A 72,089-nucleotide genomic window follows, 5' to 3' on the forward strand; every position below is an offset into this window, starting at 1 on the left:
CAGTGCAATTTGCTCACCCTCAATGGTAGATGGGGAGACTGCACTTGGTTGGTCCTCCACAGTTATAGCCAGAGTTGCCTCATTGTCACTGTTGGATGGAACCAGTGCAGTTTGCTCACCCTCAATGGTAGATGGGGAGACTGCCCTTGGTTGGTCCTCCACAGTCATAGCCAGAGTTGCCTCGTTGTCATTGGTGGATAGAACCAGTGCAGTTTGCTCACCCTCGATGGTAGATGGGGAGACTGCACTTGGTTGGTCCTCCACAGTCATAGCCAGTGTTGCCTCATTGTCACTGGTGGATGGAACCAGTGCAGTTTGCTCACCCTCGATGGTAGATGGGGAGACTGCACTTGGTTGGTCCTCCACAGTCATAGCCAGAGTTGCCTCGTTGTCATTGGTGGATGAAACCAGTGCAGTTTGCTCACCCTCAATGGTAGATGGGGAGACTGCCCTTGGTTGGTCCTCCACAGTCATAGCCAGAGTTGCCTCGTTGTCATTGGTGGATAGAACCAGTGCAGTTTGCTCACCCTCGATGGTAGATGGGGAGACTGCACTTGGTTGGTCCTCCACAGTCATAGCCAGAGTTGCCTCGTTGTCATTGGTGGATGAAACCAGTGCATTTTGCTCACCATCAATGGAAGATGGGGAGACTGCCCTTGGTTGGTCCTCCACAGTCATAGCCAGAGTTGCCTCGTTGTCATTGGTGTATAGAACCAGTGCAGTTTGCTCACCCTCGATGGTAGATGGGGAGACGGCACTTGGTTGGTCCTCCACAGTCATAGCCAGAGTTGCCTCGTTGTCATTGGTGGATAGCACCAGTGCAGTTTGCTCACCCTCAATGGTAGATGGGGAGACTGCACTTGGTTGGTCTTCCACAGTCATAGCCGGTGTTGTTGGCTCTCTGTCACTGGTGGATGGAACCAGTGGGTTGTCCTCCCCCTCCAAGGTGGGGGTGGAGACACTGGGAGATGATGGATCATATTCTCCTGGAGAGAGAAAAAAATGTTTTAATTCTTTCTGTTTTATAAACATACAAATCTTTAGACATTAAAATATATTTTCTTATTGTGCATTTATAACTTCTATATATACATAGACACCCCTCCCCCCCGGGAGTTCATTCTCAGCTCCTGGCTTTTTGTGCCAGAACAAGTGTACCGTAAAGTGCTTTAAAAAGCCCACATAACTTCCCTAACAGCTATTCACCCCCCAAATGTCATGATTTCTACCAAGAGATACAAATCCTAATGTGATATCTCACTGGGCTGAGATCTCGGTGCCAAAGACCACTGATCTTCTATAGGGGGAGCCCATTGTGGTTTATTATGTATGCTGCCTGTTTAGTAGTCCTTGTTTTGTAATGATGCTTCCTCTCAATTCAATGTCGTCATTCTGCTAAATCCTAAATATATATATATGAGCGCGTCACTAGCTACGTTGACTGCCACCAGATGCCATCAGGTGTCCCAAGCGGAGTCTGTCCTTACATCAGGTGCCCCATCAGAGGTACCTTCCTCACATCTGTGTCCATCAGCGGAGCCAGTGGCGAACTAAGTGGGGGGCGGGGGCGGGCCGCCCCGGGTGCCACACATTGGGGGGGTGTCAGGCCGGCGTCCTCCCCCTCCGCAACTGAAGAGGAGACAGCGCCGTGGGTTCGCAGCCCACACAGAGAGAGCCCGAGGCACTGGCAGTGGGCGGCATTGCAGGGGGGAGGTGCGAGCAGCACCCGAGTGGAGTGACACCTGTCGGCTCAGTGATCTAGGACCCGGTGGCCGGCGCAACAATCCTCTTCTCTCTGTGGTCAAGTCGCGCCATTCTGATCAGTCTCGGCAGCGGCTGTCACTCACAGCCGAGCAGAGTGAAGCCGCCTCCGATTCCTGCATGCACAGCACTGTGTAGACGTAAAGGAGGAGGGGGAGGCAGCTTCACTCTGCTCGGCTGTGAGTGACAGCCTCTGCCGAGACTGATCAGAACGGTGCGACGCGAGTCACGCGACCACAGAGAGAAGGGGATTTTTTACGCCGGGTCCCGGATCACTGAGCCATCAGGTGTCACTCCACTTGGGTGCTGCTCGCACTTCCCCCCTGCAATGTCACTGACTTGGGCTCTTCATGTGTGTTCAGGTACATTATGGGTCTGTGGGGGGGCTGTATTGTTAGGGGGTTCTTTACTGTAGGGGGGTCTGAGCGCTGTAGGGGGGTCTGTGCACTGTAGGGGGGTCTGTGCACTGTAGGGGGGTCTGTGCACTGTGGGGGGGTCTGCACTGTAGGGGGGCTCTGCACTGTAGGGGGGGTCCTGCACAGTAGGAGGGGTCCTGCACAGTAGGGGGGTCTGCACTATAGGGGGAGGGGTCTGTACAGTAGGGGAAGATTTGGCACTGTAGGGGGGTTCTTTACTGTAGGGGGTATGCACTGTGGGGGGGTTCTGCACTGTAGGGGAGTCTTGCACTGTAGGGGGGTCTGCACTGTAGGGGGAGTCCTGCACTGTAGGGGGGAGTCCTGCACTGTAGGAGGGGTCCTGTACTGTAGGGGGGTCCTGCACTGTAGGGGGGTCTGTACTATAGGGGGTCTGCACTATAGGGGGAGAGGTCTGTACAGTAGGGGAAGATTTGGCACTGTAGGGGGGTATGCAGTGTAGGGGGGTATGCACTGTAGGGGGGAGGGGTCTGTACTGTAGGGGAGGATTCTGCACTGTAGGGGAGTCTGTACTGTAGTGGAGGGGCCTGCACTGTAAGGGGGTCTGTACTGTAGGGGAGTTCTTACTGTAGGGGGGAGAGGTCTGTACTGTAGGGGGGTCTGCGCTGTAGGGTGGAGGGGTCTGTACTGTAGGAGGGTCTGCACTGTAGGGGAGGATTCTGTACTGTAGGGGGGTCTGTACTGTAGGGGATTCTACACTGTAGATGGGGGGGCCTGTATGGTAGGGAGGGAGGTCTGCACTGTAGGGGGTCTGTGTAACATGCAGGGGGTCCAGAGCTGTGAGGGGCTGTGTAATGTAAAGGGGTGCAGAGGTGCAGGGTGCTGTGTAATGTAAAGTGGTCCAGGGGTGCAGGGAGCTGTGTATTGTAAAGGGGACCAGAGGTACAAGGGCTGTGTAATGTAAAGGGGTCAGGAGGTTCGGGGCACTGTGTTATGTAAAGGGGTCCAGAGGTACAAGGGGTGTGTAATGTAAAGGGGTCCAGAGGTGCAGGATGCTGTGTAATGTAAAGAGGTGCTTAGGTGCAAGGTCCTGTGTAATGTAAAGGGGTCCAGAGGTGCAGGGTGCTGTGTAATGTAAAGGGGTCCAGAGGTGCAGGGTGCTGTGTAATGTAAAGGGGTCCAGAAGTGCAGGGTGCTGTGTAATGTAAAGCGGTCCAGAGGTGCAGGGTGCTGCGTAATGTAAAGGGGTCCAGAGGTTCAGGGTGCTGCGTAATGTAAAGGGGTCCAGAGGTTCAGGGTGCTGTGTAATGTAAAGGGGTCCAGAGGTGCAGGGTGCTGTGTAATGTAAAGAGGTCCATAGGTGCAAGGTCCTGTGTAATGTAAAGGGGTCCAGAGGTGCAGGGTGATGTGTAATGTAAAGGGGTCCAGAGGTGCAGTTGTGGAGAGGGGGGGTACACAGTAGTGACAAAAAGATATTGAAGGATGCAGAGGTATGCAGGGGGCACAGTGGGGTATTTTTAAATTTTAAGGTGGGGGGTGCCAGATATAGGATCCGCCCCGGGTGCCAAATGCTCTAGGTACGCCTCTGAGCGGAGCCCCTCCTTACATCTGGTGCCCCTCTGACATCCAGACTGAGCGGCCCCCACATCCACAGACTGGCCCCGGCATCCACAGACTGGCCCCCACATACTCACTGCACGGACTTCCCCGACAGGACATTACATCTCCTGGCCTTCAAGCGGCAGCCGTCGTTGCCGCGCTGACTTTGAACTGTGGCGCCCACTGCTCTTCACACACACTGCAGCGGGGGTGGGCGGTGCCACAGGTTCTCTATTGAAGACCAGCTTCTGGTCTTCTTAAAAATGGCGGCCCGCGGAGACATTGTCTCCGCTGGATGCGGACCTCTAGCGGCCGGCGACAAAAAAACTGGAAATTCAATTTCCCAGCACAAACCGAATCCCCCATCCGGACTATCCCGCGTTGCCACCATTCATCAATTTTCTCTTCCGTCCATGCCCAGAGAGATTAGCTTGAGTGCCATGGGTTGCAAACTTCTTGATAATGTTGAGCACTCCTCGACTCGAGCTTCTCTCCTTTTTATCTGCTTTCAGGTGTTATTTTTTTATATTGCCCACACCTGTTACTTGCCCCAGGTGAGTTTTAGGCTGGGTTCACACTGCTGCGGTGCTGAGAATCGGATGTGATTCGCACCGCACTGCAGTGCAAATCACATCCGATCTCTGTGCGATGCGAGTTCAGCCATACAGATAGTATGGCTGAATTTGCATCGCACCCGGCCCAAACTCGCACAGGAACCTTTTTTTGGTCCGCAGCAGAATCGGATTGCATGGGTGTTCACACCATGCGATCCGATTCCTGTCCAAGTTTGCAGATCGTACTGCGATATGCGAACTGATCTGGGGGTGTCATTAACATTTCACTGACACTCCCAGCAGTTCGCATAGGGCAGTGTGAACTGCCGCCGGGAGGTATGCGATGCGGGAACCCGCCACGGATTAGCGGCGTTCCCGCATCGCTGCAATGTGAACCCAGCCTAAAGGAGCATCACATGCTTGAAACAATCTTATTTATCCACAATTTTGAAAGGGTGCCAAGAAATGTGACCAGCCCATTTTTGGAGTTTTGTGTGACATTATGTCCAATTTGCCTCTTTTCCTTTTTTTGTTTTGTTCCAATATACACAAAGGGAATAAACATGTGTATAGCAAAACATGTGTTACTGCAAAACTTTTCTGTGAGAAATACTTGATTTTCTGGAAACATTTCTGGGGTGCCAACAATTTCAGCCACAACTGTATATCCCATAGTTTGTAGACGCTATAACGTTTGGGTAAACCAATCAATGTACGCTTACTGGGATTTTTACCAAAAATATGTAGCAGAATATATATTGGCCTAAATTGATGAAGAAATTAGATGTTTTACATTTTTTTATTGGATGTTTTATAGCAGAAAGTAAAAATATTGTTGTTTTTTTTTTTTTTTTTAAATATTCAGTTTTTTTTGTTTATAACGCAAAAATGAAAAGCCGCAGAGGTAATCAAATACCACCAAAGGAAATATGTATTTGTGGAGGGAAATGACACATTTTATTTGGGTACAGCGTCGACTGCGCAATTGTATTAAAATAACGGTGTTGTAATGCAAAAAATGGCCTGGTCATGGAGGGGGTAAATCTTCTGAGGGGCAAGTGGTTGATGGCAGGGAGTTTCTCTGCGTGTCAGAAAAGTATACAGATAGGTGTGTGAGGAACTTAGCAATTTATCAACATGCTGCTTGTGGTAAACTTTAATTAAGCCACTCGCCATATAGAGAGTTATGTTCCAAGGACTGCTGAACTATCTAGGGCGGACCTATCACATCTCTGACTAACTTTCTACCGGTAAAGGCCGTTGTTGTGCCGAGAATGGCTTCCCCGCCGAGATCGGCTCCCCCTCTCATTTTTTTTTTTTTGCCCCTCCTATTATTTTATTTATTATTACACATTTTATCTAATTTATTATTACCCCCTTTTTTGGGGGGGGGACCCGCAAACAAAACTAAAACATTTTAAAAAATAGATCAATTCCAGCCTCACTGTGCCATCAATTGCCACCACTGTGCCATCAAACGAAGGCACAGTGCACATCTGTTTCTCTGACTGCTCTACTCTTTGTATAAAGCATCCTCACTCTTCTTTCTTACCCCAGGCCCTTTCTGTCCAGGGGAAGCGGAATTAGATGCAAATGTGCATATATATATACACACACACACACACACACACACACATTATTATCTCATGTGTGGATGAACTAATACATTATATCATGTGTGGATGGACTAATATACACACACACATATATATATATACATATACATATATATATATATATATATATATATATATTATATTATGTGTGTATGCGTGAGGACGAGCACGGGGTATTATGTGTGGATGGACTAATACACACACATATATAAAATATATATATATATGCATATATATATATATATATATATATTTATATTATATTATTACATTATATGTGTATGCGCGGGGACCTATATATATATATATATTTTATATATAGATATATACACATATATATACATATATATATATATATATATATACATAAATATATATATATATATATATATATATATATATATACACACACACATATATATATATATATATACACATATATATACACATATATATATATACATACATAAATATATGTGTATATATATATATATATATATATATATAGATATAAAATTACATTATGTGTGTATGCGCGGGGACGAGCACGGGGGCGGGGAAGGTAAAAGTGTAATTTGCATTCGGGATAGAGGAGGAGGAGCCGTAGTGCAGAGGGATGGATAGGCGGAGTTCCGATCTGCGCCGAGAGGCAGGGGGAGCTGATCTCGGCGGGGAAGCCATTCTCGGCACAACACCGTAAAGCCGTCCCCAATTTCCAACAATAACAAATCCGCTCCGCCACCATAGCAACCACCCTGACCCGCCCCGTGCTCCCCCAGCATGCCGCGCTCCGCCCCCCTTCCATCCTGTGATTGGCTGATCACACTAGTCACGCATCCGTCGGTGACGTTCCTCCCTCGTATCGGAGTTTTCCCGCCATCTGTGTGAGGCAGCCCGGACCTGAGGGGAGCCGTTGCCATGACCAAGCAGAGCACTCGGTTCAACTTCTTCGCCAAGTCCTCTACTCTGTCCAGGAGCCGGACCAAGAGCGACCCGTCCTCCTCACCCACCGAGGCCGACCTACCCTCCTTGGGGGGGAAGAAGAACAACTCCCCTCCGAAGGAGTCAGCGGGGCCCCGAAACATGGAGGGAAGACCCCCGGGCCAGCACCCCAGGTACCGAGCGGGGGGCGGGGGGTGTGTATGTATGTATGTAGCGGAAATATGAGAGGGACCTGTAGTACCATTCACCGCCAGGTGAGGGGGGTGTGGATCAGAAATGAGGGACCTGCACTGTAATACCATCGCATGGGAAAAAAAAAAATATATAATATGCACTTTGCTTTTACAATTCAAAATTGTGATGGGTCTGTTGTGTGTTCTCCATATTGGGCAGACAATGAGATGTGGGCATTCCTCCCACACCTAATCCATACTCCTGCTGGCCAACTGCCATCTGAAGGAGTGAGCTGAGATTATATTTGAATAATAAAAATATATCCAGTATAGAATTCCCTCCAGTTTCCTACATTATAATTGAATGAAATCCTACATACCTTCTCTGTGTCTCTGTCGGGGTTTTAGGTGAATACAGGGGCAGATGGTGTTAAGAACTGCCCTAAACCCCCGCCTGATACCCTTACGCACTCCTCTACGAGGGGCTTTGGGCTGTGCGGGGGGCTGGTTTTCTGCTGGTAAGTCTGCAACCATGTTTGATTGCATATTCGGGTCTCCTAAGTTGATAAACAAAAGATCCCCTGCCTTAATCGCACTTCTATCACTATGAAAACGCGCCAGTTATAAAATAATCAGCAACGTGTCTCAGAGCAACAAAGCTCACGTCCTTTCCCAAGAAGAGAAATTCTGCAAGTGAGCCCAGCTCCTGCCAGAGCTCCTTTTATATCGGGGGACTGGCCCGCTATGACATCATCAGGTGGGTTGACCAATGGGCATGTCGCAAGACCACTTTCTTTTTTTCTTCTAACTGACATTTTCTAACTGACAATCTAAAAATAGATATGGCCATGTCACATGACTTTTTTAACTGACAAAACTGTTAACCCTTCGCTGCAAGAGACAGTTTTGACATGTCTCGCACACTTGCTACAATAAACATGTTTTTTAGCTAGAAAAATTACTTATAATAGCCAAATATGATATATTTTCTGAAAGCATGAACCTCAGAGGTTGCCATATTTTACATCTGTATATATGGTTAATGGTGTTGCGCTCCACTAATAGTACAGATAAATAAAATAGATAAATATGGGAATATTGAGAACTTTTCTTCTTTTATATAGAAATAGACACTTTCACTATTACTCCGTTGCACCTTATTGGACATTGAACTATTCATTGTTTGGTTATTTTCAGATTTTTTACACTATGTGCACTATGGATTGAAAAAAATATATATATATATACCTTTTTTTTTTTTTTTTTTTTTTTTTTTTTTCAATCCATAGTGTATATAGTGTAAAAAAATCTGAAAATAACCAAACAATGAATAGTTCAATGTCCAATAAGGTGCAAGGAGTAATTAATAGTAAAAGTGTCTATTTCTCTATAAAAGAAGAAAAGTTCTCAATCCATATCACTACTATTCATTGTTTGGTTATTTTCAGATTTTTTTTTTTTTTACCACTATATTTTTGAGTTTTTACACTATATGCACTATGGATTGAATTATATTCTATATCACATTGTATATTGACAGTTATACCCATATTTATCTGTACTATTAGTGGAGCGCAACACCATTCACCATATATACAGTTTATCGATTTAGGGGAGGGTTTGAACCCCTGTCGGTGTTCAGCTGCAGCCAGGGGAGAAGAACTCCCCTCCGAAGGAGTCAGCGGGTGCCCCGAAACACGGAGGGAAGAAATATGAGGGACCTGTAGTACCATTCACCGCCAGGTGAGGGGGTGTGGAGCAGAAATGAGTGATTTGTACTGTAATACCATCTACTGCCAGGCGAGGGGTTGTGGAGCAACAATGAGAAAGGGAGGGGGACCTGTAATACTATTCATTGCCATGTGAGGGGGGTGTGGAGAAGAAATATTGGAGAGGATCTGTAGTATCATTCATTGCCACATGAGGGAGGTGTGGGGAAGGAGGGATCTGTAGTACCATCTACTGCCACGTGAGGGGGGTGTGAAGCAGAAATAAGGGAGAGGAAGGGATCTCCAGTACCGTTTACTGCCATGTGGGGGGGGGGGGGGGGGGGGGGGCTGTGGCACTGAAAGCGGTTGTATAATCCTTTTTACAACTTTTACCTACAGGAAAGCCTATAATAAGGCTTACCTGTAGGTAAAAATAAATCTCCTAAACAGAACAGGTTTAGGAGATATTCCCCTCACAATGCGCACGGGGGATTCTCGGCTGAAAGTCCGACAGACTATTCACCGACATGTGGGGGGGATGTGGAGCAACAATATGAGAAAGGGAGGTAGATCTGTAATACCTTCCACAGCCATGTGAGGGGGATGGAAAGCATGCATATGGGCAAAGGGGGATCTGTAGTACTATTTTACTGAATGAAATTGATTCATTCAGATTTGTTGTGATTGGCCTCTACCATGTGATCACTGACCAATCGCAGCTAACAGCACAGTTGTATACAATGGATGGCATGAAAGAAAGTCATCCATTGTTTACAATTGACGTGATCTGCTGTGATTGGTCACATCGATCACATGACACTGGCAGCGGGCCAGTGCACTGATCAGTTGACGGCTGTGTCCGCTGACAGATTACATGGATGCAATGCCCTGTGCAAAAGTTATAGCGTTTACAAAATAGGGGATAGTTTTATGGCATTTTTATCAAATCTTTTTAAATATATTTTTGGGGGATATTTATTATAGCAAAGTGTAAAATTTTTTAATTTTTTTTTCAAAATTGTCGCTCTTTTGTTTATAGCGCAAAAGATAAAAACCGCATGGATGATCAAATACCACCAAAAGAAAGCTATTTGTTGGGGGGGGGGGGGGGGGGAGACATCCATTTTTGTTTGGGAACCATGTCGCATGAGCGTGCAATTGTCCGTTAAAGTGACACAGTGCCGAATCTCAAAAAGTGCTCTGGTCTTTGGTCAGCAAAATGGTCCGGGGCTTAAGTGGTTAATGCAACTAGTTTAAAGTGGTTGTAAACCTCAGACATGAAATATGAACAAAACATATCCCTCTATAGTGTGTACTTGTCTCAGTTAAGAGCACTAAGTGTCACTTTTTTGTCTGCTGCTTCTTTTAGCATGAATCGCTTCTGACAAGATTTCCTGACACCAAGAGAAAAATGGTGATACAGGAGGGAGCTCCAGCTGACTGACAACCTCAGCTCTGTTGCTGTGTGAAGGGGGGGGGGGGTGTACCTTCCCTCCAATCAGCTTTCAGGAGCTCTCCTCACTGAGCTCTGCAGAATGTTACTTCAGCTCTGCCCCCACCCCCCCCCCCCCCCTTTTTTTTTTTTTTTTTTTAATATAGACAAGCTTAGTAAATTCAGGACTTTGCCTGAAGAGGATACCGCAGATACACAGGTACAACTTTTATATAGGAGATTTGTTTAAAGAGGAAGTAAACCCTTCCAAACAACTTGGACCTATAGGTAAGCCTAGATTAAGGCTTACCTGTAGGTCCAAGCAATATCTCCTAAACCTATATGGTTCAGGAGATATTTGCCCGAAAATGGGCACCGCTGTCTACGGCGCATGCGCCGTAGACAGCGGCGCGCAGGCGCACTAAATGCGGCAAATCCAAGAATGGATTTGCCTAATTTGTCGACTCCCGCGCGCATGCGCGGGAGTGACGTCATCGCGGCTTCGCGGTATGGCAGCGGCGGAGCTGAGAGACGCGACTCCCGTGCGCATGCGCGGGAGTGACGTCATCGCGGTTGCGCCGCTGTGATTCGTCGGAGCTGCGAGACGCCACAAGCAACATGGATGCGGCGGACTACAGGGGACAGCGGCGACTTCGCTGGCTCCTGTGTCAGGTAAGTGACACATAATGAGCTACTATGCGATGCATAGTAGTCCATTATGCTTTACCTTTGCAGGGAAAAAAAGAGGAAGTAAACCCATCAGGGTTTACTTCCTCTTTAATCTGTGTATCTTGCATAAGGATTGTCCCTTCACTGGGTATATGTAAGGGTTTACAACCACCTTAGTGATTAGCTAACTGTATTTAGCTTATGTTCTCTCTCTTCTATGCTTGGAGTTCTGCTCTAAAACGTTGGACACTTCCTGGGATATTATTAATATAAGAAATGTATTTTTCTGTCTGCAGTGTTTGCGATTTCTCACCTGGTGACCTTGTTTGGGCCAAGATGCCAGGTCACCCCTGGTGGCCGTCATTAGTTTACAACCACCCCAACGAAGACACACATTTCAGAGGAAAGGGCAAGTCTCTTCATGTTCACGTGCAGTTCTTTGATGACCCACCAACTAGAGGATGGATAGGCATAAAATATGTGAAGAATTATTCAGGTAAGTAAGCGCTTTAAATGTTGAAGTTTTATTTATAAACACTTTTTTTTATGTGTAAACCAGTTATGCTGGACTTGGTCAATGAGCAGATCAGAGGACAGTGGTGTGAGAAGAGCATGTTAATCCCTATCCAGCGTTTCAGTGTCACTTTGAAAAGTTCTGAGCGCCCAGGGGGTGGGGAGGATCCACAATCATATGACCAATGTGACTGGCTTGCATAGTGGTCACTTGATGGGGAGCTGGTCCTGCCAGCTACTGATTGTTGGGATCTAGATGTGTCATTGACAGGGTGGATAAAATATAGATTAAAGAACATTATGGCTATGAGGGTACCTCATCCAACTTTGCATAGAGGGCCAACATGATGGATTATTGCGGTACCAGAGAGGGATTTTATACACAAGTTAATAAAGAATACATTTATTGTAACAAAATTTACACATAGAAAACACACAATAAAAACATCCGACTCATTGTAAGGTTCAATACAATAGTTACTGAAAATATCAGAGATGGTCGACGAGTTTCACTTAACCGATTCTGAAGAAGTTATTAACCACTTAAGGACCAGGCCTCTTTTTCAGATTTGGCATTTACATGTTTAAAACTTTTTTTTTTGCTAGAAAATTACTTAGAGCCCCCAAACATAATATAAACACACACACACACACACACACACATAACGCCCTAGAGAATAAAATGGTGGTCGTTGCAACAGCTTTTTTTTTTACACCGTATTTTCTCAGCGGTCTTAAGAGCGTACTTTTTTGAGAAAAAATTCACCTTTTTGAATTAAAAAAGACACCAGTAAAATTAGCCCAAGTTTTTTTTTTTTTTTTTTTTTTTTTTTTTGAGAAAGATAATGTTAAGCCGAGTAAATTGATACCAGACATGTCATGCTTCAAAATTGCGCCGCTCATGGAATGGCGTCAAACTTTTACCCTCATAAATCTCCATAAGCGCTATTTAAAAAATTCTACAGGTTGCAGAATTATTGATCTCGCTCTACCGATCGGGGCAATACCTCATATGTGTGGTTTGACTGCCGTTTTCATATGCGTTCGCTTCTGTGTGCGAGCTCGTTGGGATGGGGGGGGGGGGGTTAAATTTATTTTATTTTTTTTTATTTATTTTACTTGATTTTATTTTTACACTTAAAAAAAAAAAAAAAAAAAAATACATGGATCACTTTTATTCCTATTACAAGGAATGTAAACATCCCTTGTAATAGAAAACATGACGGGTCCTCTTAAATATGAGATCTGGGGGTCAAAAAGTCCTCAGATCTCATATTCGGACTATACCTTTTTAAGAGGTGTGGGCGGAAGTGACGTTTTGACGTTGCTTCCGCCCTCCTATGGTATAGAGATGGGTGGGGGCCATCTTAGCCTCTCTCGTCTCTATACCCAGCAGAAGAAAGGACCCGACGGCTCCGGAGAAGGGGGGTGGCACCTTCCGATAACGGTGATCTTGCGGTGAACCCACCGCAGAGACCACCGTTATCGTACACAGGACCACCTCCTGTAAATAGGGTTATCTCGCTTGTGGCAGCAGTATCTGCTGTTACCGAGATATCCCTCTTCAAAAAAACGACGTGTATTTACATGAGGCGGTCCTTAAGTGGTTAAGTGAAACGTGTCAACCATCTGATATTTTTTGTAACTATTATAGATGTTTTTTTTTCGTGTTTTCTACGTGTAAATTTTTGTTAAAATGTATTCTTAACTTGTGTATAAAACCCCTCTCTGGTACCGCAACAATCCATGTTAGTTCTCTAGCTATGCATATATATATTATTATATATATATATCTCTCTATATTGATATATATAATAAAAATGGATGCTTTTGGAGTAAAAATCTAAAGAGTTTTCTATTTAGCATGAAATGGAGCTTAGTTCTGTAGCATGAGGCTGTATATTCAGCAAAATGTTACATTTTTGGTAAACTCATTCAATGAATCCTAACTGAGAGAACACGCACTGCATTGATGCATTCACACATTTCAAAGTAATCACGAGATGAAACAAAGTTGAGGAATATTCTTTTATCCCATTGTTTTGAAAATCTATGTACACGACAGACTGTGTGATTGTTTGAAGAGAAATGCATCTGTACTAGGCTGTAAGTGTGAGGCGGAAGGGCAAGCAGTAAAAATGAAGTTAAAGATTCTAACTACCTGCAAGAAGGAGTCCTTCAATTTTTAAAGGGCACCTGTCATTTCAGATCCATCATGGCAGCGCCTGTTAGCGGGCATCCAGTCAACTGCTGCTGCCACCTCCCTCGCCTTCAACCTAAGAGGGTTTTCACACTGCCGTGCTCATAGCATCGGCGGTAAAATGCCGCTATTTTTAGCTGCGTCTTACTGTCGGATTTGCAGCGCATTTCGGCTGCCCCCGCTAGCGGGCAAGAAAGGGTTAAACCCGCCCGCAATAGCGGGATTCTGCCAGCAGTAATACAGCTCTGCCCCATTGATTTCAATGGGGAGCAGTGGTGGAGGAGCGGTAAACGCACCGCTCCAAAGAAGCTGCTGGCAGGACTTTTCTGAACGTCCTGCCAGCGCACCGCTCCAGTGTGAAAGCCCTCGGGCTTTCACACTGGAGACAATGGTGCAGCAGTTTGAGGGCGGATTGCAGGCGCTATTTCTAACACTATAGAGCCTTCAAAACGCCCTCGGTGTGAAAGGGGTCTAATTGTAACAATGACAAGCCTCCATCCCTGATATGTATACAACAAAAGGAGGAAAGAAATGGGACTTTGTATGAGGCAATTCACTGAATGCATACCTTTATTCAATTCGTTTATAAAATTATTAAATCACATTTATAGAGGGTGTCAATCTGAAATACAGGACACAATATAATGTAATAGTTATACAGAGCAATATAAAACTTAATAAGCACTATAGTTAAAAAAGGACACTCATCCATTCATAAAAGTTCAATGAACATAATTGATTTTTCATTGTGAGCCAAAATTGTCTAAGCATCAGTTCGATGTAATTCGACGCAGGTTTCATGGCTCATGCAGTAAAATGGTCTGAAATTAAATCAGTGTAAGTATAGGATATCCCCTAGGATATAGGTGTGACTTAAGCCCCATACACACTATGGGTTTTTCTGCTGAGTTTTTCCTTCAGGTTTACCAAAACCATGTAGTGGAAGGGCCTACCTCATTCAATACAAATTGAAACTTCTAATGTTTGACCTCATATTATATGGTTTTGGTAAATCTGAAGGAAAAACTCAGCAGAAAAAACGATAGTGTGTATGGGGCTTAAGTCACACCTATATCCTAGGGATATGAGCCATGAAACATGCGTCGAATTACATCGAACTGATGCTTAGACAATTTTGGCTCACAATGAAAAATCAATTAAACTGATAGTGTGTATGGGGCTTTACAGTACGGCCAAATGGTGACGCCCACCCTTTAAATCCAAGGGAAGAAGAGGGACAAGGATGATCATCTCCCCCGGGCCTGAGGTGAGGAGTCCCATCCAGACCAGAGACAACAGCCAGGTGGTGACCATGTCACGTCCATGTGAATCTGGTGTATATTTAACAGTCCACACTGCTCTGCAAGGGAAGGAAAATGAAACCATGTGAAATGAATGTGTTGAAGTAATTCACCTGGTCTTCTCCTGGCTGTTGTCTGGTCTGAGGTGAGGTGGGACACCTCACCTCAGCCCCGGGGGGGAGATGATCATCCTTGTCCCTCTTCTTCCCCTGGATTTAAGGTTGGGCGTTACGCCGTCACCATTTGGCCGTACTGTAAGTTACACACCTTTTTTTTTATTTTGAGAGATTGTTCTCCGTTTTTAACCACTTGCTTACTGGGCACTTAAACCCCCCTCAGTCCCAGACCAATTTTCAGCTTTCAGCGCTGATGCACTTTGAATGACAATTGCGCGGTCATACAACACTGTACCCAAATGAAATTTTTATCATTTTTTTCCCACAAATAGAGCTTTCTTTTGGTGGTATTTAGTTACAGCTCGGAGTTTTATTTTTTGCTAAACAAACAAAAAAAGATGCAAAAAAAAAAAAATCATGTTTTAATAGTTTGTTATAAAATTTTGCAAATGGGTCATTTTTCTCCTTCATTGAAGTGCGCTGATTAGGCGGCACTGATGGGCTGCATTGGTGGGCACTGATGGGCTGCATTGGTGGGCACTGATGGGCTGCATTGGTGGGCACTGATGGGCACAGATAAGGCGGCACTAATAGGCACAGATAAGGCGGTTACCGATGGGCACTGATGGGTACCACTGATGGGCGGCACTGCTGGGCACTGATGGGCGGCACTGGGGTGCAGCACCTTTGAGGCAGATTGTGGGCACTGTGGGTGGCACTGTGGGCACTATGGGCACTGACGGGGGGAACTTACTTTCATTCAGGATGGCACTGCAGGGGGCAGGTGGGCACTGGCAGGGGGCAGGTGGTCGCTTGTATTGTAGGCCGTGATCGGGACTGATGTCCCGATCACGGCCGCCGGTGATCGGCTTTTTTTTTCTCCTCGCGCTGTCAGCGCGAGGAGGAATAATAGCCGATTACCGGCTCCGTTCTATCACATGATCAGCTGTCATTGGCTGACAGCTGATCACGTGATAAGGGGTCGGGATCGACCCCTTTCACGGATCGGTGATCAGGCGAGTCTCCTGGATTCGCCGATCACAGAGCGCGCCGCGCGCGCCCCTCAGGGGGCGCGCAGGCCACTCGTACACGGGACGACGTCAATAGACGTAGTCCCGGAAAAGTAGGTCCGCGCTAATGCCGTCATTTGGCAATAGCGCGGATTCCAAGTGGTTAAAGGATATTCTATACTTGTAGATATCGCTGATTTAATTTCAGAGCATTTTACTCCTGATGATTGGCATGAGCCATGAGTTGCATCGAACTGATGCTTAGACAATTTTGGCTCACCATGAAAAATAGATTATGTTCATTGAACTTTTATGAATGGATGAGTGTTCTCTCGTAACTATAATGCTTACGTCTTATCTTGCTCTGTATAACTATTACATATTTATGCAAATGTATTACATTATTTTGTGTCCTGTATTTCAGATTGACACCCTCTATAATATGATTTGTTAATAATTATTTTATAAATGAATCGAATAAGGTATGCATTCAGTGACTTGCCTCAAGTCCCATTTCTTTCCTCCCTTTTGTTGTATACAAAATATTGCGTTGGTTTTTTTTTTTTTTTTTTTTTATTTTTTTTTTGTGGGGAGAAAAAAGGACATCAATTTTTGTTTGGGTACAGCTTGTCACAACTGGGCGATTGTCACTTAAAGCAATGCAGTGCCGTATCTCAAATGGGCTGATCATTGAGTAGCCAAATCTTCCGTGGCCGAAGTGGTTAAATCGAGGAGATTTAAATCAAAGCCACCCTGGTCATTGACACATCACTCAGTGAGTGCGTTCTCAAAAACCTTGGCAGCCCAAAGGTGCATGTGTGGGAGTTGAAGCCCACCCTTTTGCCGTCGCACATTAGTTACGCTGGCAACAGGTTAGCTGCTTGCCGACCAGCTGCTGTCGTTCTACCGCGGCAGGTTGGCGCTGCTGCGTGAATCGCCGTAGCTGTATGTGCAATACCCCCCCCCCCCCCCCACCACCTCATGCCATTCAGGAGGTGACCTAAATCGATATCTTTGCACATAAACAGTTTACTTATTGCCAGATGACTGAGAGCAGACTGTAAAAACCACGCCAAGCCTTTCCAAAGTTAGTTTAGTTAAAATCTTTGTGTGTGTGTGTGTATATGTGGATCATTTTCTTTTTTTAAATGTCATATTTATTTGTACTTTTTAGGTTCCTCTGCTGCAGAAGCCCAAAAAGGGGCATGTTTTTCAGTACCAGGCCTGAAATAACTAAAGCAATGAAAATGGCAGATGATGCACTGAAAACCGAAAAGGACAAGAGGCTGGCACTGGCTGTTTGCACAGAACCTTCTGATACTGAGGAGGAAATGGAGGTAAAAAAAAAAAAAAAAAAACCTGACAAGACAACAATTATCAAGATGTGTATTTCCTCCCACCAACTGTTGCATAGATGTGTGCTGCTTTTTTATTCGGTTAAACACTACAAAATTTTGTTTGACAGAAGGGGTTTGTAGCTGCTGTTAGAGGAAGTAAACCCTGATGGGTTTACTTCCTCTTTCATTCCCTGTAAAGCATAATGGACTACTATGCATTGCATAGTAGCCCATTATGTATCACTTACCTGACACAGGAGCCAGCGAAGTCGCCGCTGTCACCTGTAGTCCGACGCATCCATCTTCTCGGTGGGGTCTCGCAGCTCCGTCACTGTCATTCGGCGGAGCCGCGATAACGTCACTCCCGCGCATGCGCAGGGAGCCGACATGCGCGGCAGGTCCATTATTGGAAATGCCACGCTCAGTGCGCCTGCGCGCCACTGTCTACGGCGCATGCGCCGTACACAGCGGTGCCTGTCTTCGGGCAAATATCTCCTAAACCGTATAGGTTTAGGAGATATTTCTTGGACCTACAGGTAAGCCTTAATCTAGGCTTACCTGTAGGTCAAAGTGGGTTGTAAGGGTTTACAACCACTTTAAATACAAATATGTATTATGAATGTAGCCAGCAGAAACCTATATTCAGATTATCGGCGTGCAGATATCCATGCTGATGTGAGATATGGGAAAAGTTCCACTTTAACCACTTCCAACCTAGTGTACATCATATGACATCCTGGATTTTGATGGGAGCCGCCAGATGGTCCATGGCAGTCTCTATGACCTTCGGAGGCCGGGCGCTATGTTATGACTTTACATTAGGCCCGGCATTTGTAAACCGCTGTATATTCAGCTGGAAAGGCTGAGATCATGGTGCGTGGGTTTTTTATTTATTTATTTATTTTTTCTTTTATTATTAATCTCAGGCTTGCAGACTCCACATCTCTCTGTAAAGAGGACCCGCCTTGCACTATTCCTATTGCAAGGGATGTTTACATTCCTTCTAATAGGAATAAAAGTTATTTATTTATTTTATTTTTTAAAGGGTGAGTGTGAACACCCATGCGATCCGATTCTGGTGCGGACCAAAAAAGGGGCCTGTGAAAGTTTGGTCTGAATGCAATGCAAATTCAGCCATACTATCTGAGAAACTGCACAAAAATTGAATTATTGTTATTGTTTATCTGCACTCATGAGGCTTTATTAGAACTTACAAATGTGTGCCTCTTCTGAGCACTGCCAACTCTCATGGTAACGCAGACCCTTTTGATTCATGGGCTAGTATGCACATTTTTAAAAAAATTTGTTTGTTTTGTTTCTGAAATCATTGCAACTTGCATAATTTTCTGTTTAAATGAAGTAGCAAATAAATCTTAGGTGCAAGTTGCACTGGTGTGAACTAGGGCTAAGGTTAACGTGGTTAAACATAATCCCTTCGCCACCCGTGGTATAGCCGAAAGAAGGATACAGCTGCAGGCTCACTTTGCTGGGAGGACGTCTATTGATGTCTTCCCATGACCTTGCAGCCTGCGTCCCTCCTGCGACATGCATAAGCAGGGATCTGTGATTGCTGTCCTTAGGACACAGATGATCGGAGTTGAGAGCCAATTGCAGCGTGCTCGTTACAATGTGACCAGCTGTGTCCCATAACAGCGTAAACAGGATTTGAAAGTTATCGGCAATCCTCTCCTTGCGCTAAGTGCATGAGGAGACCCGATAACCGGCAAATCCAAACAGGGAACATCTACACTAATAATCAGGTCGCCGATCTTCAGTGTCCCGAATTTATAAATTCGTAAATTTTGTGAAAATAAAAATGCCTTTTTTCTTTGTTTCTGTCATACATTTTTGCTAATTAGTAATTTTTTCTTCATAAATTTTGGCCAAAATTTATACTGCTACATATCTTTGGTAAAAATAACCCACATTAGTATATATTTGGTCTTTGTGAAATTTAGATTCTACAAATTATGGTGCCAATCACTGAAAATTGATCACTTCTGATCAGGCCTTCAGTACATCAGGTGTATCTCATTTCTTGAGACACTAACAAGTCAGGAAAGTACAAATACCCCCCCAAATGACCCCTTTTTAAAAATAGATTCTGCTACTCTTCCTGAGTACGGCGATACCACATGTGTGAGACTTTTACACAGCCTGGCCACATACAGAACACCAACATTGATGTAGTACCTTCAGACGTTCTACGAGGAAAAATGACGCATCTCATTTCACAGCCACCTATTACACTTTTGAAGGCCCTGGAGTACCAGGACAATGGAATTTCCCATAAAATGACCCCATTTTGGAAAGCAAACACCCCAACGTATAATCTGTGAGGCATAATGAGTCTTTTGAATGGCTAATTTTTTTCCAGAAGTTTTTGGAATATGTGGAAAAAAATTAAAACGCCTTTTTTTTTTTATTTATTTTTTTTATTTTTTTTTTACACAAAATTGTCAATTTATAAGATATTTCTAACACATAGCATGTATATAGCAAAAATTACACCCCAAAATACATTCTGCTACTCCTCCCGAGTATGGCGATACTGCATGTGTAGGACTTGCACAGCCTGGCCACATAGAGAGGCCGAACATTGAAGTAGTACGTTCAGGCGTTCTAGGAGCATAAATGACACATCTCATTTCATTCCTACCCATCACACTTTTGAAGGTCCTGGACCACAAGGACAGTAAAATTACCCACAAAATGACCCCATTTTGGAAAGTAATCACCCCAACGTATATTCTATGACACATGGGCTGCAAATAGGTACTTGGGTACTCTGATGGGCTGGAGATAGGTACTCTGATGGCCTGGTGACGGGTACTCTGGTGACGGGTACTCTGATGGCCTGGTGACAGATATGGGCCGGGGCAGGTGCTCGGGCACCCTGATGGGCCGGGGCAGGTGCTCGGGCACCCTGATGGGCCGGGGCAGGTGCTCGGGCACCCTGATGGGCCGGGGCAGGTGCTCGGGCACCCTGATGGGCCGGGGCAGGTGCTCGGGCACCCTGATGGGCCGGGGCAGGTGCTCGGGCACCCTGATGGGCCGGGGCAGGTGCTCTGATGGACTGTGATTGACAGGTACTATGAGGGGTGGTAACAGGTCCTCTTTATTGGGGGGGCGGGGGGGGGGGCAGGCAATCAGTGTGATTGGTGTACACTAGGCGGTAACGAGATGTTACCGCAATCTCCTCCTCACACACGATCGGTGTGTGAGGAGCAGAACAACCCGGTAACATCTCGTTACCACGGTTTGTTTACATTTTAGTGATAGGCTGTAAAAGGATCACGTGGGTAAACAGCCGGCCAATGGCTGTTTACCAGCGCCGGTGACGAGCAGTGTTCCCAGTGCACAGTCGGGGTGTGACCATCTGTGAGCAGCCGTGACTTCATCACGGCCGATCACGTGGTAAACAGCCATAACCAATGGCTGTTCACCCACTTCAGTGGCGAGCAGTATCTCCGTAACACGCCGCCACCGAAGAAACAGGGATGCGCGCGCACGATCGCGCGCATTCCCTGTTTAAACGGGAGGACGTCATATGACTGCCTCCCGCCACAATAGGTGCGCCGCCTGGCCGTCATTTGATAGGCGGCGGTCAGTATCTAGTTAAAGATAAACATCCTAAAGGTCGATTCCCAGACTTAACGTCTGAACGAGGTGGGACACTTCATTTGATCACGAGAAGGCTAAAAAAACTGTCGATTACCCCTAAAGCTGGCTTTGACCCTGAGTATGACGAAGCACTGAGAGATATCAAGACTGCCGAGCAGAATCTTACAGACTATCTGGAGAAACAATGCAAGAGGCTTGGTTGAAAAAATATAGTGCATTGGGGAACGGCGAAGAATCGCTACCAAATGGAAATGCCAGAGAGTGTAACGGAGCGCAATCTGCCAGAGGAGTACGAGCTCAAATCCACAAAGGGCTACAAACGTTACTGGACAAAGACCATTGAGAAGCTTTTTGGTGAGCTGGTCAATGCAGAAGAGCGCAGGGACGCAGCACTTAAAGATTGCATGAGGAGGTTGTTTTACAACTTTGATAAAAACTGCAAAGAGTGGCAGACAGCCGTGGAATGTCAGGAAAGTACAAATACCCCCCAAATGACCCCTTTTTACAAAGTAGACATTCCAAGGTATTAAGTAAGTAGCATGGTGAGTTTTTTTAAGTTGTAATTTTTTCCCACAATTCTTTGCAAAATGAAGATTTTTTTTTTTTTTTTTTTTTATTTTATTTTTTTACAAAATTGTCATATCAGGTTATTTCTCGCACACAGCATATGCATACAACAAATTACTAGTGATGCACCGAAATTTCGGCCGCCGAAACATATCGGCCGAAAATGCCCTTTTCGGCAATTTGCCGAAAGAGAAAAACGGCTGATAATGGAGCCAAAAATGGGGCGTGGCCTGGGTGGGGGGCAGGGCTCCGCCCCCCGCCCCTGGTGACGCCCATCATGGGGGGTGTATAGCGCAGGAGAGCCACCTCCGCCGCCTGTTTGATAACAGTGCCGGGAACATCACAGCTTTCATTTAAATTGCTGTGTGTTCCCGGCCGCGCACCGTCACACGCAGCCCCTCCCCCTTGTCCGGGCACTTTGATAGACAGATCATCTGCAGGATTGGACGGATGATCTGTCTATCAAAGTGCCCGGACAAGGGGGAGGGGCTGCGTGTGATGGCGCACGGCCGGGAACACACAGCAATTGAAATGAAAGCTGTGATGTTCCCGGCGCTGTTATCAAACAGGCGGCGGAGGCGGCTCTCTTCCCTGCACACAGTGCACACGCTGGCTGCAATGCGGCACGCTGGCTGCAATGCGGCACGCTGGCTGCAATGCGGCACGCTGGCTGCAATGGGGGATGCTTCTTGTACCACGTCCTCTGTCTCTGACCATCTCCTGTACCATGTCCCCAGTCTGACCATCTTCTGTACCATGTCCCCTGTCTCTGACCACCTCCTGTACCGTGTCCCCTGTCTCTGACCACCTCCTGTACCGTGTCCCCTGTCTCTGACCACCTCCTGTACCGTGTCCCCTGTCTCTGACCACCTCCTGTACCGTGTCCCCAGTCTCTGACCACCTCCTGTACCGTGTCCCCAGTCTCTGACCACCTCCTGTATAAAAATATTTTTTAAAAACAGTTATTTTTGGTATCGGTGCTGTTTCGGTATCGGTTTCGGTTTTTGGCCTAGTGTATTTTTCATTTTCATTTTCGGTATCGGTTTCGGCACCAAAAAACCCATTCGGTGCATCCCTACAAATTACACCCCAAAATACATTCTGCTACTCTTCCCGAGTACGGCGATACCACATGTGTGAGACTTTTACACATCCTGGCCACATACAGAACACCAACATTGATGTAGTACCTTCAGACGTTCTACGAGCAAAAATTACGCATCTCATTTCTCAACCACCTATTACACTTTTGAAGGCCCTGGAGTACCAGGACAATGGAATTTCCCATAAAATTACCCCATTTTGGAAAGCAAACACCCCAACGTATAATCTGTGAGGCATAATGAGTCTTTTGAATGGCTAATTTTTTTCCCGAAGTTTTTGGAATATGTGGAAAAAAATTAAAACACATTTATTTTATTTTTTTATTTTTTTTACACAAAATTGTCAATTTATAAGATATTTATAACACATAGCATGTATATAGCAAAAATTACACCCCAAAATACATTCTGCTACTCCTCCCAAGTATGGCGATACTGCATGTGTAGGACTTACACAGCCTGGCCACATAGAGAGGCCGAACATTGAAGTAGTACGTTCAGGCGTTCTAGGAGCATAAATGACACATCTCATTTCATTCCTACCCATCACACTTTTGAAGGTCCTGGAGAAATTACCCACAAAATGACCCCATTTTGGAAAGCAAACACCCCAATGTATATTATATGAGACATGGGCTGCAAGTAGGTACTCGGGTACTCTGATGGCCTGGTGACAGGTGCTCGGGTACTCTGATGGCCTGGTGACAGGTGCTCGGGTACTCTGATGGCCTGGTGACAGGTGCTCGGGTACTCTGATGGGCCTGGTGACAGGTGCTCGGGTACTCTGATGGGCCTGGTGACAGGTGCTCGGGTACTCTGATGGGCCTGGTGACAGGTGCTCGGGTACTCTGATGGGCCTGGTGACAGGTGCTCGGGTACTCTGATGGGCCTGGTGACATGTGCTCGGGTACTCTGATGGGCCTGGTGACAGGTGCTCGGGTACTCTGATGGGCCTGGTGACAGGTGCTCGGGTACTCTGATGGGCCTGGTGACAGGTGCTCGGGTACTCTGATGGGCCTGGTGACAGGTGCTCGGGTACCCTGATGGGCCTGGTGACAGGTGCTCGGGTACCCTGATGGGCCTGGTGACAGGTGCTATGAGGGGTGGTGACAGGTCCTCTTTATTGAGGGGGGTAGGCAGGCAATCAGTGTGATTGGTGTACACTAGGCGGTAACGAGATGTTACCGCAATCTCCTCCTCACACACGATCGGTGTGTGGGGAGGAGAACAACCCGGTAACATCTCGTTACCGTGGTTTGTTTACATTTTAGTGATCGGCTGTGAAAGGATCACAGCCGATCACGTGGGTAAACAGCCGGCCAATGGCTGTTTACCAGCGTCGGTGACGAGCAGTGTTCCCAGTGCACAGTCGGGGTGTGACCATCTGTGATCGGCCGTGACTTCATCACGGCCGATCACGTGGTAAACAGCCATAACCAATGGCTGTTCGTCCCCTCCAGTGGTGAGCAGTGTCTCCGTGACACGCCGCCACCGAAGAAACAGGGATGCACGCGCACGATCGCGCGCATTCCCTGTTTAAACGGGAGGACGTCATATGACAGCGCCCTGACCCCTCTCACATGTTTTTCCTCCTGGCCAATCAGCAAATCCTGAGACCCGACTGGCCGGGATTCCTAAGCCCCCTTTGGCCGGATTGCAGGACTCCTGATTGGCCAGGAGGAGACTGTTGGGACTTGGAGAGAGAAACGCAAGGATAAAGGTAAATGTGGGGTTGGCGAGCGATGAGCGAGCAAAGCGGCAATCGACGGGGGGTGGGTGTTGGGAGGGCATCGGCGATCGATCAAGCGATGGGGGGGTGGGTTGATTTGGTGGCGGTTGGATGGCTGGTTGGGGGGTGTTGGCTGGATGGGGGGCCGTCCCCAAGAAATTTGAGCGCCAGCCGCCACTAACTGTGAGTAGGTGGCAGGTACAGGCACAATCTTGTACTTGTATGTCAGCACATTCTTTTGGGTTCAGTGGCGCCACCTGCCGAACTGTGCTGTGAATTGAGAATTTGCCAGCTGATTTCAACTATTGATTTTGCCTGAAGTCAGCTGAGGGGCTGTGTCCAATCACACACAGTTCTGTGCAACAGGAACAACAATCTAGCTGTTTTTTCTCCCTGGAAAAACAGGGGGGGAAACTAGACAGATCAAAAAGTAAAAGCCGTAAACATTACACATTGTTAGGCACACAGTTAAAACCCTGATTACCAGCATTGTTAGTACAGTGTTATGTACAGTCAGGGCCGGGGCTACCACTAGGCAAACTAGGCAGCCACCTAGTGTGCACTGCTGCCTAGGGGGCGCCCGACCACTGGTGTTTCTACTCTCTTCTCCCCGCAGCAAGCAACAAAGTCTCAGCATCAGAAAGCAGTCGCCGTTCCATTCGCTCATAGTGTCAGAGGCGCAGTGGTGGCAGAGGACACTGTCTGTGTCCTGACTCCCAAATGAATAGAAGCAAGTAAACATTCATTGATGGGCGCGGGCGAGGCTGCATTTGATGGGCGAGGCTGCATTTGATGGGCGCGGGCGAGGCTGCATTTGATGTGCGCTTCATTAAAAAGGTGGGGTATACATGGACAGGGCGAAGGGGGTGGAGTCAGGAGTGGAGCCAAATGAGGGAGGCGGCAAAAGGAGATTTCACCTAGGATCTCAAAAGTCCTTGCACCAGCCCTGTGTACACAACTATTCCTGAGCAATGTATTAGTGTCCTTAATGACGTCAGTGTCAGTTAGTGACCCTCCCTGATAGCGTCTTTTAGCGCCAGTTTGCCCGCCACCCTATTACAGTCACACTATAAGTCACTGATCACCGCCATTACAGCATAGCGCCTTTAACTGCGTAAACTCCAGTATATATACACCATAGTTTGTGGACGCTATAGCTTTTTCACAAACCAATTAATACACTTGTGTTTTTTTTTTCTTACCAAAGACATGTAGAGGAATACATTTTGGCCTATATTTTAAAAAGAAATTAGATTTTTTTTTTTTTATTATATATGTTTTAGAATAGAAAGTAGAACATATTGATTTTTTTTTTTGATTTTTTTCGGTCTTTTTTTACTCATATAATAAAATAAAAAATCCAGCAGTGATCAAATATCGCCTAAAGAAACTGGTATTTGTGTGAATAAAATTATGTAAATTTCATTTGGGTACAGCATTGCATGACCGCGCAATTGTCAGTTAAAATAGCGCGGTGCTAAATGGCAAAAAAATGCCCTGGTTATGAAGGGGGTAAAACCGTCCGGAAGTCTGGTGGTTAACGTACCATGAATAAATAAAAAGTAATTCCTTATGGAAAACACCTACCTAAAATGAGGATCTTGTCTATAAACTGCATGGCTTTGTTGGTAAATGGCGAACCCATTCACTGAAGCCGAGGGGAAGCGCGGTAATGACGATTCATGCCATGCGTTGCAGTCCTATTCCTTTAGTATTACACCTCAATAAACATGACTCACATTAGCCGCACTAAATAATACTGCAGGGATATTTTTTTGTTTGCTGCTGTGTGTTGGCGGCTCATTTTGAATGAATGAACGACTTTAAAACTGAAAACTTTAACGCTCAATTCACCACACAATGGAGTAATATTAAAGTAAATCTGAAGCAATGTTTTTTTTTTTTTTTTTTTTTTTTTTTTTTGTATGTTTTTTTTTTTAAATAAAGTTACAAAGGGTTGAACCCCCTGTAAGATTTTGTTTTGCCATTTGTATCCCACTGGGGAGATTTATTTTCAGTCCCTGACCTGTAGACACAACAGAAGAAATCTCTCAAAGTGAGGGCAATGCCACCTTAGTCAGTGGTCACTGGAACAAGACCCCTCATTATAAGATATCCACTCTATTCCTTTTCTGATGACCGATCCTAAATTTGGATTTTTCCCCACTTTTGGTCCCGGTGACAATGGTAACCAGGACAAGTAGGGTGAGTGAACCTCCCTAAGGCTAGATTCAGACATGTGGAGAAATTGCTGTTCCTCTGAAAAGTGATCTGCTTTTGGATTGCTTTTCAGAGGCATTTGACAGGCGGTGGGGAGGTGACATGATACGTCCTCTTTTTAGCCCCATAAAAGCTAAACTAAAGGGGTTGATTTACAAAAGGTAAATATTCTTCCCGCTGACAAGGAAGGGGCACTATTCCTCCCACTGACATTGAGGATGAGGAACTATTCCTCCCACTGATACCAATGATGGGGTACTATTCTTCCCACTGACATCAAGGATGGGGGACTATTCCTCCCACTGACATCAAGGATGGGGCACTATTCCTCCCACTGACATCGAGGATGGGGGACTATTCCTCCCACTGGCATCGAGGATGGGGGACTGCTCCTCCCATTGATACCAATGATGGGGTACTATTCCTCCCACTGACATCAAGGATGGGGCACTATTCCTCCCACTGACATCGAGGATGGGGGACTATTCCTCCCACTGATACCAATGATGGGGCACTATTCCTCCCACTGATACCAATGATGGGGCACTATTCCTCCCACTGACATCAAGGATGGGGCACTATTCCTCCCACTGGCAAAGGATGGGGGACTGCTCCTCCCATTGATACCAATGATGGGGTACTATTGCTTCCACTGACACCAATGATTGGGGCAGTATTCCTCCTTGATCGCCGCCTTCCTGTTGGTCTTCCGCCCCCCCCCCCCCCCCAAAAAAATGTAGAGCAACAGCAGTTGGTGAGTGATCTGTGCCGATCTCTTCTGCAAGCTGCAAAGAAAGGGACTAGGGAATCTCTGTCCTCAGCAGTGTTAATTTAGTCGACTAAAACATTTTAGTCGACTAAATGAATACTATTTTAGTCAACTAAAATACGATTAAAACTAAAACAATTGTGATGACTTAAATACAATTAAAACTAAAATGCCATTTTAGTCAAAAGGCTATGACTACAACTAAATTGCAATTACTGAAATGTACTGGAGATTTTAGTCAACTAAAACTTAGGACATTTTAGTTGACTAAAATGTACTGGAGAATTAGTCGACTAAATACAACTAAAACTAAAACAATTGCAGAAGACTAAAATGGGACTAAAACTAAAATGCCATTTTAGTCCTAAAACTAAAATCTAACACTTTCTCTGTCTCAAAAGTGAGACATAAGTGGTCTGTTTAGACCCTTGACATTTCACCAAAGCCCCACAACAGGGCTTCTAAAAATAATTGTAAAAAAGTAATAAAACATATAAGAAAATTATATTGTAGAAAATAATTTAAAAAAATAATAAAAATCAAAAACTACTGACGCTGTCCACTGCCCTACTGGCACCAATTTGTTCTCTACTGACACCGTCCATTACTCTGCTGATTTACATGCATGTGTGTTTATGCTCTGGGGTGCACACCCTAATGCAATAGGCTGTGCACACCAATGCCTCCTAGGTTATGGGGCTGTGCATTTTCGATTGATGTACACAGTGTAAGAAGACACAACTCTAGTCCCTGCATGCAAGGGTGGCTCTGTAGGACGCTGCAAGAGAAAGGAGCCACCCTGACACAGGAAACCTGGGGCTGAGGTCATGGCACAGGCAAGGATTAAATGATAAAGAAGTACTCAGATGCTTAAGTGCTTAAAGTGGAGGGCCACCCTAAAAAAACAAAACTACATTAAAATGTTCCAAAAAGATTTAAAAAAATACCTGTTGCTAGGCAGATCGTCCTAAACTGCCTCTTCCTACTCCGCGGTGATCTTCGCTGGTCTTCGTTCTCCTCCTCCTTGTCTTCTGGGGAATAGGGCGCGGTGTGTTCTGGAAACTGTGTGTGTCCCAGAACACAGTGCGCCCCATTCACAAAGCGCTGCGCAACTCACGCATGCGCAGTAGGAAACGGGCAGTGAAGCCGCAAGCCTCCACTGCCTGTTTCCCTTAGATAGAATGGCAGCGCCGGGACCCGAGAGCCGAGGGACAGGTTGGCCTCGGTGCCTGACATCGCGGGCACTCTGGACAGGTAAGTGCACTTATTAAAAGTCAGCAGCTGGCTTGCCACCTGCCCCCCCACCCTGACACCCCTTTAAAAACAGAGTTTAATATAACTTTAAACTTTAAGTGTACGTTCACCTTTACAGAAAAATCTATAAGGTGAACTTACACAGGACCCCCTTCTCACCCCCCCAATCACAGGTCCGGAGCTCGGCTGATAGGACCGGCTACACGGGCTCTGATTGGTGGGCGCCGCCCATGTGACACCGCTGACCAATTAGAATGCTCCGAAACTTCCCTCCTTACGGGGTACGTTTTGGAGATTCGGCTGTGGGGATTTCTAAGCCCCAGACCCGTGATGCAGCTATACCGGGGCTCAGAACGAGGGAGATCGGCGCAACAACAGGCCAGCGGGACTCGGGGGGGGGGGGGGGGGGGGGGGATGAGGAGGCGGTCCTGTGTAAGTTCACCTTACAGATTCTTCTGTAAAGGTGAACTTACCCTTTAGGCTGGGTTCACACTATTGCAAATTGGATGCGGTTTCTCCACATCCAATTTGCAATAGCAGGATCATTTTGACCGACTCTCTATTGAGCCGGTTGACATATCCCTGCTGTGTCTTTTGGTCAGGTTCAGGTCCAAATTTGGCCAAAAATTTGGGCTGAAATGGTGAACGGGGACACACCGGACCCCTGCTGTGAGCTGAATGCGAAGATAGTGTGAACCCAGCCATAAACATGCCAGATGCCCAAAGTCTACATCTATCAGCGCCAAGATCCCATGGGGAAAAGGTGCTGATATCTCATTTATTATCTAAACAAAACTAATCACTATAATGCTATTTAGTCTATAACATGAAATAAATGTATGCAAATCCATATATATATATAAATCCTGTACCTTTTGTATTGTACTGTAATTGTGTTGTCCCCCCCTATACATTGTAAAGCGCTGCGTAAACTGTTGGCGCTAGATAAATCGTTAATAATAATATAAATAGGGAGTCCTTGGTCTTAGGAGGGAAGCATAGCGGAGAGTTCCCATCCGTGTGCAATACATTTTAATGGGTTTTTCTTGTAGCAATCCCTTTGGTAAATTAGGTGTTTGCAGGTCGGGTCCTGTAAATGCAGCAGCTTTCCTCTGATTCACTAGAAAAACAAAGACAAGGCCCAGGGCTCTCAGCTTTTCATTTACCAGGGCTTGATCTCCATAGACATATTTTCTTTTTCAAACTAAATTGCTGTGTAAATGTTCAGTTATACCAGCAAACCTCTGCCGCTGCCATGAACGATCCATCACAGCAAATACAGATTCTTTCTTGGCGATATATACTACATATACAGTATCACACAAAAGTGAGTACACCCCTCACATTTTTATAAATATTTTATTCTATCTTTTCATGTGACAACGCTGAAGAAATGACACTTTGCTACAATGTAAAGTAGTGAGTGTACAGCTTGTATAGCAGTGTAAATTTGCTGTCCCCTCAAAATAACTCAACACATTGATGTCTAAACCACTGGCAACAAAAGTGAGTACACTCCTGAGTGAGAATGTCCAAATTGGGCCCAAAGTGTCAATATTTTGTGTGGCCACCATTATTTTACAGCACTACCATAACCCTCTTGGGCATGGAGATCACCAGAGCTTCACAGGTTGCCACTGGAGTCCTCTTCCACTCCTCCATGAGGACATCACAGAGCTGGTGGATGTTGGAGACCTTGCACTCCTCCACCTTCCGTTTGAGGATTCCCCACAGATGCTCAATAGGGTTTATGTCTGGAGACATTCTTGGCCAGTCCATCACCTTTACCCTCAGCTTCTTTAGCAAGGCAGTGGTCATCTTGGAGGTGTGTTTGGATCATTATCATACTGCCCTGCGTCCCAGTGTCCGAAGAGAAGGGATCATTCTCTGCTTCAGTATGCCACAGTACATGTTGGCATTCATGGTTTCCTCAATGAACTGTAGCTCCCCAGTGCCGGCAGCACTCACGCACCCCCAGACCATGACACTCCCACCACCATGCTTGACTGTAGGCAAGACACACTTGTCTTTGTACTCCTGGTGGTTGCCGCCACACACGCTTGACACCATCTGAACCAAATAAGTTTATCTTGATCTCATCAGAGCACAGGACAGGGTTCTAGCCTAGGCCATCTTTACGTAGAGAAACAATTCTTTTTTTTTTTTTTCAGATCCTCAGAGTTTTTTGCCATGAGGTGCCATGTTGAACTTCCAATGACCAGTATGACAGAGTGAGAGCGATAACACCAAATTTAACACATCTGCTCCCTATTCACACCTGGAAATGGAAATTTTCACTTAGGGGTGTACTCACTTTTGTTTCCAGTGGTTTAGACATTAATGGCTGTGTGTTGCGTTATTTTGATAGATAGATAGATAGATAGATAGATAGATAGATAGATAGATAGATAGATAGATAGAGATATATATCTCTATCTATCTATCTATCAATGTACTGCCTCACATAAATATGTGAAGCAGTACACAGAAGACGTCTATTCAGATAAAACATATGTCAGGCAAGGCAAGGAAATGGAGGTGAGGTTGTGATGCCCATGGATGGTGTGGGATGGTTTGTTTAGTTTCCAAATGCCTGTTTTTACTTTGCTGCTGTAAGTAGAACCTTTATTAACTTGTCGCCTGCCCACTGTGAAATGCCGGCAGGGAGGTGCAGCACTTGTTCTGGGACACCGTCATATGACAGCGGGCCAGAACGGCCGCTCTCGCACGACCGTGGGGGCACGCAGCGCGGCGATCGCAGCTGCGCCGTGTTGCTAGGACACGGCGTGACCCCGATCTGTGTAAAGAGCCGCGGCTCTTTAAACATGTGATCGGCTGTGTCCAGTCACAGCCAGTCACATGTAAACATGGAGAAGCTGGTAATCGGCTCTCCTCACCTCACTCTGACAGAGTGTAAGGAGAGGAGAGCTGTTTAGTGGCATCTCCTCACAGGGGGACATCTAGGGATGTAATCAGGGCACTGATCATCAGTGCCTTGATTACAATATAGAAATAAAGTGTAACAATACAGTGCCCACCAATGCCAGCATACAGTGCGCACCACTGCCCACAAGTGCCACAAATCGGTGCCCATTAGCCATGCCAGTCAGTGCTGGCATTCAGTGACGCCTATCAGTGCTGCTCATCAATGCACATCACTGCTATCCATCAGTGCCACCCATTAATGCCCATCAGTGCCCACCTGTACCACCTATCCATGCCCACCAGTGCCGCCTACCAGTGCCCGTCACCACTGCTTATTAGTGCCCATCAGTGCCACCTAACAGTGCCCATTAATGCCTCCTATCAGTGCTCATTAGTGCCACATATCAGTGCCACCTATTGGTGCCCACAAGTGCGGCATATTAGTGCCTCCTCATCAGTGCCGCCTCATCAGTGCCCATAAGTGCACCTTATCAATGCCCACCAGTTTAGCCTATCAGTGCCCATCGGTGCAAGCTCTATTTGTGTGAAGAAAATGATAAAAAATTTGTTTGGGTACAGTGTAGCATGACCACGCAATTGTCATTCAAAGTACGATAGCACTGAAAGCTGAAATATGGCTTGGGCAGGAAGGGGTGTTAGTGCCTGGTAGACAAGTGGTTAAACTCCTAATTTTTATCTGGATGCTGTGCAATGAGTTTTCTCTTTCTCATTGTTATATCGCATGACTGATTCCTGAGGATACCTTAAGGGCATATATCTTTGGTGGTTTCCATGATCGCTTTCCATAAGGCGGCTGGATAAGCTGATGTAGCCTACACCTAGTGTGAGGGATAAAGCTCACAGATGCGAGTACAGACCTTGCTAGGTCTATCGATCTGCTAAGCAGATATTTTGCTCTTTTCCTATGGGGAGCACTAAGTATTGCACCGAATAAGAACTGGAGGACATTGCACCTTCTTTTCATCACTCTATGGACTTTATGGTGTTTTCAGGACATTATTCCTTTGGACTTTTGAATGAATCACAAAATATATTAGGTGTGATAATTGTTGCACTATTTATATGACAGCGCAACATGTTTTTTTATATATACTCTTTATGGAGATATCTGGGGTCTTTAAGACCCCAAATTTCTCCTTTGCACCTAAAAGCATTCAAAATGCCATGTTTGGCTGTTTTCAGTACTGACATTTTTTTTAAATCTGGCGCCTTTAAGGCTGCGGTAAACCGGACGTGCCTGTTGGTTGCTCGGGCCTCCCATTGGGACGGGAGAGCCCGGGTGGAGCAGAGGAAGGCAGTGGAAGGGGGGCCTCGCCTTGCTTGTAATAACAATAGAGTGGCTGATTAGCCGCATTGGTTATTATCACAAGAAAGCCATCCCTCGGCTCCAAGCCGCCGGGGGGACGGAAACATGAAGGGGGAGGATCTACATGAGACACCTACGGCCTCGCCCGTATAGGTCAGCCGTCGGTGCCGGGGGCATGGACTGCGAAGAGGGGAAGAGGCTGGAGCAGACACCATGGAATGAGCGGTAAGAGAAAACGTGAGTACAGCCCCCCCCCCCCCCCCCCCCCCCCCGTAACATGGATAGGATAAGCATTGGGGGGGGGGGGGCTGCATATAGAACAATCTTTTCATCTTCCTCCTGCAGTCTCTGAATACCTGCGAGAGGTAGAGGAGGAGCAGGCATTCCGAGACTGCAGGAGGAAGATGGAGGGAATGATTCTTCTATATGCAGCCACCCCTACCACTCCTCCTATCCTGCTTCTCTCTGCTGCCCCCCCCCCGTGCTCTTAACCTCCCCCAATGCTCTCCGCCACCCCCCTGCGCTCTCCATCCCCCCATGCTCTCCGCCACCCCCCCGGGCTCTCCACCTCCCCCATGCTCTCCGTCACCCCCCCCCCCCCCCCCCGGACTCTCCAGCTCCCCCCATGCTCTCTGCTACCCTCCTGGGCTCTCCACCTCCCCCCATGCTCTCTGCTACCCCTCCGTGCTCTCCACCCCCCCATGCTTTCCACCACCCCCCTGTGCTCTTCACATTCCCCCATGTTCTCTGCTGCCCCCCCTGTGCTCTCCACCCCCCCATGCTTTCCAACATCCCCCCTGTGCTCTCCGCATTCCCCCATGCTCTCTACTGCCCACCTGTGCTCTCCACCCCCCCATTTTCTCCACCACCCCCCCCCCCCGTGCTCTTCACATTCCACCATGTTCTCTGCTGCCCCCCCCCCCCTCTGTGCTCTCCACATTCCCCCATGCTCTCCGCTATCCCCATGCTCTCCACATTCCCCCATGCTCTCTGCTGCCCTCCTGTGATCTCCACATTTCCCCATGCTCTCTGCCTCTCCCCTGTGCTCTCCACATTTCCCCATGCTCTCTGCCTCTCCCCTGTGCTCTCCACATTTCCCCATGCTCTCTGCCTCTCCCCTGTGCTCTCCACATTTCCCCATGCTCTCTGCCTCTCCCCTGTGCTCTCCACATTCCCCCATGCTCTCTGCTTCCCTCATTCTCTCTACTGCCCCCCCCGTGCTCTCCACCTCCCCCATGCTCTCTGCCACCCCCTCCCTGCGCTTTCCACATTCCCCCATGCTCTCCACTGCCCCCATGTGCTCTCCGCCCCCTGTGCTCACCACCACCCCCCATGCTCTCCACCACCCCCCCATGCTCTCCACCTCCCCCCGTGCTCTTCACATTCCCCCATGCACTCCGCTGCCTCCCCATGCTCTCCAACTCCCCACATGCTCTCCACATCAGCCCATGCTCTCCGCCACCCCCCGTGCTCTCCACATCTCCCCATGCTCTCTGCTACCCCCAAGTGCTCTCCACCCCCCATGCTGTTTCCTGGCCCCCTCTCCCCCCACACCTTTGTCGGGTTCCCTCCTTCCCTCTCCTGGGGGATCCGTCAGGGTGGAGAGTGGGGAACGGGCCAGTTAACATGTTAAGGGCTGCTCAATCCAAAATGCCCAGGCCTATTTTTTTGTCCCAGTCCGGGTCTGCTCGGCTCTAAAAAAATGGTACCGGTATGATGCCTGCAGCTGCATATCACCCCAGTATAGGCTGACCAGATGTCCCCGGTTTCAGGGGACACTCCCTGGATTGAGGACACAAGTCTGTCCCCGGATTTGACTTCAACAGGAGCTGTGTCCCTTTCTGATGATGATGTGCTGGTCGGAGCGGATGGACTATTTCTTCAGTTTCCGGCACATGCCCATTCAGCTCTGCTCACATGTTCTTCTGCCTTGGCTCACGTCCCGGCCAGCCGTCTGCCTGCTTATCTCCTTGTCTTCCCCGGCAGAGTTATTTTTCTCCGCTCCCCACCCAGTAGTAGCCGGGGCCCGGAGAGTGAGACCTGAGAGGCTGTGAGGCCCGCGGATTCGGCAACAGGCAGAGAGAGGCAGCTGAGCTCAGCTGATGATGTCCAGCAGCAGGAATAGAGGGGAAGCAGATTATTTTAAATATTAAAAACATATTAAATAGCGATTTCGGTTTATAGCGCTAAGATAAAGTCTAGTTCCACTGTTATTTTGAATCGAGTGAATAAAAAAAAAGATATATATATATATATATATCTATATCCTTTAGATGGAGCTGATGCTCATAGTATTTATTTCCTATGATTGTTAGCTTATAAAGCAGTATATTACTGATTTACTAAATTCTTTATGAAGGAATAACATTCGACCTGGAGAGAAAATAGCCTAGTAACATGCCCTTCATTTACAGCAGAGAACATCTTGCCATGTACATGCAATCTTCCCACCTCCTGAAATGCTTGTGTTTTTTGTTTTTTTTCTTTTGTTTTCCTTTTGATGAACAGTGAACTAAAATGGAACTAATGCGCCACAACCATAAGCCAAGTGTTTGCCGTGTGGTAGCGATGCAGTCCTGTTCAACTTGACAATTTGCTGCTCTGCAAAGCTCGACGGCCACAACATGAATACTGCCCCCTGTATGTTAAGGTTTAGGTGGCCAGGGGCTCGACTGCCTGTTTTTACCACCATCTGGCTGCCCTATGAAAAAGGCCTTAAAAAAAAAAAAGAAAAAAAAGAAAAGGGAAATTGAATTGAATACGTACCACGATTTTCCTTTCCTGGCACCAATCAATGGCAGTATATTAACATGTATGCTGCCATGTTGGCATCAGGAAAATTGTATTAAATACTTACCATAATTTTCCTTTCCTGGCACTAATCCATGGCAGCATACATGTGGTTTAGTATGTTGCCATGTGGGCACCAGGAAAAAAAAAAAATACTTGATTGGATGTTTTCTTCTAGAAAATTGTGCAGGACGGCTTTCTTCATGTCTGAATTACTGGTAAATACTGCGCCAAAGGGGGAAATCGAACAGCCTGGTCTGCAGAGGTAACGCTCAGCCCTCTTTGCCACAGGATAGTTGGTAATGATTTCTGAAGCTGGTTAGCATACTCTGAGTAGCTGGATGTATTTTAGCGGGTTTGGAGGATTACAATGAATGCACACAAGTTCTTCTATACTGCTTCTCATAGGAAAGAGAGGAGTGGAAGCAAACAGCCTGCAGATTACCAGCGCCACCTACTGGAAATATGGGAGAAAAACATGCAGGTGTATAAAAACCTATTAAAGTCAGCAGCTACAAATATTGTAACTGCTGACCAGTGGCAGCTGGTGCTCAAATTTTTTTTGGGGGGGGTTCAAACAAACTGAAAAATACTAAAACCCCTCCCCCACCAATTGCAGCCACTTGTGCCCATCAAATGCAGCCACTTGCCCATCAAATGCAGCCACTTGCCCATCATATGCAGCCACCTGTGCCCATCAAACGCAGCCACCTGTGCCCATCAAACGCAGCCACCTGTGCCCATCAAACGCAGCCACCTGTGCCCATCAAACGCAGCCACCTGTGCCCATCAAACGCAGCCACCTGTGCCCACCAAATGCAGCCACTGTGCCCACTGACAGCCACCCCCCCCCCACACACACTCGCAGAGTTTGCGGCTCTCGCTACATCCTCCCGCGAGCATGGATTGCGGCTATGACACCCAAGGGGGGTGCCAGAGCCGCGATCTGCGCGCGGGGGGGGGGTGCAGCTGACTCAGCCGAGGGGACATACTTCTCAGAGCGGTGGCAACCTCCGCTTCAGCACGAGTCTCCTTGCTTCCCTTCTTAAGTGCAAGGCATCCAATAGGGTAACCTGGTGCTTTGGCCAAACAGAAAGCAGGTCTGACGTCCTGCCTCCTGATTGGTTGGGAGGAAGGTTAGTGTGAAAATAGCGAAAATTAATTTGCTATTGTCACACAATTGGATGGGATCAGGGCACACTCTCTGCGTCCTGAGCCCATCCTATTTTGTAGTCTATTAGAGCCTCTGTCTCTAATCAGGTTCTTCAAAATATACCACCCCCACCATAGGAATCCATGCGTCTGGCGTCCTGAATGGGGCATGGATGGGGGGAGGGGTGGCGGCCGTGTGCCCACAGTGCATGGGCCGTCACTGCTGTTGACTTATAATATAAGGACACTTACCTGCCCAGGGATCGTGCAATGTCGGTACCCCAAGCCAATCCATCCATCAGCTCCTGGTGAAGGCACCAGCATCTTCACCAAGGGAAACAGGAAGTGAAGCCTTTGCAGCTTCACAGCCTGTTTCCTACTGCGCATGCGTGAGTCACGCTGCACTTTCGGACTTGTCCCGTTATCTTCTGGGACCTGTGTGCCTCCCAGAAGGCAGCGGAAGGGAAGGAGGAGGGGCCGAAAATTTCGTACATCGCCACACAATAATTGCGGAAATCTTACCCAGAAGTGGGAGTTTTGCCAGGTATCCGCTGCCCCCTGAAAGGTGCCAAATGTGGCAGCAGAGGGGGGGGGGTAGCCAACAAGCAGAGTTTCCCCTTTTGGATGGAGCTTCGCTTTAATGAATAAAGACAGACCATAGATCATTATGACTGGACATATGTTATACAAGAGGAGTTGGACGTATTCATACAGATGAAGCAGATAGTAGCCATCTGGCATTAAGTCCCGTTCATACCGGTGTGACTTGTCATGAGATTTAACTGGTCCAAATCCCTTGACAATCACACCCTATTGTCAGAAATGGAACAGTTCAAATCAATGTGACGCTGCACCGATTTATTTTTTGCAATTTCAGATGCAACTTGCATAGACCTCTGTGCATGAAGTCGCACAGATTGACAGCCAAGTCGCACCCGAAGTCGCACTGATCTGCAGCTTTAAAATCATGCGACTTCAAATGAAGTCTCACAAATGTAAAAGTTGGATTTGGTGTGAACGGGGGCTAAAGGTCAAAGATAGCATCAGCCAATATTCTCAATGTGCAGTTCGTTTTGTTTCCGAATTAATATTCAGATACATTTTTTGTTATTCGGATATATCCAAATACCCTAATTTGAATTACAATATAAACAAATTTTACCGAACGCTCCGAATAACGTAACAAAATGCTTCAACATTTGGAAATTTGGACTGAAATTCGAATCTAATTTTACATTGAACTCCCATCAAATTCTCACAACACATATTGCTGAGATCAGCGGCTGTCGGGGTTATTTACTAAAGGCAAATCCACTTTTCACTACAAGTACACTTTCAAGTGCATTAGCTTTAGATCTAAGGGGAAGATCTGAAATGAGAGGAAACTCTGCTGATTTTATCATCCAATCATGTGAAGCTAAAATGCTGTTTTTTATTTTCCTTGCATGTCCCTCTCAGATCTACAGCAACTGCACTGCTGGGAGCGGCAGCAGAGGAAGAAGAACACCGGACAAAGAAGACAGAAGAAAGAGGAAGAGCGGAAGAAGAAGCAGCAGGAGGAGGATGAGAAGCCCGGGGGAGGAAGATGCAGAACATGGAGGAAGACGCGGAGAAGAAGACAATTTTAATAAAAGACTTGTCAAAAACTGTCTACTGTATTTTTTAACACTACATTAAGTTTTTGGTGAATGGGTAGGGGTACAACTATACCCCATACTCATTCACATAGGGGGGAGCCCGTGATCTGGGGGCCTCCTTGTTAAAGGGGACTTACAGATTTCCGATATGCCCCCCGCCCGCAGACCCCAACAACCACTGGCAAGGTTTGTTGGGAAGAGGCCCTTGTCGCAATCAACATGGAAGCAAGAGCCCCGTGGGGCCCCCTTTGCCCCAAAGCACCCATCCCCTCATGTTGAGGGCATGCAGCCTAGTATGGTTGAGGGGCGGGGGGCACTCGCTCGTCCCCTCCCTTTCCTGACCTGCCGGGCTGCATGCTCGGATAAGGGTCTGGTATGGATTTTGGGGGGGACCCCCGCGACATTTTTTAAAAAAATTTAGCGTGAGGGAGTACCGTCTGAATCCACTAGACCCAAGGGCCTGGTATGGACCTGGGGGGGGGGGGGGCCTCACACTGTTTTTTTCACAATTTTTTTTTTAACCGGCAATTTTTTTTTTTTACATTCAGCGGGAAGCCGCTGACAGCTGATGACTCATTGGCTGTTAGGGATGCGGCGGCCGGCTTCCCGGCCCCCTCCTTAGCAACCATCTACATACAGTATAAAAAAACCCGCAAATCATGGTAAAAATGCGTGTCCAAAAAGGTGGCAAGCACCGCAGAAGGCACTGCAGAAACACTCAAAAGCAACATGCGTAGATGTGAATCGAGCCTAAAGGAGAATTAACCAAAAAAAGGTTAATTAAATCTACAAGTATTTTTTTTTACCACTACTATTCCTTTATATTGGCTTTTAAAATGTACAAATGCAGCAATTTAGAAATTGGGTGAAAGTTTTATCACTGTGAAACACTTTTTGAAAAATAAAAAGTGCATTTTGTATACAATTATATGGATCAGGGACAAATGAGGAAAGAGGGACAGAGGCACATTGCTCCAAATCAGGGACAGTCCCTCAAAGTCAGGGACAGATGGGAGCTATGCACCTTTATAATTACGAGAAGGAATAAGATTTTCCATGGACTAAAGATTTTGGATTTATGAGAACCAAAAGGCCATCGAGGGTGGTTAGGATTGTTTCCATTTCAGTGGAATACACGTCCTCCTTGCATTGAACAGTCTATGGCTCTAGCCATGTGGACTGCCCCGATGCCAACCTGTATTTATTTTTGGCCAGATTACAAGCATTCACCCCGTGTGGTTTATTGGCCCAAAGAGAGTTACGAAACTCTGTCCAAAGAACCCAGATAGCAAGGATAACTAAGTTAGGAAAGCCTCAGCAGAGTCAAGCTAGGGACCCAGCGGAACAGAATGGCTGACGCTTGCAGAGGATTCAGCAGGTTAGCTGAAGAGCAAAGTCAGGGACCCAGTGGGACAGTGTTGGTGACACTTGGAAGCCACAGTGGGATAGTTGTAAAGGAGCTCAAGGGATCCAGTAGCGGCTGGGATTTGAAGAGTCTAGTGAGAGACTGGGAGCTCAGTGAGAGGATCCAGAACAGGATACTGTGAGTTGCGATTCGTACTGAAGTTGAAGTTACCAGATCAGTTGCTATAGGAGACAGCGGTCTACAGATAGAGTTTGCTGCAATTCAGCTTAAAGTGGTTGTAAACCCTTACAAACCACTTTGACCTACAGGTAAGCCTAGATTAAGGCTTACCTGTAGGTCCAAGCAATATCTCCTAAACCTATATGGTTTAGGAGATATTTTCCCGAAAACGGGCACCGCTGTCTACGGCGCATGCGCCGTAGACAGCGGCGCGCAGGCGCACTGAGCGCAGCATTTCCAAGAATGGAGCTGCCGCGCGTGTCGACTCCCGTGCGCATGCGCGGGAGTGACGTCATCGCGGCTTCGCTGAATGACAGCGGCGGAGCTGCGAGACGCCACCAGCAAGATGGATGCGGCGGACTACAGGGGACAGCGGCGACTTTGCTGGCTCCTGTGTCAGGTAAGTGACACATAATGGGCTACTATGCGATGCATAGTAGTCCATTATGCTTTACCTTTGCAGGGAATGAAAGAGGAAGTAAACCCATCAGGGTTTACTTCCTCTTTAAAGGTCCTTGAACTGTATAGCTGTTCTTCTATTCCTATTTTTGTCTCGGAGTCTGCCAAGTATTTTCCATCTGCCTAAGGGTGTTCAGGCCCTAACCCTCTCTCCCCAGTTCTGTTAACAGAAAATAAATCTCTTTTTGAATTCTCAGTGTCTGGGGGCCCAACTAATGCTGCGTACAGATGAGCGGAATGTCCAACAGAAAAAGTCAGACAGAATCTTTTCATTGTATATTCCAATTGTGTGTATGCCTCATCTGACTTTTTTTTTGAAAATTCTGACGGACCTAGAAATAACATGTTTAAAATATTTCTGACAGAACCAATTCCTATCAGGAAAAACGCTCGCCTGTATGCTGTTCCGACGGACCAAAAACGACGCATGCTCTGAAGCAAGTACGAGACGGAGGCTATTGGCTATTGAACTTCCTTTTTCTAGACCCATCGTACGTGCTGTACGTCCCTGCATTCTTGACGATCGGACTTTGGTATGATCATGTGTACGCAAGACAGTTTCAGCGGAACTCCATCGGAAAAATCTTCAGAGTTTATTCCGACGGGAAAACCAGTCGTGTGTACGCGGCATTAGAGTCTGCAAAATACTTCAGACTGGGGCGGAGGTTCACCTTTTAGCAGGACAACGACCCTAAACATACGACCAGAGCTACAATGGAATGGTTCAGAGCAAATCATATTTATGTGTAAAGGCCCGTACACACGGTCAGACTTTTTGACAACAAACATGCAAATTAGCTGTTTTGGAGCAACATCCGACTGTGTGTACGCTCCATCGGACAAACTTTTTCGGTTTTCATCGGACTTTTGTTGGCTGTGCGAACGGACAAACTTTCTGGCAACAAAAGTCCGATGGAGCAAAGTCCGACCGTGTGTATGCAAAAGCATCGGACTTTTGTACAAGGTACAAACACGCATGCTCAGAACCAATGCAAACGATCGGACTACAATACAGAAGTTGACCAAAGGTGGCGCTGGAGTCATTGAACGTCCCTCTTTTGAAGTGGCGTCAGTACGTTGTGACGTCACTACGTTCGTGTTTGTTGTCAAAAAGTCCGACCGTGTGTATGCAATACAAACTTGTGGACCACGCCCTTTGTACAAAAGTCCACGGGAAAGTTTGTACAAAGTCCGATCGTGTGTATGGGGCTTTAGAATGGCCCAGTCAAAGTCCAGACCTAAATCCAATTGAGAATATGTGGCAAAAATGTGACTCTTTAGATGTGCAAAGCTGGTAGAGACATCCCCAAAAACACTTGTAGCTGTAATTACAGAGAAAGGTGGTTCTACAAAGTATTGACTCAGGGGGCTGAATACAAATGCAGGCCACACTTTTTAAATATTTATATGTAAATTTTTTTGAAAACCATTTATTATTTTCCTTCCATTTCTCAATTATGTGCCACTTTTTGTTGATCTATCATGTAAAATCCCAATAAAATACATTTAAGTTTTTGGTTGTAACATGGCAAAATGTGGAAAATTTCAAGGGGTATGAATACTTTTTCAAGGCACTGTAAATAGGAGTTTTGCATTGCATTGACATACTCCTGTTTCCATAGTAACACTAATGCCGTGTACACACAATCGGACTTTCCGATGGGAAATGTTGGATGGGAGCTTGTTGGCTGAAAGTCTGACCGTGTATATCGGCCGACTTTCCACCAAAAAATGTTGGCTAGCAGGTTCTCAAATTTTCCGCCAACAGAACTTTGTTGTCGGATTTTCCGATCGGGTGTACACAAGTCTGTTGCACAAAAGTTCACGCATGCTCAGTGTTATGTCCCTTTGACACAGGGTCTCTCAGGGTGTTGCTAGCAATGCTGCCAGTGTCTGCTCAGCAAGTTACACACAGGCTGGATGCATTTATTAACCAGGGAAGGGTTTATTACTCGCTCAGAAAGTGATGTACATTCTTACATGGAGGAGTCATATACAACAGATCTCCCTCTAAGTATCCTGCTGCTTCCAGTCCCACATATACTGTGCATGACTTCCTGGTACAGCCCCTCCCCCAGCATGCATCAGGAGAAAGGGGTTAAGAGTCACAGTGATTCTGCATAAACATTACACGGAATCAAGTAGGAGCCGGAAAACTAGCGTTCAAAATGGAGATATCACATGACTATTGAACTTCCTTTTTATCGGCTCGCTGTACGTCACTATGTTCGTAATTGTTGGCCAACATTTGTGTGACCGTGTGTATGCAAGACAAGTTGGAGCCAACAACCTTCGAACAAAAATCCACGGTTTTGTTGTCGGAATGTCCAATCGTGTGTACACAGCATAATAGTTGTATCAGTTATTCATCATCACCCATATATTTACAGCAGGTGGACTGGTCCTTTTAAGATCTGCAATAGGTGGCCACTTACATAGTTCAGGAACAAAATTCGGAAACTGTAAAACTGGAGTTAGCAATGTTTTCCTATTGTACAGCAACATTTTGTACATAAATATTCATTATAACCAATATTTTATTTTCAGTAGGAAGCTCGACGTGAAGGTGAGAAGAGGCTTTTATAAGCACTTTCAAGGCTGTTTTGCTGATGTTTAGGATCTGTGAATAATGTAATTGTTGCAAAGTTGTATTTTATGGAGGGCAGTAAACATTGTCTGTTTCTGCTATGCCGCACTGCTCAGCCTTTCTAAAATCCATCTGTAATGACTTTTCTTATTCTTTTTTTTATGTTGTTAACCACTTCCCACCCGGCTCGTGTCACCCGGACACGGCACATCTCAGATCGGCAGGAGGGCTCTGTGATTGGCCCTCCTGATCACATGACGGCCGTGTCCAATCACGGCCGTCATGTGATGTAAACAAACAGCGGGTTGCTAGGCAATCGGCTCTCCTCTCCTCACACGGAAGTCACCGCTGAGGAGAGGAGAGCAGAACGCTGCAGCCGGCTGATGATCAGTGAGTATGGGCTGCTTTTTACAGCTTTTTACTCACTGATCATCAGTGTAGTGTAAACACACAACACACCACACAGTATAAACACAGTCCCCACATATGTCCCCAAAACACTCATGTCCCCAAAACATACATGTCTCCAAATAATAAAAACACATGTCCCTAATAATAAAAACATGTCCCCCACATATGTCCCACTAAAATCACATGTCCCAATGATTATCTGCACACATATGTACGTGATCACCTGCACACATATGTACATGATCATTTGCGTACATATGTCCGTGATCACACAAACCAATTATTATACACTTAACGGAATTTTTTTTACCAAAAACATGTAGCAGAATACATTTTGGCTTAAATTTATGACAAAATTTGATTTTATTGGATTTCTTTTCAAATAGAAAAAAGAAAATATTGTTTTTTTTCCAAATTTCCGCTATTTTTGCGCTTATATCGCAAAAAAAAAAAACGGAGTCGTGAATAAATAACACCAAAATAAAGCTCTATTTGTGCGAACAAAATGATAACAATTTCATTTGGGTACAGTGTAGCATGACCGCGCAATTGTCACTGAAAGCGCTAGAGCGCTGAAAGCTGAAAATTGGGCTGGGAAGGAAGGGGGTGAAAGTGCCCTGTATTGAAGTGGTTAAAGAAAGTTTTAGTAAGAGAAATACCTTTGCTAAACTCCATCTAACAGAAAATACTACACACATCAAATACCGCCACCTAGTGTGTAAACACTGCGCCAGCACCCAACCTCCCCCCAGCTGCCACTTGTTTGTATATTATTCAAATATTTAGAAGGTGAATAAATCCTCACACTTACACCGTGTTAAATCACTATCCCCTTGTGGCGCTAAATGGGACAGATTAGTCCCCCAGTAAGAACTCCAAAAATATATAATGAAAGTATACAGAGTGGATTCATCAATCCCTATTCAATACACCTCAAATAAATATTGTATATATATATAAAAAAAAATCAAATCAATAAATGAAATATCAAGTGAACTTAATCACTCAAAAAGTGCAAAGACTAAATGAATATTTTCATATCCACTTAAAATATGTGCATGTCCCAAAAAAAAAAAAAAAAAAAAAAAAAAAAACTGTTCAAACAAATATGCATACAGTGTCTGCCCTCCTTTACATGTGTTTATAACATACAGCAAAAGCAGGTTAATTTAAAGTGAAAAAAGAAGAACAATTTCTTAACATATAAGTGAAAAAGTCCTCAATAGAAGTATCCCAAAGTAGAACGACAGGTGGTGATAAATGAACAAATCAGCACGCCCTTCTCCTATGTGCTTTCTTATCAGTGTCCCCAGACGATGAAAACTCCTTCACCACACCACTAGTGACCCCCTATGGATGGAGCACTCACCAAATGGATTGCCTAGTACTCTCGCACCAGGCTCAACAGGCGTTTCAAATAGCTTAATTGGGAATCACAGATGTCCAGCACACAATATCCAGAGAGTGTTACTTCCCTTTTGCAGATTCAAATAGGATTGACTCCCCAAGTTCCTCAAAAAGAAAAACAGAGGCTTCCCATGGTGTAATACTATAAACCACTTTAATAGCACACTTAAAAGCCACTTGGTAATGCACTCACATGTAAAAAGATTATAAAAAGCACTTCAAAGTCACTGCAATAATTCACATCAGCAAAAACTACACTCAAAGGCATTGGTGGTTACAGTGGATACTGGTCACAGTTAGCAGTGTCAGTGATATCTCTCACCCCTCCTTCAGCTGTATGGTACCCTACAGCCAGACTCTCAATGACACTCTCTCTCCAATCCTGTTCCTCGTGTAAGAGGCACACACACTTCAGCCTTGTTTGCAGAGTTTGATACAATCAATGGTTGCCAGATAGCCACGCCCCCGACATGTTTCGTCACTAGGACTTATTCATGGGATTGGCTATCTGGATCTCAATACCTCCTTTTATTCTAATGGCAACCATCCCTAAATGAGAGTCACAGCTACTCTTCACAAGGTGACTCCCAGTTCTCTCCTCCCACCAATCTGAATGCTCGGGTACACCCACCTCTCCATCAGAGTCCTCCTCCAATGTCCAGAGCCAATCCGGTTGCATTATATCCGAGGGGTTGTGAGCCAGCAGCTGTAACAAATCCCAGCTCATATGCATCCGGCGGCGCCTGTACAAGTCTCCTCCCCCCTTGCTGTGCTTCAAAACACCCCACAAGGTGTCCCCACCCCTACTCCGATAATTCACCCCGCCCCCCATTACACAACCCGGTGTGCCGAACAAATAGTAAGCCCGCGTGTGCGCAAATGCTAACTCCCTCCTCACCATCCCTAAGCGACGTCAGCACGCACGCCCTAGCTCAACGTTCCACCCGCCACGGGGGCACTCATCGTTAGATCCGATCGTGCCACCACTGCGCATGCGTCGACACCTCACTCGCGCTTGCGCAGATACTGTCCACCTCCCAGATCACCAACTGACGTCAGCTCACAACTTCCAGCCCCTCGCTCCACCCACCGCATGGGCTTTCTACATCAGGGACAGCCTCGCCCCCCACTGCGCAAGCGTCACTTACTCCCTTTCTAAACTACGAAGTGAAAAAAGGTTATCAATACCGCTCGTCCTCCCAACCCTTCGGATCTCTCCCCAGACATCCGAAAACCTCCTCCTGTGTCACCGCGCACGCGCACCTCGGATGTCAATCCGACAGCATTAATTCACACAGCAGGGAGCTAGTATCACCTCCAATTCACAGATGTCCACTCGAATCACGGGATTCAGTCAGATCAATCAGTCATCCTTCATATAGTACAGCTGTAAAGTACCTACCATTCCCATATAGGTGGCTATACCAAACCATATACTGACCCTCCTCCCAATAATTCACCAAGTGTTATAGTAGAGGTGAAAAAAAGGGGTGATGTTAGTAGTTATAACATAACTCTCATCTCCCTATCCCCATTAGGATGCCTACAGTATCTCTATGTCGCCATTGCCTTAGAGTTCACATAATACATGTTCCATCATTTATATCATGCAATCATAAATGCAAATGACAATAAGTTAATATGCATCACATCTTTCTAAAACCAATAAATTAAATATTTATCTATATTTGCAGCTGATTACAAAAGTTATCATATGTACCCCCATCAATCTGGTGTATGAACACCTATATACACCTCACCACTCCATAAATCTTGATCTCAGAGTACATATGGTTCACCTTATTCACCTATCCGCATAGTATAGACTAAAATTATCAATCTCAATGGATATCACTATTGGTCATTCTTCATCAAACCCATTGGGCCTATTGGGCAAATAATCCAGACGTTTCTATAAATGGTTTCCTATAGCCCATTTGTACTTAATAGATTACTCCAGACGTTTCTATAAATTATTTCCTATAACCCACATGATCTTGCAATCATTGGTGGGTTTTAATTCCCCACAAGCCTGTGATCCTACTAAATCAGAGAGGTCAATTCAAATGACAACGCGAAAACGCAAAAAAGGGGAATCACTCCTTTCCTATCCTTACACTGCAGTATTATGAGTTATTGATAAAGCTATTCACATCTAATTCGATGTTCATACCCCTCGGCGTCAGGCTCTTCATCAGAAAGATCCATTTGGTTTCTCTCTGCGAGAGTTCCCTCACCCGATTCGAGCCCCTCCATGAGGGGTGTACGTGATCTATACCGCAGAATTGTAAAAGGCTGGGATCTTGATGGTGATGTTCTTTAAAGTGTAAGGATACGCTATGGTCTTGGTACCCCTTGCGAATGTTAGTCAAATGTTCGGAGATGCGAACTCTCAATAGCCTCTTGGTACGACCCACATAGTATAACTTACAGGGACACCACAATAAGTATACCACATATGGGATATTACATGTCATAAATTCCTCTATGTGGAAGGTTTCGCCCACTCCATTAGTCACCTCAGTGATCCCCCTACTCAGATTCCTCACGGTTTTGCAACAAATACATCTCCTACATGAGAAGAATCCCTTCAATTCCTTTGATATTGTCTGTCTGATCGGGGGATCAATTATTTTTTTAACGATTTTATCCCCTATGCTCGGGGCCTTTCTGTAAATAAACTTGGGATAGTCTGGAAGGCACAAGCCCAAATGTTTATCTCTCCCAAGAATATACCAATGTTTGGCAAAGATGTGTTCAATTTCCTTATACTGATGATGGAATCCCGATAAAAACTTAAACTGATGCTGTGTGTCCCCTTCCTTCTTACGTGGCTCAAGGCAAACTTCCCTAGGTGTATTAGCCACCTCTTTAATGGTCATATCCAGAATGGTTGCACTATATCCTTTCTGTATAAATCTCTTTCTCAGGACCTCAGATTGGGTTAGATAATCCTCATCAGTGGTGCAATTGCGACGTACCCTCAAGAATTGTCCTCTCGGAATGTTCTTAATCCAAGAGGGGTGATGCCCACTTCTCGTAGATAAGAAACTATTCCGATCGGTGGCTTTAAAGAAGACCGTAGTTTTCATTACACCTCCCTTTCTTTCAATAATAAGGTCCAAAAAATTAACACATTTTGAACTGATGTTATAATCCAGTACAATATTATTGGGGTTGGAATTCAATTTCCTGATAAATTCTCTAACTGATGGTTCAGTACCCACCCAAATAAAGAATAAGTCGTCTATAAACCTACGATAAAATAATAATTGTTGAGGTTTGTTCTGAAAAACGAACCTATCCTCCCACTCAGCCATGAACAGGTTGGCGAGGCTCGGGGCATACTTAGCCCCCATTGCCACACCAACCCGCTGAGAGTAGAACATGCCCCCATACCAAAAGTAGTTGTGGGTCATGCAAAACTCCAAAGCATGACCCACAAATACCTTCCGGGAATGGGAGACATCCTCCCTCCTACTCATCGCCCAATTGAGGGCTAGTAGGGCATCCTCGTGTTGGATAATAGTGTATAGGCTGGATACATCAGCTGTTACTAGGAAGACCTCGGCCATCAGGGGGACAGAAATATCACCCAATGATTTCAAGAGATCGGTGGTATCCCTTAAAAAAGCTCGTGTGTCTCTTACACTAGGCTGGAGGAATTTATCCAAATATTCCCCCAGCCTAGCTGTCACCGAGCCAATCCCGTTCACAATTGGGCGTGGAGGCGGAGCCTCCAAATTCTTGTGGATCTTGGGTAAGGTATAGATCACTGGAATACGGCAAAAACTAGGGGTTAAATATCTAGCTTCCCTGCCACTCAGTACCCCCTTCCCATAACCCCACTGGATTAGGGCCTCCAACTGGCTTTGGTATTGATTAGTGGGGTCTGCATCCAACTTCCTGTAGGTGTTGGTGTCACTCAATAGGTCCCTCAATTGATTATCATAAAAGGCACTATCCAGGATGACAACCCCACCCCCCTTATCAGCCGGTCGAATGATAATTCCCTTCTTCTTTTCCAAGGATTTTATTCCATCTATAAAATGCCTCGCATTCACCCCTTTTTTTATGGGTAATTGTTCTAAATCATTCAGCACCAAATTTTTAAACACCTCAACGAAGTGATTGCTCACAATCTGGGGATTAAATAAAGAGCGGTTTTTTAAACCACTGTCACTCTGCAGAGGCCTTAAATTCGCCTCTGAGTGTGTTTTACTGGGGTGCATTAGAAAATATTTTTTAATATTTAAACTGCGTGTATACTTCTGAATATCCATGTACACTTCGAATTTGTTCATGATTTTTTTCGGGGCACATTTGAGACCCGTATTCAAAATGTGCAATTCATTAGTATTTAATTCTACCTCACTTAAATTAAAGATTCCATCATTCAGTTGTCCCTCAATCTCTTTCTTGGATTGTTTGCGCCTTCCTGCCCGGCATCCCCTCCGTCTCTTACAGTTGGTGGGTTTTGTTGGTAAGGTACATTCTTCAAATCTTTGTGTCCCCCTGATCCTCGTCCTCTCATAGTCCCACCTCCCCTGCCCCCTCTCCCCCTCTGCTCTGGAAAAGGTGGAGGAGGAGGGTGTTGAGGGGGATATGAATTACCACTATATCTCCTTCCCCTATCATCCTGTCTCAAAGGGGTAAATCTATTATACAATGATATAGGGGGATCTCTCGGTGTACCGTATCCCTCTTGCGGCCATCTCTGATCTATATAGGGTGCATAGTTTGTCGGGTAACCATACCCATCCATCTGTGGGGGCTGGTGGTCAAAATATCTGGGTGGGTACCCCTCCATTGGTGGTAATCTCGGTGACTGGTACCCCCCCTGAGGTTCCGACCTCCTCTGTTGGATATTAGTGTAAGTTGGTCTCGAGACCTGGGAAGCACCTGTTTTATTAACAGTATTTTTCATGGTGGTTTTTCCTTTCCCCTCTTGGGTTTTAACCCCCTGGGTCTGCCTTACACTTGATACATTACTATCCCCAGAAGATTCCTGCTCATTAGTTGTAGTTGTTTCCTTAGTCTGCCACGCATAAATTTTATTATTCTTAAAATCTGTTGTATCTCTATTATACTTTTTCACTTTCTTCTTCTGAATATCCCTATCCCATTTTTCCAATTTCTTCTTCATTATAGTATTGAATTCCTTCATTTGACTAGTATCGCCCAAGGGTTCCAATTTCACCTTAATTAATTCGATCTGTTCCTTTAATTTGACCAATTTGATTTCCTTTCTTTTTAAAACCAATAATTGTAGTTCCCTTCCCATTTTATTAAAAAAATTTAGCCATTCATCCATCAGGGACTGGTCATCCAGACCATCCTGTGGGGGAATGTCCCATCTCAAACTCCTAAAAATCAGCCCCTCCTTCAAGTACTGTTCAAACGTGAGCACATCCCACCAGGTTTTCACCTGCTTTTCTAATAGATGGTCAAGATTTTTGAGGAGCCCTGATAGGTCCTCTTCCTCCTCCATCATTTCGCAATTATTTGAAAACACACTCTCAAGATTAATTTGTCGTGATGCCAAATAATTAATGGCCTCCATCCTACCTCAAAATGTGACAAAAATTATATTACACACTATCACCCACAAAATTGGCCAGTGATAATAATATTAAAAGGTGTAGCAAGTGAATAAATCCCCCCGGCTGCTCGTGTTTAAATTGAAATATAACAGAAAATACTACACACATCAAATACCGCCACCTAGTGTGTAAACACTGCGCCAGCACCCAACCTCCCCCCAGCTGCCACTTGTTTGTATATTATTCAAATATTTAGAAGGTGAATAAATCCTCACACTTACACCGTGTTAAATCACTATCCCCTTGTGGCGCTAAATGGGACAGATTAGTCCCCCAGTAAGAACTCCAAAAATATATAATGAAAGTATACAGAGTGGATTCATCAATCCCTATTCAATACACCTCAAATAAATATTGTATATATATATAAAAAAAATCAAATCAATAAATGAAATATCAAGTGAACTTAATCACTCAAAAAGTGCAAAGACTAAATGAATATTTTCATATCCACTTAAAATATGTGCATGTCCCAAAAAAAAAAAAAAAAAAAAAAAAAAAACTGTTCAAACAAATATGCATACAGTGTCTGCCCTCCTTTACATGTGTTTATAACATACAGCAAAAGCAGGTTAATTTAAAGTGAAAAAAGAAGAACAATTTCTTAACATATAAGTGAAAAAGTCCTCAATAGAAGTATCCCAAAGTAGAACGACAGGTGGTGATAAATGAACAAATCAGCACGCCCTTCTCCTATGTGCTTTCTTATCAGTGTCCCCAGACGATGAAAACTCCTTCACCACACCACTAGTGACCCCCTATGGATGGAGCACTCACCAAATGGATTGCCTAGTACTCTCGCACCAGGCTCAACAGGCGTTTCAAATAGCTTAATTGGGAATCACAGATGTCCAGCACACAATATCCAGAGAGTGTTACTTCCCTTTTGCAGATTCAAATAGGATTGACTCCCCAAGTTCCTCAAAAAGAAAAACAGAGGCTTCCCATGGTGTAATACTATAAACCACTTTAATAGCACACTTAAAAGCCACTTGGTAATGCACTCACATGTAAAAAGATTATAAAAAGCACTTCAAAGTCACTGCAATAATTCACATCAGCAAAAACTACACTCAAAGGCATTGGTGGTTACAGTGGATACTGGTCACAGTTAGCAGTGTCAGTGATATCTCTCACCCCTCCTTCAGCTGTATGGTACCCTACAGCCAGACTCTCAATGACACTCTCTCTCCAATCCTGTTCCTCGTGTAAGAGGCACACACACTTCAGCCTTGTTTGCAGAGTTTGATACAATCAATGGTTGCCAGATAGCCACGCCCCCGACATGTTTCGTCACTAGGACTTATTCATGGGATTGGCTATCTGGATCTCAATACCTCCTTTTATTCTAATGGCAACCATCCCTAAATGAGAGTCACAGCTACTCTTCACAAGGTGACTCCCAGTTCTCTCCTCCCACCAATCTGAATGCTCGGGTACACCCACCTCTCCATCAGAGTCCTCCTCCAATGTCCAGAGCCAATCCGGTTGCATTATATCCGAGGGGTTGTGAGCCAGCAGCTGTAACAAATCCCAGCTCATATGCATCCGGCGGCGCCTGTACAAGTCTCCTCCCCCCTTGCTGTGCTTCAAAACACCCCACAAGGTGTCCCCACCCCTACTCCGATAATTCACCCCGCCCCCCATTACACAACCCGGTGTGCCGAACAAATAGTAAGCCCGCGTGTGCGCAAATGCTAACTCCCTCCTCACCATCCCTAAGCGACGTCAGCACGCACGCCCTAGCTCAACGTTCCACCCGCCACGGGGGCACTCATCGTTAGATCCGATCGTGCCACCACTGCGCATGCGTCGACACCTCACTCGCGCTTGCGCAGATACTGTCCACCTCCCAGATCACCAACTGACGTCAGCTCACAACTTCCAGCCCCTCGCTCCACCCACCGCATGGGCTTTCTACATCAGGGACAGCCTCGCCCCCCACTGCGCAAGCGTCACTTACTCCCTTTCTAAACTACGAAGTGAAAAAAGGTTATCAATACCGCTCGTCCTCCCAACCCTTCGGATCTCTCCCCAGACATCCGAAAACCTCCTCCTGTGTCACCGCGCACGCGCACCTCGGATGTCAATCCGACAGCATTAATTCACACAGCAGGGAGCTAGTATAACCTCCAATTCACAGATGTCCACTCGAATCACGGGATTCAGTCAGATCAATCAGTCATCCTTCATATAGTACAGCTGTAAAGTACCTACCATTCCCATATAGGTGGCTATACCAAACCATATACTGACCCTCCTCCCAATAATTCACCAAGTGTTATAGTAGAGGTGAAAAAAAGGGGTGATGTTAGTAGTTATAACATAACTCTCATCTCCCTATCCCCATTAGGATGCCTACAGTATCTCTATGTCGCCATTGCCTTAGAGTTCACATAATACATGTTCCATCATTTATATCATGCAATCATAAATGCAAATGACAATAAGTTAATATGCATCACATCTTTCTAAAACCAATAAATTAAATATTTATCTATATTTGCAGCTGATTACAAAAGTTATCATATGTACCCCCATCAATCTGGTGTATGAACACCTATATACACCTCACCACTCCATAAATCTTGATCTCAGAGTACATATGGTTCACCTTATTCACCTATCCGCATAGTATAGACTAAAATTATCAATCTCAATGGATATCACTATTGGTCATTCTTCATCAAACCCATTGGGCCTATTGGGCAAATAATCCAGACGTTTCTATAAATGGTTTCCTATAGCCCATTTGTACTTAATAGATTACTCCAGACGTTTCTATAAATTATTTCCTATAACCCACATGATCTTGCAATCATTGGTGGGTTTTAATTCCCCACAAGCCTGTGATCCTACTAAATCAGAGAGGTCAATTCAAATGACAACGCGAAAACGCAAAAAAGGGGAATCACTCCTTTCCTATCCTTACACTGCAGTATTATGAGTTATTGATAAAGCTATTCACATCTAATTCGATGTTCATACCCCTCGGCGTCAGGCTCTTCATCAGAAAGATCCATTTGGTTTCTCTCTGCGAGAGTTCCCTCACCCGATTCGAGCCCCTCCATGAGGGGTGTACGTGATCTATACCGCAGAATTGTAAAAGGCTGGGATCTTGATGGTGATGTTCTTTAAAGTGTAAGGATACGCTATGGTCTTGGTACCCCTTGCGAATGTTAGTCAAATGTTCGGAGATGCGAACTCTCAATAGCCTCTTGGTACGACCCACATAGTATAACTTACAGGGACACCACAATAAGTATACCACATATGGGATATTACATGTCATAAATTCCTCTATGTGGAAGGTTTCGCCCACTCCATTAGTCACCTCAGTGATCCCCCTACTCAGATTCCTCACGGTTTTGCAACAAATACATCTCCTACATGAGAAGAATCCCTTCAATTCCTTTGATATTGTCTGTCTGATCGGGGGATCAATTATTTTTTTAACGATTTTATCCCCTATGCTCGGGGCCTTTCTGTAAATAAACTTGGGATAGTCTGGAAGGCACAAGCCCAAATGTTTATCTCTCCCAAGAATATACCAATGTTTGGCAAAGATGTGTTCAATTTCCTTATACTGATGATGGAATCCCGATAAAAACTTAAACTGATGCTGTGTGTCCCCTTCCTTCTTACGTGGCTCAAGGCAAACTTCCCTAGGTGTATTAGCCACCTCTTTAATGGTCATATCCAGAATGGTTGCACTATATCCTTTCTGTATAAATCTCTTTCTCAGGACCTCAGATTGGGTTAGATAATCCTCATCAGTGGTGCAATTGCGACGTACCCTCAAGAATTGTCCTCTCGGAATGTTCTTAATCCAAGAGGGGTGATGCCCACTTCTCGTAGATAAGAAACTATTCCGATCGGTGGCTTTAAAGAAGACCGTAGTTTTCATTACACCTCCCTTTCTTTCAATAATAAGGTCCAAAAAATTAACACATTTTGAACTGATGTTATAATCCAGTACAATATTATTGGGGTTGGAATTCAATTTCCTGATAAATTCTCTAACTGATGGTTCAGTACCCACCCAAATAAAGAATAAGTCGTCTATAAACCTACGATAAAATAATAATTGTTGAGGTTTGTTCTGAAAAACGAACCTATCCTCCCACTCAGCCATGAACAGGTTGGCGAGGCTCGGGGCATACTTAGCCCCCATTGCCACACCAACCCGCTGAGAGTAGAACATGCCCCCATACCAAAAGTAGTTGTGGGTCATGCAAAACTCCAAAGCATGACCCACAAATACCTTCCGGGAATGGGAGACATCCTCCCTCCTACTCATCGCCCAATTGAGGGCTAGTAGGGCATCCTCGTGTTGGATAATAGTGTATAGGCTGGATACATCAGCTGTTACTAGGAAGACCTCGGCCATCAGGGGGACAGAAATATCACCCAATGATTTCAAGAGATCGGTGGTATCCCTTAAAAAAGCTCGTGTGTCTCTTACACTAGGCTGGAGGAATTTATCCAAATATTCCCCCAGCCTAGCTGTCACCGAGCCAATCCCGTTCACAATTGGGCGTGGAGGCGGAGCCTCCAAATTCTTGTGGATCTTGGGTAAGGTATAGATCACTGGAATACGGCAAAAACTAGGGGTTAAATATCTAGCTTCCCTGCCACTCAGTACCCCCTTCCCATAACCCCACTGGATTAGGGCCTCCAACTGGCTTTGGTATTGATTAGTGGGGTCTGCATCCAACTTCCTGTAGGTGTTGGTGTCACTCAATAGGTCCCTCAATTGATTATCATAAAAGGCACTATCCAGGATGACAACCCCACCCCCCTTATCAGCCGGTCGAATGATAATTCCCTTCTTCTTTTCCAAGGATTTTATTCCATCTATAAAATGCCTCGCATTCACCCCTTTTTTTATGGGTAATTGTTCTAAATCATTCAGCACCAAATTTTTAAACACCTCAACGAAGTGATTGCTCACAATCTGGGGATTAAATAAAGAGCGGTTTTTTAAACCACTGTCACTCTGCAGAGGCCTTAAATTCGCCTCTGAGTGTGTTTTACTGGGGTGCATTAGAAAATATTTTTTAATATTTAAACTGCGTGTATACTTCTGAATATCCATGTACACTTCGAATTTGTTCATGATTTTTTTCGGGGCACATTTGAGACCCGTATTCAAAATGTGCAATTCATTAGTATTTAATTCTACCTCACTTAAATTAAAGATTCCATCATTCAGTTGTCCCTCAATCTCTTTCTTGGATTGTTTGCGCCTTCCTGCCCGGCATCCCCTCCGTCTCTTACAGTTGGTGGGTTTTGTTGGTAAGGTACATTCTTCAAATCTTTGTGTCCCCCTGATCCTCGTCCTCTCATAGTCCCACCTCCCCTGCCCCCTCTCCCCCCTGATGGATGAATGGCTAAATTTTTTTAATAAAATGGGAAGGGAACTACAATTATTGGTTTTAAAAAGAAAGGAAATCAAATTGGTCAAATTAAAGGAACAGATCGAATTAATTAAGGTGAAATTGGAACCCTTGGGCGATACTAGTCAAATGAAGGAATTCAATACTATAATGAAGAAGAAATTGGAAAAATGGGATAGGGATATTCAGAAGAAGAAAGTGAAAAAGTATAATAGAGATACAACAGATTTTAAGAATAATAAAATTTATGCGTGGCAGACTAAGGAAACAACTACAACTAATGAGCAGGAATCTTCTGGGGATAGTAATGTATCAAGTGTAAGGCAGACCCAGGGGGTTAAAACCCAAGAGGGGAAAGGAAAAACCACCATGAAAAATACTGTTAATAAAACAGGTGCTTCCCAGGTCTCGAGACCAACTTACACTAATATCCAACAGAGGAGGTCGGAACCTCAGGGGGGGTACCAGTCACCGAGATTACCACCAATGGAGGGGTACCCACCCAGATATTTTGACCACCAGCCCCCACAGATGGATGGGTATGGTTACCCGACAAACTATGCACCCTATATAGATCAGAGATGGCCGCAAGAGGGATACGGTACACCGAGAGATCCCCCTATATCATTGTATAATAGATTTACCCCTTTGAGACAGGATGATAGGGGAAGGAGATATAGTGGTAATTCATATCCCCCTCAACACCCTCCTCCTCCACCTTTTCCAGAGCAGAGGGGGAGAGGGGGCAGGGGAGGTGGGACTATGAGAGGACGAGGATCAGGGGGACACAAAGATTTGAAGAATGTACCTTACCAACAAAACCCACCAACTGTAAGAGACGGAGGGGATGCCGGGCAGGAAGGCGCAAACAATCCAAGAAAGAGATTGAGGGACAACTGAATGATGGAATCTTTAATTTAAGTGAGGTAGAATTAAATACTAATGAATTGCACATTTTGAATACGGGTCTCAAATGTGCCCCGAAAAAAATCATGAACAAATTCGAAGTGTACATGGATATTCAGAAGTATACACGCAGTTTAAATATTAAAAAATATTTTCTAATGCACCCCAGTAAAACACACTCAGAGGCGAATTTAAGGCCTCTGCAGAGTGACAGTGGTTTAAAAAACCGCTCTTTATTTAATCCCCAGATTGTGAGCAATCACTTCGTTGAGGTGTTTAAAAATTTGGTGCTGAATGATTTAGAACAATTACCCATAAAAAAAGGGGTGAATGCGAGGCATTTTATAGATGGAATAAAATCCTTGGAAAAGAAGAAGGGAATTATCATTCGACCGGCTGATAAGGGGGGTGGGGTTGTCATCCTGGATAGTGCCTTTTATGATAATCAATTGAGGGACCTATTGAGTGACACCAACACCTACAGGAAGTTGGATGCAGACCCCACTAATCAATACCAAAGCCAGTTGGAGGCCCTAATCCAGTGGGGTTATGGGAAGGGGGTACTGAGTGGCAGGGAAGCTAGATATTTAACCCCTAGTTTTTGCCGTATTCCAGTGATCTATACCTTACCCAAGATCCACAAGAATTTGGAGGCTCCGCCTCCACGCCCAATTGTGAACGGGATTGGCTCGGTGACAGCTAGGCTGGGGGAATATTTGGATAAATTCCTCCAGCCTAGTGTAAGAGACACACGAGCTTTTTTAAGGGATACCACCGATCTCTTGAAATCATTGGGTGATATTTCTGTCCCCCTGATGGCCGAGGTCTTCCTAGTAACAGCTGATGTATCCAGCCTATACACTATTATCCAACACGAGGATGCCCTACTAGCCCTCAATTGGGCGATGAGTAGGAGGGAGGATGTCTCCCATTCCCGGAAGGTATTTGTGGGTCATGCTTTGGAGTTTTGCATGACCCACAACTACTTTTGGTATGGGGGCATGTTCTACTCTCAGCGGGTTGGTGTGGCAATGGGGGCTAAGTATGCCCCGAGCCTCGCCAACCTGTTCATGGCTGAGTGGGAGGATAGGTTCGTTTTTCAGAACAAACCTCAACAATTATTATTTTATCGTAGGTTTATAGACGACTTATTCTTTATTTGGGTGGGTACTGAACCATCAGTTAGAGAATTTATCAGGAAATTGAATTCCAACCCCAATAATATTGTACTGGATTATAACATCAGTTCAAAATGTGTTAATTTTTTGGACCTTATTATTGAAAGAAAGGGAGGTGTAATGAAAACTACGGTCTTCTTTAAAGCCACCGATCGGAATAGTTTCTTATCTACGAGAAGTGGGCATCACCCCTCTTGGATTAAGAACATTCCGAGAGGACAATTCTTGAGGGTACGTCGCAATTGCACCACTGATGAGGATTATCTAACCCAATCTGAGGTCCTGAGAAAGAGATTTATACAGAAAGGATATAGTGCAACCATTCTGGATATGACCATTAAAGAGGTGGCTAATACACCTAGGGAAGTTTGCCTTGAGCCACGTAAGAAGGAAGGGGACACACAGCATCAGTTTAAGTTTTTATCGGGATTCCATCATCAGTATAAGGAAATTGAACACATCTTTGCCAAACATTGGTATATTCTTGGGAGAGATAAACATTTGGGCTTGTGCCTTCCAGACTATCCCAAGTTTATTTACAGAAAGGCCCCGAGCATAGGGGATAAAATCGTTAAAAAAATAATTGATCCCCCGATCAGACAGACAATATCAAAGGAATTGAAGGGATTCTTCTCATGTAGGAGATGTATTTGTTGCAAAACCGTGAGGAATCTGAGTAGGGGGATCACTGAGGTGACTAATGGAGTGGGCGAAACCTTCCACATAGAGGAATTTATGACATGTAATATCCCATATGTGGTATACTTATTGTGGTGTCCCTGTAAGTTATACTATGTGGGTCGTACCAAGAGGCTATTGAGAGTTCGCATCTCCGAACATTTGACTAACATTCGCAAGGGGTACCAAGACCATAGCGTATCCTTACACTTTAACCACTTGCCGACCGCCTCACGCCGATGTACGTCGGCAGAATGGCACGGGCAGGCATAAGCACGTACATGTACGTGATTTGCCTCCCGCGGGTCGGGGGCCCGATCGGGCCCCCGCCCGGTGCCTGCGGCGGTCGGTTTTCGTTCGGGAGCGATCCCGGACGAGGGGACGGCCATTCATTCATGGCCACCCCCTCGCGATCGCTCCCGACGAATGGAAATCCCCGGTGACATCACTTCCTCTCCTGTAATGTAAACACAGGAGAGGAAGTGATGTATTCTCTCCTCCGTGTCGGTATTTTTCGTTCCGACACGGAGGAGAGCGGATCAGTGAGTTGCACCAACACATCCCACACACAGTAGAACATGCCAGGCACACTCACACCCCCCCTTTACCCCCCGATCACCCCCCCAATTACCCCTGCCCCCCCAGTCACAGTGACACCAATGTCATTTTTTTTTTTTTTTTTTTTTTTTTTGCATTGGTGTCATTTGTGACTGTAATAACTGTTAGGGCAGTTAGGGTTAGCCCCCTTTAGTTCTAATGTACCCCCCTAACCCCCCCAATAAAGGTTTAACCCCGTGATCACCCCCCGTCGCCAGTGTCACTAAGGCTGGGTTCACATTGCAGCGGTTTATGAGAACGAATGTGATTCGCACCGCACTGCAGTGCAAATCACATCCGATCTCTGTGCGATTCGAGTTCAGCCATTCGCCGCACCCGCCGCACCCGCCACACCCGCCGCACCCGCCGCAAATTCGCACGGGACCCTTTTTTTGGCCCGCAGCAGAATCGGATCGCATGGGTGTTCACACCATGCGATCCGAGTTTGCAGATCGCACTGCGATATGCGAACTGATCTGGGGGTGTCAGTAACATTTCACTGACACTCCCAGCAGTTCGCATAGGGCAGTGTGAACTGCCGCCGGGAGGCATGCGATGCGGGAACCCGCCGCGGATTCGCGGCGTTTCCGCATCGCTCCAGTGTGAACCCAGCCTAATAAGCGATCATTTTTCTGATCGCCGTATTAGTGTCACAGGTGACGCTAGTTAGGCAGGTAGGTATTTAGGTTCGCCGCAGCTTTTTATAGCGCTAGGGACCCCCATATACTACCGCATAAAGCCCCCTGATTGCCCCCTAGTTAACCCTTTCACCAGTGATCACCATATAACTGTTACAGGTGACGCTGGTTGGTTAGTTATTTTTTTATAGTTTCAGGGCACCCGCCATTTATTACCTAATAAAGGTTTAACCCCCTGATCACCCGGCAGGTGTCATTTGTGACTAATAACTGTTAGGGCAGTTAGGGTTAGCCCCCTTTAGTTCTAAGGTACCCCCCTAACCCCCCCAATAAAGGTTTAACCCCGTGATCACCCCCCGTCGCCAGTGTCACTAAGGCTGGGTTCACATTGCAGCGGTTTATGAGAACGGATGTGATTCGCACCGCACTGCAGTGCAAATCACATCCGATCTCTGTGCGATTCGAGTTCAGCTATACAGATAGTATGGCTGAATTCGTGTCGCACCCGCCGCACCCGCCGCAAACTCGCACGGGACCCTTTTTTTGGTCCGCAGCAGAATCGGATCGCATGGGTGTTCACACCATGCGATCCAAGTTTGCAGATCGCACTGCGATATGCGAACTGATCTGGGGGTGTCATTAACATTTCACTGACACTCCCAGCAGTTCGCATAGGGCAGTGTGAACTGCCGCCGGGAGGCATGCGATGCGGGAACCCGCCGCGCATTCGTGGCGTTCCCGCATCGCTCCAGTGTGAACCCAGCCTAATAAGCGATCGTTTTTCTGATCGCTGTATTAGTGTCACAGGTGACGCTAGTTAGGCAGGTAGGTATTTAGGTTCGCCGCAGCTTTTTATAGCGCCAGGGACCCCCATATACTACCGCATAAAGCCCCCTGATTGCCCCCTAGTTAACCCTTTCACCAGTGATCACCATATAACTGTTACAGGTGACGCTGGTTGGTTAGTTATTTTTTTATAGTTTCAGGGCACCCGCCATTTATTACCTAGTCTCACTAGTGTACCCCTAAATTTAGGGGTGTCTACTTTCTAAAATGGGGTCATTTGGGGGGGGGGGTTTGTGCCATCTTGGCATTTTATGGCCTTCAAAACTGTAACGCCCTTAGAAAGCCTGAAGGCGGTGCTTGGTTTTTGGGGCCCCGTACGCGGCTAGGCTCCCAAAAAGTCCCACATATGTGGTATCCCCGTACTCAGGAGAAGCAGCAGAATTTATTTTGGGGTGTCATTTCACATATGCCCATGGCATGCGTGAGCAATATATCATTTAGTGACAACTTTGTGAAAAAAAAAAAAAGTTTGTAATTTTCCCGCAACTTGTGGCAAAATATAAAATATTCCATGGACTCAACATGCCTCTCAGCAAATAGCTTGGGGTGTCTACTTTCTAAAATGGGGTCATTTGTGGGGGTTTTGTGCCATCTTGGCATTTTATGGCCTTCAAAACTGTAATAGGTAGTGAGAAGTGAACTCAAAAAATTACGCCCTTAGAAAGCCTGAAGGCGGTGCTTGGTTTTCGGGGCCCCGTACGCGGCTAGGCTCCCAAAAAGTCCCACATATGTGGTATCCCCGTACTCAGGAGAAGCAGCAGAATTTATTTTGGGGTGTCATTTCACATATGCCCATGGCATGCATGAGCAATATATCATTTAGTGACAACTTTGTGAAAAAAAAAAAAAAAAAAAAAAGTTTGTAATTTTCCCGCAACTTGTGGCAAAATATAAAATATTCCATGGACTCAACATGCCTCTCAGCAAATAGCTTGGGGTGTCTACTTTCTAAAATGGGGTCATTTGTGGGGGTTTTGTGCCATCTTGGCATTTTATGGCCTTCAAAACTGTAATAGGTAGTGAGGCGTGAAATCAAAAATTTACGCCCTTAGAAAGCCTGAAGGCGGTGCTTGGTTTTCGGGGCCCTGTACGCGGCTAGGCTCCCAAAAAGTCCCACATATGTGGTATCCCCGTACTCAGGAGAAGCAGCAGAATTTATTTTGGGGTGTCATTTCACATACGCCCATAGCATGTGTGAGCAATATATCATTTAGTGACAACTTTGTGTAAAAAAAAAAAAAAAATTTTTTTTTTGTCATTATTCAATCGCTTGAGGCAAAAAAATAAAATATTCAATGGGCTCAACATGCCTCTTATCAATTTCCTTAGGGGGTCTACTTTCCAAAATGGGGTCATTTGGGGGGGTTTTGTACTGCCCTGTCATTTTAGCACCTCAAGAAATGAGATAGGCAGTCGTAAACTAAAAGCTGCGTAAATTCCAGAAAACGTACCTTAGTTTGTAGATGTGACAACTTTTGCGCAAACCAATAAATATACAATTATTGACTTTTTTTTTACCAAAGACATGTGGCTGAATACATTTTGGCCTAAATGTATGACTAAAATTGAGTTTATTGGATTTTTCTAATAACAAAAAGTAGAAAATATCATTTTTTTTCAAAATTTGCGGTCTTTTTACGTTTATATCGCAAAAAATAAAAATCGCAGAGGCAATCAAATACCATCAAAAGAAAGCTCTATTTGTGGGAAGAAAAGGACGCAAATTTTGTTTGGGTACAACATTGCATGACCGCGCAATTACCAGTTAAAGCAGCGCAGTGCCAAAGTGTAAAAAGACCTCTGGTCATTTACCAGCAAAATGGTCCGGTCTGAAAGTGGTTAAAGAACATCACCATCAAGATCCCAGCCTTTTACAATTCTGCGGTATAGATCACGTACACCCCTCATGGAGGGGCTCGAATCGGGTGAGGGAACTCTCGCAGAGAGAAACCAAATGGATCTTTCTGATGAAGAGCCTGACGCCGAGGGGTATGAACATCGAATTAGATGTGAATAGCTTTATCAATAACTCATAATACTGCAGTGTAAGGATAGGAAAGGAGTGATTCCCCTTTTTTGCGTTTTCGCGTTGTCATTTGAATTGACCTCTCTGATTTAGTAGGATCACAGGCTTGTGGGGAATTAAAACCCACCAATGATTGCAAGATCATGTGGGTTATAGGAAATAATTTATAGAAACGTCTGGAGTAATCTATTAAGTACAAATGGGCTATAGGAAACCATTTATAGAAACGTCTGGATTATTTGCCCAATAGGCCCAATGGGTTTGATGAAGAATGACCAATAGTGATATCCATTGAGATTGATAATTTTAGTCTATACTATGCGGATAGGTGAATAAGGTGAACCATATGTACTCTGAGATCAAGATTTATGGAGTGGTGAGGTGTATATAGGTGTTCATACACCAGATTGATGGGGGTACATATGATAACTTTTGTAATCAGCTGCAAATATAGATAAATATTTAATTTATTGGTTTTAGAAAGATGTGATGCATATTAACTTATTGTCATTTGCATTTATGATTGCATGATATAAATGATGGAACATGTATTATGTGAACTCTAAGGCAATGGCGACATAGAGATACTGTAGGCATCCTAATGGGGATAGGGAGATGAGAGTTATGTTATAACTACTAACATCACCCCTTTTTTTCACCTCTACTATAACACTTGGTGAATTATTGGGAGGAGGGTCAGTATATGGTTTGGTATAGCCACCTATATGGGAATGGTAGGTACTTTACAGCTGTACTATATGAAGGATGACTGATTGATCTGACTGAATCCCGTGATTCGAGTGGACATCTGTGAATTGGAGGTGATACTAGCTCCCTGCTGTGTGAATTAATGCTGTCGGATTGACATCCGAGGTGCGCGTGCGCGGTGACACAGGAGGAGGTTTTCGGATGTCTGGGGAGAGATCCGAAGGGTTGGGAGGACGAGCGGTATTGATAACCTTTTTTCACTTCGTAGTTTAGAAAGGGAGTAAGTGACGCTTGCGCAGTGGGGGGCGAGGCTGTCCCTGATGTAGAAAGCCCATGCGGTGGGTGGAGCGAGGGGCTGGAAGTTGTGAGCTGACGTCAGTTGGTGATCTGGGAGGTGGACAGTATCTGCGCAAGCGCGAGTGAGGTGTCGACGCATGCGCAGTGGTGGCACGATCGGATCTAACGATGAGTGCCCCCGTGGCGGGTGGAACGTTGAGCTAGGGCGTGCGTGCTGACGTCGCTTAGGGATGGTGAGGAGGGAGTTAGCATTTGCGCACACGCGGGCTTACTATTTGTTCGGCACACCGGGTTGTGTAATGGGGGGCGGGGTGAATTATCGGAGTAGGGGTGGGGACACCTTGTGGGGTGTTTTGAAGCACAGCAAGGGGGGAGGAGACTTGTACAGGCGCCGCCGGATGCATATGAGCTGGGATTTGTTACAGCTGCTGGCTCACAACCCCTCGGATATAATGCAACCGGATTGGCTCTGGACATTGGAGGAGGACTCTGATGGAGAGGTGGGTGTACCCGAGCATTCAGATTGGTGGGAGGAGAGAACTGGGAGTCACCTTGTGAAGAGTAGCTGTGACTCTCATTTAGGGATGGTTGCCATTAGAATAAAAGGAGGTATTGAGATCCAGATAGCCAATCCCATGAATAAGTCCTAGTGACGAAACATGTCGGGGGCGTGGCTATCTGGCAACCATTGATTGTATCAAACTCTGCAAACAAGGCTGAAGTGTGTGTGCCTCTTACACGAGGAACAGGATTGGAGAGAGAGTGTCATTGAGAGTCTGGCTGTAGGGTACCATACAGCTGAAGGAGGGGTGAGAGATATCACTGACACTGCTAACTGTGACCAGTATCCACTGTAACCACCAATGCCTTTGAGTGAAGTTTTTGCTGATGTGAATTATTGCAGTGACTTTGAAGTGCTTTTTATAATCTTTTTACATGTGAGTGCATTACCAAGTGGCTTTTAAGTGTGCTATTAAAGTGGTTTATAGTATTACACCATGGGAAGCCTCTGTTTTTCTTTTTGAGGAACTTGGGGAGTCAATCCTATTTGAATCTGCAAAAGGGAAGTAACACTCTCTGGATATTGTGTGCTGGACATCTGTGATTGCCAATTAAGCTATTTGAAACGCCTGTTGAGCCTGGTGCGAGAGTACTAGGCAATCCATTTGGTGAGTGCTCCATCCATAGGGGGTCACTAGTGGTGTGGTGAAGGAGTTTTCATCGTCTGGGGACACTGATAAGAAAGCACATAGGAGAAGGGCGTGCTGATTTGTTCATTTATCACCACCTGTCGTTCTACTTTGGGATACTTCTATTGAGGACTTTTTCACTTATATGTTAAGAAATTGTTCTTCTTTTTTCACTTTAAATTAACCTGCTTTTGCTGTATGTTATAAACACATGTAAAGGAGGGCAGACACTGTATGCATATTTGTTTGAACAGTTTTTTTTTTTTTTTTTTTTTTTTTTTTTTTTTTTTTTTTTGGGACATGCACATATTTTAAGTGGATATGAAAATATTCATTTAGTCTTTGCACTTTTTGAGTGATTAAGTTCACTTGATATTTCATTTATTGATTTGATTTTTTTTATATATATATACAATATTTATTTGAGGTGTATTGAATAGGGATTGATGAATCCACTCTGTATACTTTCATTATATATTTTTGGAGTTCTTACTGGGGGACTAATCTGTCCCATTTAGCGCCACAAGGGGATAGTGATTTAACACGGTGTAAGTGTGAGGATTTATTCACCTTCTAAACTCCATCTAGTCGGGCTGTTTCTGGCTTTAACCACTTAAGCCCCGGACCAATTTGCAGCCAAAGGACCAGGCCCCTTTTTTGCGATTCGGCACTGCGTCGCTTTAACTGACAATTGCGCGTGTTTTGCAAACAAAATTGGCATCCTTCAAAATTGGCATCCTTTTTTTCCCACAAATAGAGCTTTCTTTTGGTGGTATTTGATCATCTCTACGGTTTTTATTTTTTGCTCTATAAACAAAAATAGAGCGATAATTTTGAAAAAAATTCATTTTTTTTACTTTTTGCTATAATAAATATCACCAAAAAATATATAGAAAAACATTTTTTTTTCTCAGTTTAGGCCGATACGTATTCTTCTACATATTTTTGGTAAAAAATTAGCAATTAGCGATTATTCATTGGTTTGTGCAAAAGTTATAGCGTTTACAAAATAGGGGATAGTTTTATAGCATTTTTATTAATTTTGACACATTTTTGGGACCATTGTCATTTATACAGCAATCAGTGCTATTTAAATGCACGAATTCCTGTGTAAATGACACTGGCAGTGAAGGAGTTATCCACTAGGGGGCGGGGAGGGGTTAAGTGTGTGTGTGTGTGTGTGTTTTTTTTTTAACTGTAGGGGGGTGTTGCTTGGCGTCTGACGTCACTGATTGTCTTTCCCTATAACAGGGCTCAGTAGGAAGCATGGGAAGAGGTTTGTTTACACAGACCTCTCCTCGTTCTTCAGCTCTCTGACCCAATCGCGGGACACCAGAGGCGAGCGGGTCCGCTGGTCCCGCGGCCACAGTCACGGAGCTCAGAACCGGGTCGGGAGCGCGCCGCCGTCGCCACACTCCCGACCCATGGCTGGGCACTTAACGTACAGGTACGTGCCTGTGCCCAGCCGTTCTGCCGACATATATGTGCAGGAGGCGGTCCTTAAGCAGTTAAAGTAGAAGTGAAGGCAAAACATTGTCTTCATTTTAGATAAAGTAATGGAGGGCTTATAACTCCTGTCATTTTTTTTTGTTTGCCATCTGTGTCCCATTGGGGGGATTTCCTTTCACTTCCTGTCACATAGGCTCAATAGGAATTGAAGGAATGCCTGGTTGTCACCAGAACTAGTGTCCCCAATTAGGATTTCCAGTCTAGTTCCAGTTCTGGGTGCAACCCAAAAACTTGGAATTTTCTTTTACTTTCACACTCAATGATAACGATCATTTAAGACAAATAAAGTATATGGAACTTGAGTACCCCTGGGACTAAGTGACCTTTAAGGGCAAACTTTTGAAGACACAATATTGTCAAAACATAGAAAATGTATTATTTCATAAAACAGTGTACCGGTCAAAGATAACAACCATACACAAAGTGATACATAATATCCATATATAGTATATGAGAAAAAAGCACTTCTCCTATAGCCCGACGCGTTTCCCGGAGATTCAAGACATATCCCTTCAGGCACATGAAGGAGATGATGGAGGTGCTCAATAATACATTCCTGGAGTCAATTATTTGTAAAAAAGATTGTTAGGATGGCGCTGAGCAAAAATGGGGGCACATGTCCAGAATGAAGCTAATCACCAAGTAAAAAGTAAATCCTTAAGGCTCGACAGATCCCTCACAAGGATCCCCAAAAGTTAGGTCCCAGCAGCAGACTCGTGCAAATCAACATGTGGCTGGAAATATGGGACTATCCATCCTTGATTGTACTAATTTTCCATATGCAATATATTTGGGATGGTGGCAACAACAAATGGAGTTTTCTCTTCATAATGGTTCTTTTTAGATAAGATTCATAAGACAACTAAAAGAGGGTGAATCTCCCTAACTCTGAGGCATGGGCAGCAATAAAAACCTGACAGGGGTTCTAATTCTCTCCCCCCTATCCAAAACTATAAAAACAAGATTTTGCCTTTAATTATACCATCCAATAAAAAAAAAAAAAACACCATTTAAGATTCAATGCAATCTTCGGTAGATAGAATGTTAGGTTTTTTGTTTTTTTTAGGAGGAGGTTGCCCTCTGTGTCCCATTGGGGGGATTTCCATTAACCACTTAAGAACCGTTAATGACCAGGCTATTTTTTGTGCTACGGCACTGCGTTGCTTTAACTGACAATTGCGCGGTTGTGCGACGCTGTACCCAAAATTGATGTCCTTTTTTTCCCCACAAATAGAGCTCTCTTTTTGTGATATTTGATCACCTCTGCGGTTTTAATTTCTTGCCCTATAAACAAAAAAGAATGTAAATTTTGGGAAAAAAAACAATATTTTTTACTTTTTTCTATAATAAATTAAAAAAAATCTTCATCAGTTTAGATCAATATGTATTCTTCTACATATTTTTGGTTAAAAAAATAAAATAAATATCGCAATAAGCGTATATTGATTGATTTGTGCAAAAGTTATAGCATGTACAAAAAAGGGATAGATTTATGGCATTTTTATTTATTTATTTCATTTTACTAGTAATGGCGGTGATCAGCGATTTTTAGCAGGACTGCGATATTGCAGTGGACAGATCAGACACTTTTGACCCTTTTTTGGGACCAATGACATTAATACGATGCGGTCAGAGCTAAAAATAGCCACTGATTACTGTATAAATGTCACTGGCAGGGAAGGGGTCAACACTAGGGGGCGATCAAGGGGTTAAATGTGTTACCTGGGGGGTGTTTCTAACTGTGGAGGGAGTGTACTGACTGGAGAAGGAGAGAGATCGCTGTTCCTAATCACTAGGAACAGACGATCACTCTACTCCCCTGACAGAACTAAACAAATTTATGTAAATAATGAATCGAAACAAAACTATTTTTTGGTTCTGCACATGTCTAATATCTGATGCCAAAATACATGTCTGCATTTTGGCACACTGCCCTAGATGGCGCCACCACACAGCAGCACAATACCACGTGTTACGGTGCATTGACATGAATGGAGTGTCACTATGTGAAATAGCGAATCCAGTTCCGTGCTCATCTTGCTCCACCACTGCTTAGGCCCCTTTCACACTGGGGTGGTGCGGGCATCGGCGGTAAAGCGCCGCTATTTTTAGCGGCGCTTTACCATCGTTTTAGCGGCCGCTAGCGGGGTGGTTTTAACCCCCACTAGCGGCCGAAAAAAGGGTTAAAACTGCCCGCTTCAGTGGCTCTTTGCCGGCAGTATATGCAGTCCCACTAAAAATCACTGATCGCCGCCATTACTAGTAAAAACAATAAAAAAAAAAGTCCAAAAATCTATCCTATATTTTTTAGATGTGATAACTTTTAACCAATCAATATACACTCATTGGGTTTTTTTTTTTTACCAAAAATACGTAGCAGAATACATACTGGCCTAAACTGATGAAGAAATTAAATTTTTTACATTTTTTTTATTGGATGTGTTTTTAAAGCAGAAAGTTAAAAATATTATTTTTGTTTTTTTTTTAAATTGTCTTTTTTTTTTTGTTTATAGTGCAAAAAAAAACCCTGCAGAGGTGATCAAATACCACCAAAAGAAAGCTCTATGAGTGGGGGGAATAAAAGAACATAATTTTTATTTGTGTACAATGTCGCACGACCGCGCAATTATCAGTTAAAGCAACGCAGTGCCGTATCGGAAAAGAAATGGCATGGTCACAAAGGTGGTAAAACCTTTCAGAGCTAAAGTGGTTAAATCAGACAACGGCAACAGCAGTAGATATCGGCGGGTGACATCATGGTTCTATGTAATTTCACATAACACCAAGGGACGGAAATGGGGACCTTGCCCCCCCCACAGATAATCTTGCCTAGGAGAGAATGCCATGACATGCCACATATCCCAGGAGGGAGGCTGCAGCAATAGGGGCACAGAACGGCCAAGCAGAGCTGGCACGCATCATTGTGGGTCGGCTGCCTGGACCCAGAAGAAGTAGCTGGCCAAGGAGAACCATAATGGTGGGAGACCCGGCTGTGACACCTGAGCAGCAGGACAAGGCAGGACAACACTGGATCCACTGGGCAGCTAAATATGTGGGGGGGGGGGGTAAAGTTTAATAGTCTGCCATGGGAATGCATCACCATTCGCACCTAAATGGTTATATATTAGCCAAAAAAAATTCCCTGTTACAACTGTCTTTCAAATATGGAATATCCAACAGGTGTTACAGCTCAAAAAAAAAAAAAAAATTGCTGAATTTATTTATATAACAGACTTGGGCATTGGAGCAGCTGGAAGTACCTGTAGGCCGGGTTAGAAAATGAACTTCAGTGAGCATTTGGAAAATAAAGTTCTTTTAACTTTTTAATTGAAGGGTGACCTCTTGTGGTAGTTTTTATGAACTGCAGTTTGATGCATATAATGTCACAGAACAATAAAGCCTTCTTAAAGCGGGGTTCCAACCTAAAGTGGAACTTCCGCTCATCTGAACCCTCCCCCCCCCCCCCCCCCCGGTGTCATAGTTGGCATCTTTCAGGGGGGAGGGGGGTGCAGATACCTGTCTAAGACAGGTATTTACACCCACTTCCAGGCATAGACTCCCACGGATCCCAGAGACAGCGCGGAGCATTCCTATTGCACTGAGCGACTCGCGCAGGCGCAGTAGGGAGCCGGGAAGTGAAGCCACAACGCTTCACCTCCTGATTCCCTCACCTAGAATGGCAGAGGCAGCAGCGGAGCGAGCAATCGGCCTCGGCTGCCGACATCGCTGGATCCTGGGGCAGGTGAGTGTCCATTTATTAAAAGTCAGCAGCTGCAGTATTTGTAGCTGCTGGCTTTTATTTATTTTTTATTTTTTTTACAGTGAAATCCCTCTTTAAAGTGGTAGTAAACCACGGCAGTTATAAAAAAAAATAAAAAACACCTGTAAGGCAATTGCATAATGTGCTAGTATGCATCACACATTAGCACAATATGAAATACTTACCTTAGAATAAAGCCTCTAGCGGCGCGTTGTCACCGCTGGGAGGGCTGCCATCTTCTCCTGGTCTTTCTTCCGTGTTCGCCGGCTCCAAGTGTGTGAATGGCTGAAGCCTCGTTGACGCCCTCAGTTCTGGCATGAAGCTCTGAATATCCAGCACAGTATATTGGCTGCATCCAGGTAAAAATTTCATAAATGATGCATGTTTAGAAGATACAGTATTTATAGGCGTATAACACGTACCTTCATTTTAAGACAGAAGTTTCAGGGAAAAAAAAAAATTTAAATAAAGAACTTTGAAGCAAAATAAGGGTCAGTGCCCATCAATGCAGCCTTATCAGTGCCCATCTGCAGGCTCACCATTGCCCATCAATGCAGCCTAAACCATTCCCATCTGCAGCCTCACATCAGATTACATAGAGCGAGGATCTCCTGTTTACTTGGCAGCCCATTACCTCCCATCCCCTCTAGCACTAACCCCTGAAGGAGCTGCTGGTTTTATTTGGGCTTACCGTTACCTCACCTGCTCGCCTCTCCGTCCTCAGGGGTCCCGTCAGAAAGTAGCCCAAAAGATGTTGAATCCGACACTTAGTCCTTTTTTTTATAGTCCTTTTTTTTAACATTTATTCAGGATAAGCACGGAAGTCCTTCAATAGAGGGTCAGAGGATAAAGGGAAAGTTCAGGCACCTAGTAATTGCAGGTTTGAGGTATTGGTGAGATCCAGAGGACAAACAGCTCCACAGACTGGATCCAGCAACCATCGGATAGGCCCCTCTCACTTGACACTTCTATCAAACCCCCCCCCCCCCCCCCAACAAAATCCCCTTTTGAGTACAAATTGTCTTTCCCTCCAAATCCACCCCCAGCACAAATCCTCTAGGCCCCCCATCTCCCATTAACACTTCTTGCACAAATTCTCTTCAACTACCCCTTCCCCCATCCTCAATTACCCCCTACAAGCACAAATCCTCTACCTACCACTCTCCTGTCACTAAGGGCTCCTTTACAAGGGTGGCCAGGGGAAGGGCGGTAAAAGCAGGAGGTTGAGTTTCAGTTTTACTACCCCCTAACTGTCTACCTAAACTACTGCATGCAGCCACTCAGGGTTGTACACATGCTGCAACCATGTAAAAAAAAACACGCCATGTTGCTTTCAGCAGGCAGTTGCGCCAATAAACATGACCCATTCAAGTGAATGGGGCCACACCGCAGCCATACCGCAGCCATCCTGCAGCTGTGTGCAATGCGGAGGGTTAAAGCAAGTGGTGAGCAGGTGACATATCGCTTCTTCACCGCCTGTCATCCACCCTTTGAAAAATGTTCCATTCCAAGTGTGAATGAGCAATAACAAAAAGACCGAGGAGGATGGGGATAACAAAGCGAAGATTATACACCCACCAGCCACTTTATTATTAGGTACACCTTTTCAATGTTTATTTGCTTTTTAACACAAATCGTTAATCAGCCAATCATATGGCAGCAACTCAACGCATTTAGGCACCTAGATGTGGTGAAGAAGACTTTCTGAAGTTCACACCGAGCATCAGAATGGGGAAGAAAGGGGATTTAAATTACTTTGAATGTGGCATTGTTGTTGGTGCCAGATGGGCTGGTCTACGTATTTCACACACAACAATCTCTCGGGTTTACAGAGAATGGCCTGAGAAAGAGAAAATATCCAGTGAGCGGCAGTTGTGTGGAGGAAAATGCCTTGTTGATGTC

The 72,089-nt window shown here is 45.2% G+C and overlaps 1 protein-coding gene across 1 annotated transcript; it reads left to right on the forward strand.

Annotated features, from left to right (window-relative positions):
- The first annotated feature begins 6,581 nt into the window (after positions 1-6,581).
- LOC143924111 (DNA mismatch repair protein Msh6-like) lies at positions 6,582-41,971 on the forward strand. Its single transcript, XM_077448166.1, has 4 exons — positions 6,582-7,019; positions 11,126-11,325; positions 17,144-17,306; positions 38,225-41,971. Exons 1-3 carry the CDS (start codon positions 6,823-6,825, stop codon positions 17,200-17,202), a joined length of 456 nt encoding a protein of 151 aa, XP_077304292.1. The 5' UTR covers positions 6,582-6,822; the 3' UTR covers positions 17,203-17,306; positions 38,225-41,971.
- Positions 41,972-72,089: the final 30,118 nt, after the last annotated feature.

This window comes from Lithobates pipiens, unplaced genomic scaffold (genome assembly GCF_037356315.1).
Source record: "Lithobates pipiens isolate NorthernLeopardFrog02 unplaced genomic scaffold, aLitPip1_a1.2 Scaffold_22, whole genome shotgun sequence".
Taxonomy (NCBI): domain Eukaryota; kingdom Metazoa; phylum Chordata; class Amphibia; order Anura; family Ranidae; genus Lithobates; species Lithobates pipiens.

Coding starts and splice junctions, on each gene's coding strand:
- LOC143924111 (XM_077448166.1), top strand. CDS start 6,823: ATGACCAAGCAGAGCACTCGGTTCAACTTCTTCGCCAAGTCCTCTACT. Junction 7,020..11,125: donor CCCCCGGGCCAGCACCCCAG/GTACCGAGCGGG, acceptor TTCTGTCTGCAG/TGTTTGCGATTTCTCACCTG. Junction 11,326..17,143: donor ATATGTGAAGAATTATTCAG/GTAAGTAAGCGC, acceptor TGTACTTTTTAG/GTTCCTCTGCTGCAGAAGCC.